This window comes from Diceros bicornis, chromosome 15, assembly GCF_020826845.1.
Source record: "Diceros bicornis minor isolate mBicDic1 chromosome 15, mDicBic1.mat.cur, whole genome shotgun sequence".
Lineage (NCBI taxonomy): Eukaryota > Metazoa > Chordata > Mammalia > Perissodactyla > Rhinocerotidae > Diceros > Diceros bicornis.
Genome location: NC_080754.1, coordinates 55,601,895 through 55,673,983, shown reverse-complemented (window position 1 = coordinate 55,673,983; position 72,089 = coordinate 55,601,895). Strand labels below are relative to the sequence as shown.

Genomic DNA, 72,089 nt, shown 5'->3' with positions numbered 1-72,089 from the left:
CCTTTATGACTAAAAATTTTTAATTGTGCCATTCAAAAATCTTTTACTATAAGCCAAAATGTTAAAAGCATGTTTTTATTTTTTATGGGAAAAAATAATACAAAACAAACTCTGAAACATATAGAAAGAAAATTCTGATCTTCATATATCTATCTTTGTTAAACACATTCCACCTCCTTTTTTCCGATTCATTTACGAAGATTTTTTGAACACTCTGTACTCTGTGGAGCCTTAAACTTTGTTGGTCACCGAAATAACTGTTTTCATTTTCCAGTTCGTCATCTATCTCATTGTTGATTGTCCTAAAATAACACGACATGCCCATTCGATGTGCATTTTTAGGAGTCAAATGATTGTAATACATTTCTCTTTTCTAATATTTCAAGAGACACGTCCCTTAAATATATTTGAACAAAACGACAATGAAAATAGGATTAGAGCAAAATATGGAAATAAAATTTTAATGAGAATCTTGGGAATCAATGTGGTAATTTCTAATATATTTATTTAACAAGCAGATAGTGCTATGAGTGCTAGGCATGTTCTTAGTGCTTTACAGCTACTAAATCCTTAGAGTGATCTTTTGGGGTAGGTGCTGATACTATCCACATTTTACAGACAAAATTGAGACACAGAGATGTTAAGTAATTTTCTCAAGGTGATGCAGCCAGTGTGTGGCCACGCCAGGATTTAAGGCCAGGCAGTTTGAGTCCAGAGATCCTAGGCTAAGCTGCCTTTACTGGGAAGTGCCTTCCACTCTTCATTTAGTGTCTTCATCAAGATTAATAGGTGGTTGCTAAGGAAAATCACTCCCATGCTTCTCCTACGCTGCTCAGACACAACACTTCTGTGACCAGATGTGTGGGTTTTACACACATCAAGCAATTCTGCGACATCCGCTGAGTGTTCTAACTTGAACTCAATTCTGACACTCTCTACTTGGAGACAGTATCAGATCCCGCAGGTTAAGACCTCATCCCACAAAACTGCCCCTTTCCTTTCTTCTGCTTACTATTGATTTCACTTGATCTTTCTTTTTTCTAGATTCTTTCTTCTTTTTCTTTAAAAAAAAATCTATTTTTTTAATTGAAATATAATTGAAACAACATTATATTAGTTTCAAGGGTACAACATAATGATTCAACATTTGTATACATTGAGAAATTAAGTCTATTTACCATTTGTCACCATACAAATTTACATTTTTTTTCTTGTAATGAGAACTTTTAAAATTTACTTTTTAAGCAACTTTCAAATTGGCAGCACGATACTATTGACTATAGTCCCCATGCTGTACACTACATCCTCATGACTTATTTATTTTATAACTGGAAGTTTTGTACTTCTTGAACCTCTTCATTCATTTCACCCACCACCTAATCCTCCTCCCCTCTGACAACCACCAAGCTGTTCTCTGTATCTGTGAGTTTTGTTTTGTTTGTTCATTTTTTTTTATTCCAGATATAAGTGAAATCATATGGTATTTGTCCTTCTCTGTCTGACTTATTTCACTTAGCATAACACTCTCGAGATTCATCCATGTTGTCATAAATGGTAAGATTTCAGTCTTTCTTATGGCTGAGTAATATTTATATTATTATGTATATATACACACCACATTCTCTTTATCCATTCATCCATTCATGGACATGTAGGTTGTTTCCATATCTTGGCTATTGTAAATAATGCTGCAATAAACATAAGAGTGTATATATATTTTTGGATGAGTGTTTACGTTTTTTTCGGATAAATACTCAAAAGTGGAATTGCTGGATCATATGGTAGTTCTATTTTTACAACTGTTTTCATGCTATTTTCCATAATGGCTGCACCAATTTGCACTCCCACCAACAGTGCACAAGTGTTCCTTTTCCTCCATGTGTTCTCCAACACTTGTTATTTCTTATCTTTTTGGTAATAGCCATTCTAACAGGTGTGAGGTGACATCTTATTGTGGTTTTGATTTGCATTTCCCTGAAGATTAGTGGTGTTGAGCATCTTTTTATGTCCCTGTTGGCCATATGAATGTCTTCTTTGGAAAAATGTCTATTCAGAGCCTCTGCCCATTTTTTAATTGAATTGTTTGTTTTTTGCTTATTGAGTTGTATGAGTTCATTATGTATCTTGGATATTAACCCCTTATTGGATATATGTTTTGCAAATATCTTCTCCCATTCAGTAGGTTGCCTTTTTATTTTGTTGATGGTTCCCTCCCTTCACTGTGAAGAAGCTTTTTAGTTTAAAGTAGTTCCATTTGTTTATTTTGCTTTTGTTGCCATTGCTTCTGGAGTCAGATCCAAAAAGATATCACTAACATCAGTGTCAAGGAGCTTACTGCCTATGTTCTCTTCTAGGAGTTTTATTGGTTTTGGTCTTATATTCAAGTCTTTAGTCCATTTTAAGTTAATTTTTGTGTACGAGGTAAGATAATGGTCTAGTTTCATTCTTTTGCATGTGGCTGTCCAATTTTCCCAGCACTATTTATTGAGGAGATTGTCATTTCCCCTTGTATATTCTCAGTTCCTTTGTCATAAATTAATTGACCACGTATGTGTGGGTTTATTTGTGCAACCATCACCATAATCCAGTTTTAGAACATTTTCATCCTTTTACAGAGAAATCTCATGCCCATTAGTGGTCACTTAACATTCCTGCGCCAGGCTCACTCAGTGATCTTTTAAGAGTTTTAAACAAGAAGAAGAAGAAAAATATCTTTTTTATTTACCCATGTAATTACCATTTCTGGTATTCCTATGTGGGGAATAAAGAAATTACCATTTCTTTATTCCTATGTGGGGAAGTAGACTTCCTATAACATTTTTTGTAGTGCAATTCTACTGGTGTTGAAATCTTTCTGCTTTTGTATTTCTGAGAATGTCTTTATTTTGCTTTTGCTTTTGAAAGACATATTGCTGGGTATAGTTATCTGTGCTAATAGGTGTTTTTATTCCTTTAATTACTTTATAGTAAAGTAACTATCTTCTGGTTTGTATTCTTTCTGATGAGAAATCTGTTGTCATTCTTATCTTTGTTCCTCTTTTTGCAACGTATCTTCTTTCTCTTGTGCTTTCAAGATTTTCTGTTTATCACTGATTTTGAGAAATTTTATTATGATATGCCTTAATGCAGTTTTCTTCCTGTTTTTTCTGCTTGAATCTCTGGGTTGATAGTTTTCATTGCATTTGAAAAAAACTTGACCATTATTTCTTCCATTATTTTTTCAGTTGCCCCTTTTCTTCTCCTTTGAGGATTTCAATTGCATATATATTTAGCTTCTTGATGGTGTCTCTAAGCTTACTGACGCTCTATTTTTGATCACTTGTTTGTTTTGACTATTTTTCTCTGTTTCATTTTGGGTAGTTTCTATTGTTATATCATCAAGTTTACTGGTATTTTCTTCTACATTGTCCAATCTACTGTTAATTCATCTCAGTGTATATCTTAGACATAGTATTTTTCCTATATAGAAGCTCCATTTTTTGAAATATATATCTTCCATGTCTCTTCACCAGTGTCTCTAACATATGGAATACAGTTATAATAATGATTAAAGTCTTCATTATTAATTTTATCATCTACATAATTTCTGGGTTGTTGTGGATTGATCTACTTTTTTCCCCTAATTATGGATCTTATTTTCCTGCTTCTTTTTATTCTTGGTGATTTTTTGATTGGATGTCAGACATTTTGAATTTTATCTTGTTAAAAGTTAAATATTTTTGTATATCTATAAATAATATTAATTAGCTTTGTTTTTGGACAAGTTTCAATTACTTGTAAAGTTCTTGTTTTATTTAGGTCTTGGTTTTAAACTGTGTCAGGCAAGATTCGAGCAGCATTCGGTCTAGGGCTAATTTTGCCCACTTCTGTGGCAGGACCTTTCTGCTTACTCTACCTGATGCCCATGAATTATTAGGTTTTCCGTTATGGATAGTAGGAACAGGCACCCTGCCTGAACCTGTGTGAGCTCCAAAGTTGTTCTCACTAAGCCTCTCAGGGTTTTTCTTCACTTAAATAGTGTCCTTAACTCATGTACTAGCCAGTACTCGGCTAAATATCAGCGAGCACCCCCTGCAGATCTCTGGACTTCTCTTCCTGGCAGCTCTCTACCTTCTGGTACTGCTCTTTCCCATGAACTGGCCACCTTTGTCTTCCTGGGCTCCCAGCTCCCTCTTCTCAGCTGAGGGAGACTACCAAGCTCTGCCTGGATCATCCCTACCTGCACACAGTTTGGAAACTGCCCCAGGTAGTAAGAATTGGAGCATTTGTTGGACTTATCTTATTTGTTTCCCATCTCTCAGTAGTCCTCTGATGCCCAATGTCCAGTGACCTAAACATCATTGTTTCTTATTTCATTTGCATGTTGTTTTTTTAAAGTTTGTTTCAGGCAGAAGCATAAATTCAGTCCTTATTATTCTGTCTTGGCCAGAAGCAGAAGTTTCACAATGGAGTTTTCATCAATCAAAACACAAAGAAAAAAATAAAAGCAAAAGATTATTTGTATTTTTAAGAGGCTTAAAAATTGCAATCTTGAATTATTTAAATAAATTATGTCAATCTACCTTACACCCTTACATATATCCATGAATTTAGTTCAGAGAAGCACTTATCTTCACAGAAATTATATTAATATTTATCTTAAAGCTTTGATTATAGCCCTATAATGTCTTACGTTTTAAACTTCAACCATGATGTGACTCTCATCTTCATTCTTTCCACTCTTACATTGATTCCTAGCCTTTAACTTCGGTGTGAATTGATTTTCAACACCTCTTTCCAACACAAACTGTGATGTTTTATATGCTCTCTGTCAGTAGATGGTCTCTTATTTACTTTCACATTTCTTTGGTTCTCTCAGCTATCATCCTCTCATGCTTCTTGTTCTTTAAGACTTATTTTTGTTTAATCCTGTCACTAACTCAACAGGAAGACTAAAAGTAATCAATATTTTCCATCCAGAAATGTTGACCAAACACTTATTTTCAGAAAAAAAGCTAAGCAGTAGTGAGAAGAGAACACCTGCCTAGTTAGACAAATCAGTCTGATAAAGCCCGGCAAGCCACAAGGCAGAGATGTTGATGCCAATATGCCTTCACTTTCTGGGTGATGATAGTTCAGGTGAGTAAAGGCAGAATATTTCTGAGATAAATAATTTATAAATAGGGTCTATGGAACATTGTAGACATTTGGAGAGTATTTTGTTTGGCCTAATGTTGGGTTAGATTTCCCTTTAAGCATGGTAGCAGGCCGTCTACAAACAAAACAGAACAAAACAAAAAACAGAGACTAGAAATTGACTAAGAGTTATTACCCAGAACTGGCATAAAATGAATTAAACTGGGACATGCATATCGAATAATGTTAGCAACCCGAGAAGTGAGATTTACCATTAGTTCAAAGGAACAAGGATAAAACTAGAAATGGGATTGAAAATTAAGTACTTAAGAGTCATATCCCAGAACAAAATGGTTTTCTAGGTTAAAAACAAAAAGGTGTGAATGAAGCCAAAGACTCCAGATAATGTTTATTGTGTACGTGTGTGAGACACCCGTAGCTCCTTTGATCTGGTGTTGACTATATGGTGCTTGAGCAGGTTGGCTGGAGTTAAAAGCAAGAAGGTAGAAAATCTGAGAGAATCTACAAAAAGCCACTAGAACTACTAAGTGAAGTTAGCAAGATTACAGGATGTAAGATTAATATACAAAAATTTGCTGTATTATCCATATATTAGCAATGAGCCATCAGATATTGAAATTTAAAAATCAATGTCATTTTAATAGCATCCAAAAAACGAACTACTTAGGGATAAATCTGAAAAAAAAAGTGTAAAACCAGTACAATGAAGAGAATACATAGTACAGATGAATTAGAGAAAACCTAAATTAATGGAAAGAAAAATCAAATGACTATTGTTAGGGTGCCAATTCCTTCCAAACTGATCTATATATTCAGTGTAGTATCAATCAAAATCTCAGCGAGCCTTTCCTGTAGAAATTGGCAAACTGATTCTAAAGTTCATCTGGAACCACAAAGGTCCTAGAATAGCCAAAGCAACTTTGAATTTAAAAAAGGACAAAAGCGGAGGACTAACTCTACTTTATTTTGAGAATTATCATAAAGTTACCATAATTAAACAGTGTGGTATTGACATCAAAATAGACAAATAGATCAATGGAACAAAGAGTCCAGATACAGACTCACACATATATGAACAACTAATTTCAAAAAAGGTGAATAGGAAATTCTATGGAGAAATGACAGTCTTTCCAAAATATGGTGCTGAAACAATTGGATATTCATGTGCAAAGAATAAACTTCAATCCTTATCTTGCACCATCTGCAAATATATTAAAATGGTTCATAATCTTAAATGTAAAAAGCAAAACTATAAAACTTCTAGAAGTAAACATAAGAGAAAATCTGTATGATCTTGGGTTAGGCAAAGATTTCTTAGATATGTCAGAAAAAATGATTTATAAAGGGAAAAAATTTAATAAATCACACTTCAACAAAACTAAAAAACTTCTGCTCTTTGAAAGACATTGTTAAGAGAATAAAAGATAACTCATAGATAGGGATAAACTATTTGCAAAGCATATGTCTGCTAAAGGACTAATATTCAGAATATATATATATTTAAAGAAAAATCTTAAAACTCTGTAATAAGACAACAAACAACCTAATTAAGAAATAGGCAAAAGATTTGAACATTTAACCAAAGATTTATGGGTGGCAAATAAGCAAATGGAAAGATGCTGAACATCATTAGTCATTAAGAAAATGGAAATTAAAGCTTAACTATTTACTACTACTCACTTTATAGGGGGCTAAAATTAAAAACACTGAACATACTAATTGTTGACAAAGATGTGGAGAACTGAAATTCTCATGCGTGGTGGTGGGAATGCAAAATGGGATAGCTACTTTGGAAAATAGTTTGACATTTTCTTAAATAGTCCAACCTAGAACTACCATATGTCCCAGCCATTCTACTCCAAAGTCATCACCCAAGAGAAATAAAAAGGTATGTCTATATAGAGATCTGTGCACGGATATTCACAGCAGTTTTATTTGTCATAGTCTCAAATTGGAAAAAATTCAAATGAATACCAACAGATAAATCAAGCAAAAATTCTGATATATCCATCCAATGAAATACTATTCAGGAATAAAAGAAAGCAACTATTGCAATATGAATCTCTAAATTATCATGTTGCATGAAAGATACAATATAAAATATTTACTATGGGATTTATGTAAAACTCCAGGAAAACACATAATGACAGAAAATGGATAAGTGGTTGACTAGGGATGTTGGGGGATCAGGTCAGAGACAGAGGGAGGGTTACCAATGCACATGAAGAAACTTTTGGGGATGATAAATATGTTCACTATCTCAATCTTGGTCACAGTTTCACTGGTGTATACATAAGTTAAAACCTATCAAATTGCACACTTTAGATATGAGCAGTAAATTGTGCATCAATTATATCTCAATAAGGCTGTAAATATATATTTTTTAAATTTTGTGATTAAAATCATGGGATTTGGAAGAGTTTACAGAGTGATTACATACAATTCTTTGGGATTAAGAAAAGCTAATATGATAATTCCATGAGATTAGGAAAAACAACATGACATCATCATATGATAAATCCAAAAGTAAGGTTAGTACAGAAAATCTTTACTATAAAGTCCTGTGTTCTTGCTCAGGGTGACTACAGCTAAACTAAAGAGGTAAACACATTCAGTTAAAAGATTCTTAGTGCATACAGATGATCAACATAAACCAGTTGTTTAAGATAATCCAACTTTTCCTGGTAGTGTGTTTTTAGAGAATTAATTCCTATAGTTTGTCAAGAAGATTTTATGTAACGTGTTATACTGCCAGTGATAGCTTAATTACTGTAAAAATATATAATATAAAATAAATATAGTGTCTTATAGCATTGTTTAGAGCAGGTTAGAGGCATCATCAATTCTGCAGAGGCCATTCTAAAATGAACTAAATGATGCGAAATACACATATTTTACATTCACACTAAGATGGGGGTGGGAGTGAGAAGCTTTGAGGAATGTATGACTTGATTCTTTCAGGAAATAGTTCTAGTACATTATTACTTGATATAAATCTTGCAATAATAATTAGACATCATAAAAAATTGAGGTTATAAATGATCACATAAATTACCTTAATAAAGTGCCCTCAAACAAAAATTTAAAGCCATGTAACTTTGTCAAGTTGCCAAGATAAAGTTTTTGCAAAATATACTTACAGATTATGAAATAATTTGATTTGCTAGAATTTTGCTAGTTACAAGTCAATTAAATGACTATCTGTCATTTGTATGTCCAAAATAAAAATTTTCTTTTTATTTTTGTGTTGTTCTTATTAAATTATTTCTTGCTACAATTCGGTAATTATGAAATTATGCTAATTTTTATTCTAAAACTACATTATTCACATTTAGAAGACTATCTCCTTTCTGTGGTTGAGGACCATTAAGCCATTCTACTAAACCTGTGGTTTGAAGAAAAAGAAATGCATATTTTTAAAGGAGAATTTAAAAAAACAACATATACCATTTCTACTGATTTTGATTCAGCAGTTTTAATGTACAAATTTTGTCTCTGGATCAATATCAAGCCATCTATAAGGAACTCATGTAATTTAGACTAAAAATTTTACATGGTGAAATAGTGATAAAAAATAATGAAAATTGTAAATTATATGTTTGTTCTTAACAGATACATTTAGCAGTGATTTATAGTATAACCATGGTAAATTGTTGCTAACTATTCCTGCAGCCTGATAGATTCTCATGTAAAATACTGACTGGCCTGAATACTTTCCTTTCTAGTAAGCTGATTAGTTTGTACTTGAAGAGGAAGTAGAGTATATATTTAAATTTTAATATTGATGCAACTTTTACTCAGGGTTTAATTTCATTAGAAAAATATCAGTATAAGAAGATCTGAAATGAAAAATCATCTGATCCTTTTTATGAGGTATCATTATGAAAATTAACTGGGAAACTGTTTCTTAGAGTTGGGGTGGAATTTGTGGGTGATGAAGGTTGATATAGCCAGAGAGACAACGCTGTGACTCACCAAGGCCAGCCATCTCTTGGGGTCAAGAGATCCTTTGTGACAGTCAAGTGAGGGCTTCTGTGGAAGATCAGCATGTATGTACAATTTGCCGAAGACCCTCCCAGGACTGTCTCTTCTGATGTTCAGGGCCTCTGAGGAACAGACACAGTGCTTATTCTCACAAGAGGGACATTCAAGCTGAGTCTCTCTTCCCTCTTTAATCTGGTTCTTGGCTTTCAACCAGAAATTAACTTGGTACTTATAGTTTACCTAGCACCCCAGGATCCCGGAGTCTATACAACAATAGATTCTTAAAACTTCACCAGCATAAATGAAACAGTGAATGGCTATTTAAAGTCTATTAAATCATCTTTGTCTGAAGTTATCTTTGCTTTGAATTAAATGCATTATATTCATTCACTGTTTCCTTTTGGGGACACATACATATATTTACTTGGCTGAGTATAAAGTTGTTTACCATAAAATGTTATCTCTATACCAAATTTCCCATTTAACTTCAAATATCATTTTATTTAAGATGGGGGGAGTTTTCATTTATTCATTTAAAATGGACCAAATTAGAAAGTTTTCTTATTTGCTGCTTAATTTCATTTTAAACTCCTTAAATATTTTTTAATTACACTATTAGATTGTTTGTGAGCAAATTCACCATCAGTACTGCCTGCAGATACTGAGTTAATAAAGGAATGGAAAGTCCCACTGTGCTGGGAGATACTGTGACATTTTAATGCCAACCAAAATATGTTGGCACTCGGAACTTCAGGGTTCTTGCAGCATATGGGAAACTTGCAAATTTCCAGCACCATGCCTAACCCGATAAAGACGGGGTCAAAGAGCAAAAGAAATAGAGAAGCCAGTCCATTTTCCAATTCATATGAATTTTCTTATTTTTATCAAATTTGACCAGAACTAGCAATAGCATTGACTCTTCATTGACATTGGAAAACAATTTCTGGAAAGAAAATTTAAAAAACAGAAACAACAAAAAAGAAGGAACACAAAGAAAAGATATGTTGTTCTCACAAAGGAAAATAATTCACATCGTACAAATTCATCAATTTAGCCATGTTACCTAGATCAATAAGTTGTTTTGTTTCTTGATTTCTAGAGTAAAAAGAGAGAATTAGATTGTTTTAGACCATGACAGTGTATTCTAAATTATTTCTTTTAGTCACAAGAATTAAAATTTTGCTCTTGAAGGATTATTAAATATGTGAGCTGTTCCATTTTAAGACATATTATTCACTAATTTGTTTGAATATATATTTTGTGTCCTTAACTTGATTATAAATTCCTTATGGAAGAGCATTCACCATCTCTTGTATTTTTATAATCCCAGCCCCTGTCTCCCTGATTGAAGCGTAAATGCCTCCTAACTCTCCCCATCTGTAGTCATTCTTCCTCCAGTTTACATCAAAACGATCTTCCTAAAGTTGAGCTCTGATCCCATTATTTCTCTATTCTGCGTGAAGTCTAGAAGACCTGAGGGCCATTGCCTAACTTGGAGTATTGCTTAAGAACCATGCCATCTCCCCAGAGATAAACTGTTGGTAAGGAATCAATACAGGTGAAATCAGCCTAAATTCACAGTTAGATTCTTTGACAAGTCTGTCACCTGCTTGAAGTCACCCAGCAGAGAATTAGTCACACATGGAGAATTAGTGCAGTAGGTACCTCAAGGAGCCTATATAAGTAATTTTGAATTATAAGAACTTTAGAGTAAGTTACCCTCAATTGTGTCCAGTTGTATTAGCCTGTACAATATTATATTAAGGCAAGCAAAGGATTTTTCCAAAGTGGGAAGATTCTTGTAATTGATTTCTCTGTGGCTATATAGCAGAGTTTGTAAGGGAATATGGAGGAGTCTGCCAAAAAGGAGAAAACAGAAGCAGCTGCAGTGAAATGGGATTATACGCTTTAAAGGAGCATCCTGACATCCTTCTCAAAAAACTTAAAATACTCATAATCATCTAATGGATGATGGCCAAATTTTTTCACCCAGTTTAAAAGTCTTGTATGTCTTTCACCATAACTCTAAATGTGTGTTATGATTCAATAAAACTGAAGAACTAGTGTTCCTGACGTAGTCTCGGATATTCACCATCTCCATGTGTTCAAATACATGCTACATATGTGAACTTTGGTACAACACTTGGAGTGTAGCACATGTCATATTTATTCATGACTCTAGAACAGCTTTTCTCAACAGAGTTCTGAGAACATTAAGCACCACTATTTTTTCAGTTCTCCCAAGGAAGGTACATAGCTAGTGCCATTCTACATGCATAAAAGATAATTTATTATACACAATGGATGCCTCAGACATTAGAGAAATTCTGTCATGGAAACTCAATTGAGAAGGTCTGCTTTGAAACCAAAGTAAATCCAACTTGGGCACCAATTCTCAAAATAGAAGAGAAATACAATGTCAGTTATTTTGACCCATCCTTAGGTCTACACAAGAGGGACTTTTTGGAGACACTAGGGTTCATCAGATGTTGTCACTGCAGCTGCTTTTTCCCTGCAGTCATGCATGCTGCTATCAAACAAACTTGGTGCTGATGGTCCATCTGAAGTGTGTTTTTTTTTTTTAATTGTGGTAAGAACACACAACATGAAATCTACTCTCAAAACATTTTTAAGTGCACAATATAGTATTGTTACTATAGGCACAATGTTTTACAACTGATCTCTAGAACTTAGTCATCTTGTGTAACTGCAACTTTATACCTGTTGAATAGCAACTCTGCATTTACTTCTCCCCACATCCCCTGGCAACCACTATTCTACTCTATGTTTCCATGAGTTTGACTATGTTTCCATTCCACTTATATGTTTCCTCATACAAGTGGAATTATGCAATATTTGTTTTTGTGACAAATAACCGAACTAAAAATGGCAAAAGATTTGAATAGACAGTTCTCCAAAGAAGAAACACAAATGGCCAGCAGGCATATGAAAAGATGCTCAACATCACTAATAATCAGGGAAATGAGAATCAAAACCACAATGAGATATCACCTCATACCTATTACGATGGCTATTATCAAAAAAAATAGAAGATAAGTGTTGGCAAGGACATGGAAAAATTAGAACACTTGTGCACTGTTGGTGGGAATGAAAATGGTGCAACCACTATGAAAAACAGTATGAAAGTTCCTCAAAAAATTAAAAAGAGAACTACCATATGATCCAGCAATATCAGTTCTGGGTATATATCCAAAAAAATTGAAATGAGGATTTTGAAGACAACTGTATTCTCATATTCATATTCATTGCAGCATTATTCACAGTAGCCAAGATATGGAAGCAACCTAAGTGTCCATCAATGGATGAAAGAATAAAGAAAATGTGGTATATGTAGATATACAATGGGATATTATTTAGCCCTGAGAAAGAAAACAATCCTGCCATATGCAACAACATGAATGAACCTGGAGGACACTATGCTAAGCAAAATAAGCCGTCAGGTTTTAATTCCTGACCTTTCAGCCCGAGCCAGAGGGCTATGCTGGCTTCTCTGCTGCCTCTGGCCAAGTTCAGCTACAAGTGGCTTTTTTCTATCTTTCAAGGCATGGACCTTGTTGACCATTCAAAACAGGAACATCCCATCCATCTCCTTAAAGGTCTTCCTTAGAAGTGCTCTGTTCCATGATACTGTGATTCACAAATGACTTGAAACCTTTGTTCTATAGGATTCAATACTAACAGAAAGTCAAGTTTCTTTCTCTCATTCATCAAAAACCTCATTTGTTTCCTCATCTCCAGCTCCTTGATGGTTTTATTCCCTCCACGAACCCAGACTCTAAAATCAGTAAGGCCTATTTAGGAACTGCCTTCAGGATGACTCACTAGGTCTTCACAGTTGATTCTTTCTGGTTCTGAATCAAAAAACTGTTTACTCCCAGTGTGGTGTATAGAGTCTTTTCAACTTGAGTAAATACATGCTAAGGGGTAGGCTCTCTTTTTTATGCCTTATGTGGCTTTGCATACAGCAATAATGCTCGAACATTTTGCATCGAACAAATACATAAGAAATTGTAAAATACTTGATGATAACTGAAATAGATTTCAGAGATGAACTGTTCCTTTAATCCACCATGCTGGCCCCAGAGGCATACTGGGGATTACCACATTTGAAAGCAACTTGTTTTTCACTTAAATTCAGAAATGCAGCTAACACGAAACACACTGCTCATTATTTAGCCTTTATTTTCACTTCACTCTGTATTTATGAAGCTTGGTTCCATTTTCCATGCTATTATTTATGATAGTTTAGAAAACACTTCTGGTATCCTAGGTTCCCTTAGGTAAGCATCCTTCCTGCTTTGATTAATTCTTGGGACTATTTCTTTCTGGCATTCACTCTTAGGCAATTCTATCCCCAGATTTATTCTCAACCTTGAAGTGTCAAAATCCAATAGTAGGGACCAAGTTTATTCACTCCTGCATTATCAGTGTCCAGTTTAGTTCCCGGCTAACTATGTTTAGTTTGCTTGAATTTAGTAGTAACAAAACTTTCACCCATCTCCAAAAGCCATTATTTAACTTTTTAGTTTTAATTACTTTTTATCATTTAAATAACTAATTCAACCTAACATTAAGAGAAAGTGGATCATCTGAGGAATTTTTCTTGTCCAAAGAAGTGCAGAACATTTTCAACCTTGGCAGTGTCAAGAGATGACACCTGATTTTGAGAGTAAACAGGGGCATCTAAGAAATAAAGACACAAAGATAATGTAGACAGTGAATAAGGTAAAAGCTAAATTGGACTGATGGTTTAAACCATCAGAAAAATCATTTCATGAGTTACCATTAGTTATTAAATTGTAGGAGCTGTTTATTCTACAATGATATTTTTTCCCACACCACACCATGTAGAAATCTCAAATTTGTCTTTTTGTGTTGGCATCTTGGTTGGGCATACTTTATGCTCCAGAATAATGATTTGTGTATTGATGATACAAAATGCTGCTGAGGATATGGAGTAACAGGCACTTTCATTCATTGCTGGTTGGAATGGGAAATGGTACAACCACTTTGGAAGACAGTCTGGAGGTGTCTTGCAAAACTAAACATACACTTACCATAGGATCTAGCAATCCTGCTCCTTAGTATTTACTCCAAGGAGTTGAAAACTCAAGTCCACATAAAAACCTGCACATGGACATTTATAACAGCTTTATTCATAATTGTCAAAATTTGCAAGCAATCAAGATGTCCTTCAGTTGGGGAATGGATAAAAAAACTGTGGTACATTCAGACAATGGAATATTATTCAGTGCTAAAAAGACAAGAAAATTTCTTTTTTTTTTTTTAATTTATTAATTTATTTTTTTTGTGTGAGGAAGATCAGCCCTGAGCTAACATCCATGCCAATCCTCCTCTTTTTGCTGAGGAAGATGGGCTCTGAGCTAACATCTATTGCCAATCCTCCTCCTTTTGTTCCCCCAGAGCCCCAGTAGATAGTTGTATGTCATAGTTGCACATCCTTCTAGTTGCTGTATGTGGGATGCGGCCTCAGCATGACCAGAGAAGCGGTGCGTCGGTGTGGGCTCAGGATCTGAACCCTGGCCGCCAGTAGCGGAGCACGAGCACTTAACCGCTAAGCCACGGGGCCCGCCCAAGGCAAGAAAATTTCTAAGAAGAAATTTCTAAAAAGAAATGAACTATCAAGCCATGAAAAGACATGGGAAGAACCTTAAATGCATATTGCTAACTAAAAGAAGCCAATCTGAAATGACTACATGTTGTATGATTCCAACTACATGACATTCTGGAAAAGGCAAAACTATGGAGACAGTAAAGAGAGCAGTGGTTGCCAAGCACTGGGGCTGGAGGGAGATGAATAGGCAGAGCAGAGCAAAGAGGATTTTTAGGGTAGCAAAAATACTCTATATGATACCATATTGATGAATAAATGTCATTAAAAACATTTTTTTTCAAACCCATAGACCCATAGAATTCACAACAAGAACGGACAGTAATGTAAACTATGGACTTTGGGTGACTCTGACACGTCAATGTTGATGCATCCTTTGTAGCAAATGTACCATTCTGGTGGGAGATGTATTATCAACATCTGTTGATAATACACCTCCTCTGGGGAAGGCTGTGCACATATAAGTGCAGGGAGTATATGGGAAATCTCTGTACCTTTCCCTCAATTTTGTTGTGAACTTGAAATTACTCTCAAAAAATAATGTCTTAATAAAAAAATTGTGTGACCTTGAATAAAAACTTCTCTATGTTTTAGATCAAACGTTAATTATGCTGTTCAAATCTTCTCTATCCTTTCCATTTTTCCACCTTATCAATTAATTACTGATGTAGAGTTGTTCTTTAATGCTTATTTTACTTTATTTGAGGTTATCTGTTTAATTCATTTTTATTTTAAAATGTTTAAAATTGTTTTATTATCCTGTGGAATTGATTCTTTTATGTTTATATCCCTCCGTCTTTATTTTGAGCAAAGCTTTAGTTAAAATCTATTTGATTATTGTTAATAGAGATACACAACCATTCATTTGGTGATATTTGTTTGGTATGGCTCACTGTTCATGTGACTTCAATTCGTTCAATGTCCTTATGCTTCTTGAAACAACAGATATTGTTTTTTTCTTAAAATCCAGTCTAACAGTCTTTAATTGGATAGTCTATTGAATTTACTATGATATTTTAGATATATTTGGACTTATTTCTGTGATATAATATATTCTTTCAAGGTTTTTACTTCTTTTTTGCTTTCTTCTTCTAATCTTGCCCTTTTCTTGGTTTCAATTTTTAAGGTATTATTTTTTGTTTATTACATTTTTTCCTTTATTCTTTTAGAGAGGAGAATTATGTTCTTCATGTCTATAATTTTAATAATGTTTTGAACAGTAATATTAATAAAGTCTAAAGTTAATCAGCATCTTCAACTTCTGTTTGAAAGAATAAAAATATAATATAATATAAAAATATTTCAATTATCCTCTTCCAATTTTTATTCTGTTGTTCAGTATTATAGTTCTAATCTGTTTTCAACCCAAAAATTAGATATTGTTAACATTGATTTATACTGTAAGTATCATTGATTTATACTGTAAGTAAGTATACTTACTTTATTATTTACAACATTTGTAGTCATTTTTCATTCTTAAATTTTCAATCTTTCATCTGAGAACATTCTTCTTCTTCCTAAATGCATACCTTAGAATTTCATTTAATGTGTGTCTTTTGGTGGTACAATTTATTCTTCTGAGAAGGGTTTTTATTTCATCCTCTTTCTTGAAATATAATTTCACTATTGTCCTGGGTTGAGTTGCCCAAGAAACAAACCCTGATATATGGAAAGCCATGAAATAGTATTAGGAATTTTTGGGATTAACACCTGGAAGGAAAGGGAAGAAAATAGGATCGAGGAATGGGAGAAGTCAAGCTTCAATGGAGGCTTCAGTCAACCTTACAGGAAATTCAGATGATGGAATGTCCCCTCAGAGCTATTTCTCATTGGACCAGAATACCGAGCCTTTGAACTCTGGCATTGGCTATGTTCTGCATGAGAAAGAAGCTGTGACTGTTACCAAAACCAAAGTGGGTTTGCCTTCTGGGGAGTTAAATCAGACTCTCCACCAGAATTAGCTATCACACAAGCTAAAGTATATTTGCAGCAAATAGGAGGTCATGCAGAATCATTTCCAATGTCATACCTCCCCAAATAAAGGGAAGCCAGGACCTTTTATTTCAGATGGAGAATGAATATTCAAAAGGGAGAGGTGGGTATTCACTTGCGCAGGCTCAGTTGGGGAAATGCTTCCACACACACTTTGGGTTATGGTAATAAGGCCCAAGCTCCTCCTGGAGAGGTCTTAGCGTTAAAAATAAGGCAAAGGTCATGAGCATAGCTCTTGTGGTGAGGCTGTTTCAGGGTGGCTGGTGATTGCATCTACTTAACATAATAAAAAGAAAAAAAACAATTTGGAAAAACAGTTAAATGCTTCTCAAACCCACCCTTGAGTTCCTTGGGGCAATTAGTTGGTGACACGACCTCAGTAAAGCAGCTTTTGCCAGCTGAGACAATGCCCCAAGAGGGCTAAGAGTTCCAAGCTGTCTTCCCAAAGCATTCTCAGGTGCTTCTGTAATAAGTCCTTTATTTCTGAAGAGGGATCTTGGCAATTCATTTCAGTGACTCCACATAACTATGCATAGAATTTATGTTGACAGTTGTTTTCTATCATCACATAGAACTATGTGATAGATTTTTTTGTTTGTTTGGAATCAGAACAATGATTCCATTGTATTCTGGCTTCTATTGTTCCTGCTGAGAAAAGAGTAATCGGTCTAATTGTTTTATTCTAGATGATTTACAGTTTGTCTCTGGTTACTTTTAAAATCTCTCTTTCTTTCTCACTCTCTGTCTCAGAATAGCTTTCATTTTTATGTGTGTGTTCTGCAGTTACACTATGACATTGCTAGGTGGGGAATTTTTCGTTTTATTTTACCAGCAATTTGAGGCGCTTTCTAGATATGAGGATTCATGTTTTTTTTTTCCTTTTTTCACAATTACAGAAACATTTAAGGAATTATCCTCCTAATTTTTTACTTATTGTCTCATGTTTTCTCTCTGTTATAGCCTTCGGAACTCCAAAGAGAGATATGTTAGACCAAACTCTATCTTGACGCTTCTTATCGTGTCTTTCATATTTACCTTAGCTTTGTTTCTCTGGATTGCATTCTGCATAACTGATTTTGCTCTGTCTTCTTTCCATTAACTCTCTTTTAGCTGTGTTTAATTTATTGTTTAATTCATTCATAAAGTTTTTAATTTAAATTATTTATTTCTAAAAGTTCTATTTTGTTATTTGGCAAAGCTGATTTGCTTCCTCTTGATGCATATCATTTTTTTCTCTTTTAGTTTTCAAAACATTATACATAGTTATATTCTGTTTTTGGTAAATCTTATGCCTGATTTTGATATGAGATTATAAACTTTTCTCTACCCTGTCTGTTAGCTTTGATTCGTGGGACATTGTTTCATGGAATGCTTGAGAAATGGAAGATGAGCTGCCTGACCATTTTCCTTAGAACATTGTGGAATTTTTCTAAAGAGTAGATTGAAGCACGTTTTCTCTAGAGAGCACTTGTCTTGTTCCCGCTAGCCAATGAGGTGGCACTTTACATCAAAATCTGTGATGTTTTCCAGACCACATAATTAGTGTGAATTTGGATGAAAACCTCTCAAAATAATGAATCTGTGGTGCAAATTCCCAGGGAATATCTTCCCCCATTAACTCAATACCAGGTTCATGACAGATGATTGTTCTTCAAAGTGGGATTTATTTCTCATTCATCCTTATACTGAGACTGTAGTTATTCCAGGTCTCAGCTTGATGATGGGGTATTTTATTATATTTCTAATACTGGGAAAAGGCTCTTGATCTTGTTCTCAATATCCTGTGTAGTCCCCCAATTAGATGCTTAAGGCTTCCAGGTTTTGGCAGAAACATGGCTTTGGCTTGTCAATGCCTTCTAAGTTTCCCGTATTCATTTTATTTCTGGGATCTATAGAGTCATTATTTTAAACGTTCAGCAATTCATTTAAAAAAATACACACACACACACACACACACACACACATCTACTTATCTATATCTATCCATTTACATATTTCAATTATTTCAGATATTTCAATAAGAATGATAATTCAGGTATCTATTCAACTATACTGCAAATATTAAGTTCCAAACATCAATATAAATATCAATCTGAATGTTTCAAACATTCTCAAAATTGTCTCTTTGGTTGAAACAAAATGTTTATTTTGTCAAATGATAAGATAACCTTCATCAGACTTTTAAAATACTAATTCAAATATCTCCTTTTATAATCCACTGATATCCATTGATTTTTAGGTTACCTCTTTAAAGTGTTCTAAATTCTATAAAACAAAAATATTAGTTTCAATTCTGCTGATAGTCTTATAACACATACTATAAATTATTAACAAACATGAAGTCATTACACAATAAAGCTCAAAAGTAAGCTATAAAATGATTGTGGGAGTATGATAAATTTGATATAGAAACCCAAAATTCTCAGAATAACAATCTATCCTTCTAACTTCATATATCTGGCCTAAGATAAAATAAAAAGAATTCACACTAAGCTATGCAATAAAACATAATTAATTACTATTTCAGACTTCTCAAAATTATGTAAAACATAAAAATGGGTGTATAGTAAGGGTGATGTTTATATTTAAAAAAATAAAATAGGGGAAAAACTCAAAACAATATCAATGACCTTATTTCAATCAATTCTCATTCTTAGGTTCAGATTATTGAAACTCATATCAAATTTTAATGTAACTCAAAATAATTGAAAGAATGAAGCACAAAGAAAGAAAGAAATTTAAGCATACCACGCTACAGGCTACAGTCTCCTATGCTATGAGGAAAATCTGCACTGAACTCCAGGAAGTCAAGAAATGTGATAAACAGGGCATTGTCATTCTGACTCCCATCATTCTTCAGATGAAACAGCTAGACATTTACATCATGATATTTCTGCTTTATACTGTTATAGTTTTTTGTCTCACTCTTTGTAAGTCATCTCCAAAATGGCAGGACAACTTAACACTTTGACCAGATAGCCATAACCTTTGAAAATTACTTAGGTCTCATGAAGATACATAAAGATGCAAAACAGGAGACAGATTTTAGGAATTCTGGTGAGAGAGTATTGGAATTAAGTGATTTGAAATTCCAAATACATTGTTATGTAGGGTTTGGCTGCGGCCAAATCTGAACGAGACTGTTCTAAAGGCATAGAAAATGGGAGCTCATACAAGCAGAAAACATGAGCTGCAGTGGGCAGCGTTCTTCCTCTGACAGGCAGCTCTGCCATGTGGTCATGTATGTTGTGATATAATAACATTAACTTGGGGGACGGGGACCCCTACTACTATATGGAGAATAACTCTGGGGAATCTAAAAGCAGGAAATTTTAGACTTCAAAGAATCATGCATGCAGGCAGTAGTATTAGGAATTTATAACAACACATAACTGGAATTCAGAGAGAGGCTCCAGTCTCTGGAGAGGAAGGTGTTATATTAGCAATATTAAGGCCTAGAATATACATGCACATGGCCAATTACCATGGTAGAAACGTGGGGCCAGGGGTACAAAACAATATCCAATAAACCAAAGTGTAAAGTGGGAATGGGATTGCAGGTATAGGGCAAAATCTCCCAAATCAGATTTGCGACACAAAGAGCAAAATAATATTAGCATATAGGTCGCTGATTTCTAGCATTAGTCCCTATTGGGTTGGAACATGGTACTAAAATTAAAGTCTATAGAACCAAAGGCAAAAAATTGAGTGAAATGGCCAGATGCAAGACAGCAGGGCATGATGGGAATGGAAGTGAACTCCAGAGTGCATGCCGCATGGGATGGTGGCAGCTCTCCTTGACTCCAGGGGGTCATTGCATGTAGGTCCAGTGGACAGATCTTTATTGTCTTTTTCCAGAGAAGACATATATCTTTGATTTTTGATAAATCTTATGGCAATTTAATTTTGACAATTAAATTGTTATTGGTTTTCAGGCTAAATTCTCTTCTACTCAGTCCCCACTTTGTTTCCCCTAAACTACAGATTGCCATCTTGCTTCATTTTAGGGGCAAGGATGTTTCACTGATGGCAGAGATAGAAAAGGGGCTGATTCTACAGTTGGGAACCAAGTGGACTCAGATGTGGGGAAAATCAGCATTCGAAGGCTGCAAATCTAGCCATGCCTGACAAAAAGAGCTTATGTCTATTTAATGTTTTCAATTTTGAAAATCACTGCTATAATACACAAACTATTTAGTTGTCTCAAAGTCCTTTCATTGACTCATCATTGTTCTCATCATTTTTAACAAACAACAAATTTGAAGTTCGGAAGATGAAGTGACTGATTCAAGTCTTAGAGACAGCAGATGAAAGACTGGGCTCAGGTCAGTTCTCCCAAGTCCTGCCCAGTTCTCTGTGTGTTCCAGCACATTGGCCTCTCAGAGGCAGGCAGAGAAAGAGCTACCCAGTAGCATCTTGTATCAGGATGCTTTCTCCTGTGAATAGCAGAAACTCCTCTCAACCTGGCCTAAACCACAGGAGTTTTATGGAGTCACATAATTGTGGCTCTGACTCCATTTCTTTGGGATTGTCTTGATTTCATTTCACTCTCCTCCTTGTGTTGGCTTTATCATTGGGTAACTTCCTTTGTGGTTGCAGGATGGCTACTGCAGCAACACAGGCGACATGCTCCCGCGCTCACCTCTGGGAAGAGAGAAACTGTGACTCACACAAATTGCTATGGCTCCACTGGCAAAACCGCTACACATTTTACTGGCTGACAGTGGCTTAAATCAGTATACATCTGAGCCAAATGCAGGCAAGAGGAATAAATAGACTAATCAAGTCACACTACTGAGCAGAACAGAGTCAATTTCCAAAATTTCATAGCTGCTACATAATGCAGGATGTGTGAAATGGAGCTTGGAATGTCCATGTCTATAAGCACAATGGGTCCCCACGGTGTGAAGCAGGCACTCGTTGGCTGATGTGCATAGCCCCTGGCTCTGCTGTACATATGGTGACTTCTTGGTAAAAGGGACATTTTCTATACCTCGGAAGTCTTTTCGCCATGAAGCCATCCCAGAATTCAGAGATTTCCTTCTATTGACTGATGTCACCTTTGACTTAGGATTCATTAAGTATTTTTCAGTCAGCCTCACTGAAAAACCATCAGCTATTCTGGACTCATAGTAACCATGCCAAGAGTTGCTCCCCTGTCCTATTTGTGAAGAAATAGATCTCACTTTCCAAATCGGGATCAAAGCAATTTAGGAAGATATCCATGCAATTAAATTCAACAAATACTTACTCGGTAACTTCTGAGTCTAACACACATTGCTCTAACACTTAGTAATGACTCACACGTTCCTTTGGCATTGGGTGAATATATTTATGTGCCACTTGTTGCTCTTCTTGATTGCTTGCTCAGTAAATAGTCATGTTGCTTTTGGTTTTTTTAGTACTTTTGTTTATAGATTTTTATCTTTCAATTTAGATTAACCAGGCTGAGAAAACCCTTCCTCCTCACCAATATCCTTAACATAGAACTCTTCCTCTGACAAAAGTGTAGAAATTTACTGAATGTGCAGAAATGTAGCACTAGAGTGATTGGATGTATGTTCAAGAAATGGGTTTCAGGGTAAGAATCACCCACCAATACTCGTCGTTTATCCACCTCTTGTCAAAGCTTTAACCTTCTTGCATGTGCGCTCCAGGTTTGATCTAAGGGCCTTGTGTGTCAATATCAATAGTATTTCCTTTTAGAAATAACCCAGACCTTTTATTTTTTCTTCCTGAGGTGGATGAGATAGTGCATTTTGGTAAGTTAGTAACGCAAGAATCTTTGCTGCCCTTTTTCTCTCATTTAACCCAAGTCTGCCTTGGTACTTTGAGAGAGAAAAGGACTATGGGATTTTATTTAGGATTCTTCAATTTCAATATCATTAATAGTAGAGATCTAGAAACCATCAGCAAGGGAATGTGCAAATCTAACATTTTTTTTGTTTTGTTGGGGGAGGAGGTTATAATATTTTAAATTTTTGCCAAAATATTACTGAACATTGCTCAATTTTTTAAAACAATAAATAAGCAAAGATGCCCACAAAACGTGTAAAGGCTAATAAATTAAATATGCTTTGCAGTTTTTACTTAGAGGCTCCGGAAGGCATAAAAATAATATCTATTGGACAAAGAAATGAACTAAGCATTTTAGAATCTTAGAATATTTTCTATGGTGTAAAAGCGGAGAATTTTCTCTCTCTTTTCCAAGTTAATTTATATTTCATAGATCTAACGAGAAAAAGAAAAGTTGAAACACTAATGAAAATTTTAAAAGTCCAGGAAAATGGTGTATTTTATCAGTCTAGAGTTGCCTCGCTATGGTTTTAAAGGAATTATTTTTTCACTTTGCCTTCAATTGCATAAAATTTGATTTGGCATTTGAACTTGAACAAACCAGCTTCACAAATAAGAAATAACTTTTAACAAATAGGATTTAAAAATGTCAAAATCATTATAAGATTAAACACTATCCTGAGAAATATGGAATAGATTCTTAACAGCACAAATAGGAGTAACTAATATGAATTACTAATATAGATTTTTCACCTATTATGAGCAAGGTATTGTAGTAGATTCTTTACAGAAATTACCTAGTTAAATCCTCTTCGCAAACTCATGAGGCAAGTATAATAATTCCTATGAAGCACTATTTAGACATATCATTTTCTTAGGAAACGTATGACCTTTCATACAGACACATGCTTTGTTGAGTTAATAATATGGTAAGTCATTAGCAGTGTGGTAGCAAATAGGACCTTCTCCCATGAGCATGTTAGAGGATAAATTTTCAATGCAATGATGACCTCTGGTCTTTTATTTGATTGATTACAGTATTGGAGTAGAGAATAAGAACTATTCGTAGAGAATAAGAATAATCAATTCATGGGATGATTTTAGTGTCTGTAGAAGAAAAAGGGACAAATGAGTGGTATAGAAAAAAAATCTTAATGGAGAAGAAGCAGGCATGAAATAGACAATTTGAGTAGGCTTTTTGTGTGTGGGTAAGGTGAAACCTGGTCACATATTCCCACAGTATCTTCAGTAAACTCTGCTGTCTTTGTCAATGCATGGTAGAGTTGGATCCATTTGGTGGGTAGGATAGTAACAACTGATATTTAGTGAATGAATTCTTATTCTGAAACAAATATATGATCACACTAATTCCTCAAACAGTGTTTTTAATGGTACTATTGTTACCCCATTTTAGATAAGGAAACTGATTCTTTGCCCAAGTTTATTGAGTTGGGAAATGGTAGGGAAGGGATTTTAACAAAGGCCCTGCGACTCTTGAGATGACATTCTTAATATTGGACGATGCTGGTATTGTGAATCCTGGTTTAAAACAAGATCTGCTCACGTGACCCTGTCAAGACTGGCAGATACCTTTTTTACAGATGATGAAACTAAAGCTTAAAGAGATTAAATAACTAGCACAAGATTACTTAGCTAATGCAGGGAGGATCAGAATTTAATTCATATCTAATTCAAAAGCATCTGAATTTTCCATTCACCACATTTTAGATAAATGTGTTCAGTTTTTCTTAACGAGGCAACATTACTTTTTACTCCCTTAAAAAGTATTCATTGGGGGCCGGCCCTGTGGCTTAGTGGTTAAGTGCATGTGCTCCGCTACTGGTGGCCCGGATTCAGATCCCGGGCGCGCACCCATGCACCGCTTGTCGGGCCATGCTGAGGCGGCATCCCACATACAGCAACTAGGAGGATGTGCAACTATAACATACAACTATTTACTGAGGCTTTGGGGAAAAAAAGGAGGAGGACTGGCAATAGATGTTAGCTCAGGGCCGGTCTTCCTCAGCAAAAAGAGGAGGATTGGCATGGATGTTAGCTCAGGGCTGATCCTCCTCACAAAAAAAAAAAAATAAAAAGTATTCATTATAATTTTGGTCTGGTTGATTTGGTCTGAGTTAATTTATAATAGTTCCTCTAATAACAAGTCTAGCTCCAGTTTTGATGTTTGGCTGCTAATAGCTTTAAAGCCCCTCACTCCCCTGCCCCTCCTACCCCACATCGAGGCAAGCCCATATAAAGCCCATATGCTACTTCCTTTGGCACCTGCAAGGCCAAACCATGCAACTGAGGCCTTTATCAAACCAACTACCCCTAATCACCATGAAGTCAAGCCAGTCTCCTTTCCTAGCTCTCTAAAACCATTTTCTGACCAGCTTGGGAGCCAGTGCTGCTCTCGTCAGCCAGCTTCTTAATGTGAGTAGGTAAAGCTTTTCACATCTTCTTGGTGAGTGTGTGTTTGTGGTGTCATCAGTTTTGATATAAGATCAAATTTTAGGTGGGAGTCCATCTTGTCTCAACAGAATGACTATAATAGTTTCCAGTATATTTTTTTAAACTGAAGCAGGAAAAGAATTTGCTGAAAGGGTATGTGGTAGCTTATAATATTCACAGAAGGTTAGAAAACCAGGCTCAGATACTGGGCAACTACCAAGAGCATCTAGGTAGCAGTTCCTAAAGAGAGCCAATATCATGTGTGAGGAACAGTCTGGTGAAGAGATTACTGCTGGCACTAATGCCACTGAGTACTTATCACTGTCTCCACTGCTGATCTCTCATTACCCTGATTGCCAATATCACGTAAAAAATGACTCCATATACCCATATCATTTGGTCACCTTTTCAAGATTCAAACCTGGAGGCATGAGCATTTAATTATCAGAGCCTGAGTATCCACACTCTGGTGAGTCACAAAGCAGGGAAAAGGTTTAACTGGTTTCTTCTGATTTAGTACTATCTTCCATTCAGGCATACACAGTTGAGGATAACCTCAAAGTAGAAAGGTTGTTCTGATTCTGGGTAACATAAAAATATATATAAAACCACATCATAGCTCTCATACAGTATTCTTTGACACAGTAACACTATTCCTAAGTTATTTACATTTCTTCCTTAAAATCCTTTCTTCATTCAGCTTCATGAGGCTATTCTATCAGAGTTAACCACTTTTTTACCCTTATTTAAAAAAATTTTTTTATTGATTTTCATCTCCTTTCTATCCCCTAAATAATGACACTTCTCAAGTTCTCTTTCTCTTTCTTTCTGCTTTCCAATAGAGACAGCACTCATCTTCTTAGCCTCAATTGTTACCTACACAGATGGTACTAAGTCTACACCTCTAACCCAAATATTTTTCTGAAGAATCAGTCGTTCATTTCTATTTCCCTTCTGGGTATTGACATTCAGATTTTCTCAAACAAGTTCAGAGTGAAAATGCCTAAGACTCTTTTCCCAAATCCGGCTCTTAAGTTTTGCCTACCTCTGTAGGCTACATTGTCTTTTATTCATTCCACTGCCACGGTGGAGTATGCTTGCTTCCGCATGGCCTGTGTCACCAAAGACTGTCAATGGCTCCACAAACCTTTTGCCAAAATACTATAAACAGATTGATGCATATCAGAGCACACAAACCAAATTAGACTTTACCCGATCTGACTGAAGATAATTTTGACTGAGGGTTTTATTGAATTCATCTGCTTGTAATCTTCAGATTTTTTGATGAAATGAATTCTCTGAGGAGGAATACACAATCCCAGTTTGGAAGAGAAATTAGTCTAAGAGAATGTTAAGGATTATCTCTAGAAATATAACCTGGGGGAAGTAAACCTCACGGCTTTTCATGCACTGGAAGTAACTATATTTTGGGTTCCTTTTAAAATATTAATTTGCTTTGATGCTGTATCAGATACCTCTTCTATGCTACTTTCTATCCTTTCTGCATCACCTGTTTCTGGCACTTTTGGCCACTGTTCCCATCCTTGCTGTTGTTGTTCATTAGCTGACTCTGGGTGGTCTTCAAAAAGTGTCACATCAGCAAAACACGTCTCACCCCGTGCACACACCACACACCTCTTGTTCCCTGACCTGGGGTTTACGTGTTGATGCTGAAGTGTGAGATACCTGGGGTCCTACTCAGGGCCTACAACTTGGAAGTGAGGGGAAATTAATGCCCCACAAATGAACTTCTGACAGTAGAATAACAGATGGGAGGGTAAATTATTCCTTCTTCCTTCCCTGCTATCATAATAAGTAGTGGTCTTTATATTTTCTTAGAAGACAATCCCAATGAGATCAAGCAATCAGTGGTGCTTATAAGTGGTAGCCAACTTTGCAGGACACTCTTGTACTGGCTCTCCCTCCTTTCCTGTTTCACTCCCCTTTTCCCTAACTCTGGCTCTAGAGCGATGCACTCCCTGATGCAGTGGTAAGCCCATGCTTCAGACTTTGCTTTCTGGGCAACTCAGGCTAATCTAGATGTGCTGCCTCTTCTAAAAATAGCCTGAGGAGATTGTTTGGAAGAAACTGGGCTTAGAGAACAGAATCATCTGAAGGCAACCAAGGCCCAGATAGGGAAGGGAGGTAAGGAGGTAAGGGAAAATTGTTTCAGGGGAAAAAAGTTTGTAAGCATACTATTTATGGTAGAAATTACATACCTATGTTGATTAACTATAGTTAAAAGAGAATTAATCTACTGGGACACTAAAGTAGTAAATATTTATGGGGGTTTCGTTTCCTAGGCACCAAATTGCCCATATTTACATTACCTTGTAAAGAGGCATCAAATTTTATGTTTTCAATGGCTAGAGGTAATGACAAAGTCCAGAGCTGAAGCTAGATCTTCTTTCCAGAGTAAATTTTGTATTCTCAAACTGTCAATCACATGAATTAACATAAATCACCAAAATAGGAAGGAGAATTTTATGTAACCCAAAACACTTGCCATTTAGTAGTGTCAGTGAGTTTGTAGAAATCATTATCCAACAAGTTTGCATATTGTGACTTATCTTTGACTTATTTGCTTAAGATATCTGATCTTATTAAGATTTTATACATCGTCTATCCTATTACCATTTTCTTTTTAAAATGTTCTGGGACTGCTTACTTGTACAGGTTAGTGAGAAAACATAAATGAATCGTAATAAAAAGTAATTCAGACTTTAAAACCTGAGTTTTTCTTCTTATGTTATAGTCAAACCACATTTTTCACAGTAAAATTTTAGTACTTATAAAATTGTACTTAGGTGAAAAAGTATCTTTCTCATTATCCTAGTTGCCAAAATTGTATATGGCAAACTCTATAAAAACTTTACGTAAAAAAAGATGGGATTGAATTGCTTTAAAAGAAGCCATTTGCTGCTTTCTAGTAAGAAAGAAAGAAGAAATCTTATGTATAAATCCATCCATAATATCAGTCATTTTGAAATTAATTCTTGAAATTAATTTTGGCATTAAAAGTTTAAGGTTAAATTTACTCTGAAAAGAAGGCATCAAGTAAATTGAATATAAAGTAGTTTCTCAAGAAATTTAAAAAAAAATTATATTTTAGTTTTCTGGCACATCTTAATATTAACCTTTATCAAGACAGAATTAGGCTTGGCAGAGGCTCCATATAGCTCACCTCCCAGACATGCAAAAAGTGACATCTAATATTAGGAAAATGTATGTATTTATTAGGTAAAAATTATTGGACAGGATACAAAAAGCACCAATACTAAAAGAAAAAAAATGATAAATTATATTTTATCAACATTTAGAGATTTCCTCACCAAAAGACAACTTAAAAGATAATCCATACACTGTGAAATATATTTAGAATATGTAGATTTCCAGAAGAACTTATGTTCAGAATATGTACATTGTCCTACAAATAAATGATAAAAAGACGAATTACCCAGTAAAAAAAGTGGCAAAAGTCTTGAAGAAACACTTCACAAAAGGAAAGTGAATGGGCAATAAATATATGAACAGATAGTCAACATCTTTAGTCATTGAGGAAATGCAAAATAAAGCAACAACAAGATACTATCCAGACCTCTAGAAAGGCTAACCAAAGGGAAAAAAACCCAACTAATGATACGAAATGTTATCAAGCCTGTGGGCCACATGGAACTCCCAAATATTGCTGACGGGTATTGTACTAGTTGGCTAGGGCTGTCGTAACAAAGTAGTGCAAAGCAGATGGCTTAAACCATAGAAATCTTTTGTCGCACAATTCTAGACACTAGAAGTGTGGAGTCAAGGTGTTGGCGGGGTTGGTTCCTTCTGAGGGCTGTGGGGGAAGGATCTCTTCCAGGCCTCTGTCTTTGGCTTATAGATAGACGGCTGTCTTTGTGTTTACGTGGTATTCTCCCTCTGTGCATGTGTCTGTTTCCAAATTCCTCCTTTTGATAAGGATACTAATCATATCGGATTAGGGCCCATCCTAATGACTTCATTTTAACCTAACTAATTACATCTGCAACAACCCTATTTCTAAAGAAGGTCATATTGAGGTTTTGGAGGTTAGGACTCAACATATGAATTTTGGAGGTACACGATTCAACCCATAACATGTATGACAATGGTACAATCACTTTATAGAACAGTTTGCAGTTAAATACATCTCTACATTATGATCCAGCAATTTCACACTTACTTACTCAAGATATGTGAAATCATATTTTGCCAAAAAAGACTTGTACAAAAACCTTTATAGCAGCCTTATTCATAATAGTTGAAAACTGGAGATAATCCCAAATATCCATCAACAAAAAAAGCTTAAACAAACTATGGAAAATCCATACAATAGAATATTATTCAGCAGTTAAAATGAATGCACTAAATACAACAACATGGATCATTGCAAAAACATCATGTCAAGTATAGAAACCAGGAACAAAAGAATTCAATCTCTTTGGTTCTATTCATATAAAATTTAAGAGTAGGCAAAATTAATGTATCATATTAGAAACTAGAAAGTGATTTCCTAGAGAATGAAAGAGGGAGATTGACCAGAAAGGGTAAAAGGGAATATTCTGAGATGATGAAATGTTCTTATCTTTTTTTGGATGGTGATCACAGTTACCAAATTGTCAGAACTCAACAAATCACACACCTAAAGCCTGGTGTATTTTACTATTATATTAGACCCAAATTGTATACAAACACACATGTATAGACTTAGACATACACATATAAAAATATAATTGTTTAAAGCTAAAACTGACCCTTCTAACTCCATGTTGCTAAAAGTCAAACATCTAAGAAAAATATTAAAATTAAAAATGCAAATCATAGTTGACATTTTCTGTTTTAAGATTGTTTGATAATAATATTTTGTACCAGGAAAATAATCAGTGAATTTTAATGAAAGTGGAGTTCAACATCGTATAACAAGGGGCATTCATGAATCTATTTAAAATTGTAACATTCACAATGCTTCCTGTGAAAAAAAGAAAAACACAGTTCTGATTTAGCAATTGCTGTAGATAACTTGAAATTTAATGTGCAGAAGAGAAACCTAGTCTCCTCAGGCTTTACAAACTTCAACCTCAACATAGTTCTTGATTTATATATTAAGACTCATATCGGGACAGGGTGGGTTAGGCCGTGGGCACAAATAGCCCCATATTCTCAGTGGCTAAACACAGCAAAGGTTTATTTCTCATCTGGTCCACATGTCCAGTAGGGCTGCTGGGGGCTTTGCTCATCAGGCACTTGGTAAAGTCTTTCACATTCACCACCGCAGGGGAAGAGAGACTGTAGGGTCTCTGGCAATTTTTTCCAGTCAGAAAGTGAGGTACATGGCTTCCACCTACAGATCATCAGCCAAAATTAGTTACATGGCTGGCCCTGTCCCACCTCAGAGAGAGGGAGTATATATCTTCCCACGTCCTCGAAGGTGACAGAGGTCAGATGTTGGTGAACAACATTAACATCTTTTATACTTACCTGATGGGAAAGGCAGATTCTGGGGGCCCTTGAAATTACAGAAGTTTCTTTCCAAACCAGTAAAGAAGAAAAAGATTTCTGGTTTATATAGTTAGAAAGACCTTTATTTACTGATAATTAATTTATCAGCAACCTTTTAAGAGCAAAAATTATTTGGATAATGCCTTCTAAACTCCCACTAAAACATCAACTGCTCACAACTGCAAGACAAAATTTAAAAGAATAAAATAAAATAAAGTGCACAATGTGTAATACTCTTTCCTTGGCTCATTTGAAGACCCTCAATTGTCCAAGTGTTCTAATGATCACTGCCTCCAAAAATCTTATTGCAAAGGTCAAAATATGAAATTTCAAGGTCCCTTCTTTCTTGTTTCAACTGCTCCTGACCAAATGTTAAAAAATATTTATTGTAGAACATTAACTTTAATTGAAAAAAAAGAGAGGGGAAAAAATTCACAACCTCATCACCCCAGCAATTACAGAGGTTTTCCTTTTTCCATGTTAATATTTCAGCCATTGTCCATTTGCAGACACAATTTTTACATATTATTAAACATAGCATAGATATAGTTAATGCTTTTTCTTTTTCACTGAACAGTTTATTATAAGCATTTTCTATACCTTTTATTGTATATTTAAACAGAATACTGTGAAGTTTGTAAATCCATAAAAAAATAAAGAACAAATTATAAGGCTCTTTGGCAAAGATGGCTAGTTTTTATCCCAATATCATCCCTTCGCCTTAGGAAGTTAAAAATATATATGCTTAGGGAAGCAAAGTATCCAGGTAGGGATATATTTCCAGCTTCCCCTGCAATTATGGCTACTAAATTTTGACAAGTAAGAGGTAAGAAGATCTTTTTTTTTCTTTAAAAGTTTTTCTGGAAATTATTCTTAAACAGGAATGATTGGTTATTTATTTACCTCTTTCCTCATTCTGGAATTTAGATATAATGGCCCAGTTTGAGAAAATCATGTTGGAATATCAAGCTAGAATGAACCCCGGTTCTGGAATAGAATGCCTGGATTAAAATGCCTTGAGAGAGAAAACACTAACTTGTTTATCGATTATTTATTTTGTTTGTTTGTTTGCTTTTATTTTAATTTTGTTTTGTTACATGTTGCTGAGCCTAAAACTAACAAATACGGGTCCAGAATTCCCCAGTAAAAAAATGCATATCGATATTTTTTAAACTTCTAGAAATGCATATGTTTGAAAAATTCCAATAGGGGCCAGCCTGGTGGTGTAGCAGTTAAGTTCGCACACTCCGCTTCAGCAGCCAAGAGTTCCCTGGTTTGGATCCTGGGTGCAGCCCTACTAATGGCTCATCAAGCCATGCTGAGGCAGTGTGCCACATAGAGCCACTAAAACGATGTACAGCTATGACATACAACTATGGGGCTTTGGGGAGAAAAAAAAATTCCAATAGTACAAAAAGTATAAAACAAAAATGAAAAGCTATTCACTCGCCATGTCCTCTCCCCAAAATAATATCTGTTAAAAGTTTTGTTTCATTCCTCCAAATATTTATCTGCCAACATAGATAAAAAGATATAGATATAGATGGATAGCTATATAAATACATTTTGACTGTGTTAGTTATTTTAGTAGTTATTTTAATCTATGTAGATAGATATTGATGCAAATATAGATACAATATGCACATTTTCTCTGATTTTAAGTTATACAGTATTTGTATGTTATGAAAAATAAGAAGAGTAGCTCATTTTCACTTTCTTCTATCCTCCCTCTCTCATTAACCTTGGTTTCATTATTTTTTCTGACATTTCTTCTATAACAAGTGACTAATTAGATTTTTATTTCTTTTCAGGTTCATTCAATATTTTGTTGATTCTCCACCAAGAAAGTTGAGAAAATTAATAGAATCCCATTTTCTAATATTTTCTATCTGTCTCCCAATTTTTCTTATTATGACTTGTGTGTGTCTGTGTGTGTGTATATATATATATAACAAATACGTATATATACGGTATATGACAGTCAATGTCTGTAACCACATTTAATATAGTTTGATTTCAATGATGATCATTGGTCTTTTATCATGGCTTATCATTTTTTCCTTGAATTGCCTAGATTTTCCTAGTAGTTATATCTAAAAAGCCTTTTATGTTTGCAAATGTCTGCCTGATTCCTCCACACTTGAATGCATTTGGATGGGCACACCTTTCTTCATCTTCCTTGGGCCTTCATAATTTTACCGTAGTTGCTCCATTGTCTTCAGAGATTTACTCTGGGTCATCATGGCTCTGGAGGACTCTGAGGTATGACTCTCCTTATTTCTGTCTCTAAATGTTAGAGAAGTTCTTTATCCTTGAAATAATTATTTGTCTCAGCATAGATGACTTTGATAAGCTTTACCTAAACTAAGGTGGGCCCTTTCAATTTTGGAAAATTCATCTCTTTCTTAATTTTAGGAATAAGTCCCCCAATTTTGTTTTCAATTTTTCATCCATACCTCATTTTATTTATGTCATGGGCATCATTTTCTTTACCCTAGGTCAGTTTTTATTTATTTTTTTATCATTTAGTGATAATTCTGAAATATATAATGATATGTGATTGTTGGTTTATGCTTACATGTAAGGGAACAGTATGTTTTATATAAGTAATTTGACTTCATTTTTTCCACAGTTTAAGAAGGTTGTTAGGTAAATAAAACTTAAACCTAAACAATTACACTCAAAATTTTTCTAAGTCTTGACAAAAGTGACATAGGTAATTTTGGGAGGATTTTACATACTGAAAATGTCCTTAGTTTACCTTTATATCTAATAGATAATTTGTTTGGATATATAATTCTGGGTGGAAATTATTTTTCCTCAGAATTTTGAAAGCTTTACTTCATTTTCTTTAGCTTCTAGTGTTGCTGTTGAAAAATTTCAAGTCATTCTGGCTACAGATCCTGTGTATTAACAACTGATATCACTAGTTCTCTCTAAAAACTTTTAGAATAGTTTATTCTGTGTGCTCTAAAATTTTAGGATGATAAGTATTGTTATTGACCTTTTTATGTTTATTTTGCTGGACAATCAGTGATCTCTCATAATCTGGAAATTCATGTCTCTCAGTTCTTAGACATTTTAACATCTCATATTTTTCTCTCTTCCATTTTAGTTCATCTTTCTGGAACTTCTGTTATTTCTATTTGGAGCATCTGAAATAGTTCTTTAAAACTTTTATCCTTACTTTCCTAATTTTCCATGTCCTTTGCTCTCTTTTCTGGAAGATTCTTCAACTATTCTTTTTTCCTTTCATTAATACTATAAAATTATTAATTTGTCAGAGGTTTTTTTAAATCTGTGTTGCTTTATTTGGCATCTCGTTCTTTTCACACAGATGCAATACTTTTATTGATAGAAAATAGTGGCGAATAAAACTCCAAATTTCTGATAGTGTAAAGGAAGAGAAATTGCCTGGCAGTGTAGAGTAGGGGAGAGACTTTAGGGGTCTCACTACTTCTTAAACAAACTTTCAAACTATCCTGATTTAATTTAGCCTCACTCTCACCCTCTTTTTCTGAAAGATACCAGATGCTAACAATCCCTGAGCCTTTAAGTCTCTGCAGTGTAAACTGAGTTGCTTTATTGTCAACACCATGGCTTTAGAAGGGAGCTTTAAGATTGGGCTTCCTTGGGTATGTTAAGTTACCATTCATAAATCTGTTCTACAGCTCTTAAAATTGTTTTGATATCTCCTCTCCTGTTTGCTCTGTTCTTTTAGGTACTTTGTGACTTAAAAAAAATTTAAACCTCATTTACTATCAATTTAATAGGGTTTTGGGGATAGAAGAAATATAAATGTGTACCTTCATTCTATCTTCTTTAACTAGAAAGCCTCTTATTAAATTTTTTGATAAAAATAGGTGTTGAGCATTTTTTAAAACTTCAGTATTTACTTGTCACTGTCATGTGTAGAATGGAAACAAAATTTAAAAAAGAGAGAAAATGTTAAATAGAAGCAGGCTGCCAAGATCATAAGAGGAGGAGAGAACACCCTGCTTAACATGAAGACGTGCAAGTGTTCTCATCTTGAAGATGAGGATTACGTGACTTGAGCTAGTAATGGCTGTAGTAAGACAAATTAAATTCTTTAGGGTCTTATATTTTAATATAAATATTTAATTGTTCGGTTGAGTTAAGCTCAAAGAAGTGGTCTGAACTGTTCTGATTTAAATTAAGAAAAATCTCTCATAATCCTTAAAATTTCCAAATGATGCAATAATATCTCATGGGGATGAAAATAACCAGTGTCATTAGTTCCTTGTCCACATGAGGTTTATGAGCAGCTCACGAGAAAATGTTCTGAGTGGATCACGGTCTTTTTTGTTTTTCTCTCTCCCTCTCCTCCTCTCTGCCTTCCTCCTCTTTCCTTTTCCCTTTCTCTTTTCCTCCCTCTCTCTCTCTGCATATCTCTTCTTTCTCAGACATATATTTTGGTATCTGAATGTGAGTGCATGTAGAATGTAAGAAGAGAAGAAGGAACTGAATATTATGGATTTGAAACTTCTTGACAAAACACAGCTGCTCATGTGGGAGGACATTTTATTGAAAACATAAATTCCCACAAGCAGCACCTGGAGTCCAACAGTTTTCAAGCTGACAAGACTGTACTGTGAACATTTTAACTGAATATTTAACAACTGTGGTAAATGTCAATTATGTAAATGCTAAAATGATATACTCTAGATTTATGTAGCACAAACTGAACTCATAGAGGGAAAAAAAATCCACATAATTACTTGTGGAATTTTTTATTTCTTACATGGAATCTTCTAGAAAACTCTTAATAAACGTGAGTACAAGCCACTATTTTCCATCAGAGAATAATTAATAAATGGAGATGGAGTAGAAATTGAAGATATGGTGCTAAAAAATATTATAGATATGACATCAGTTTCTCCCTATAAACCACTTTGTTCCCCTCCTCCCCCAAAAGATTTAAAGGAGCTGAGGATCTGTGTTTTATGATGCTAACCATCTGAAAGAGTAGAAATTTTCAGTTGAAATTCTGAATGTTTACAAATATTTGGGTGTTTTCTTATTGAGTACTCCAAACCCATAAATTTTAAATTTATCTTAAAAATTTTCATTTTTATCTGGGTATTGTTCTAAAATGTCTCATTAATTTATTCAATATTAATCATTCTACTATGTTGTTTTTTTTCTAACAAATATCCACAACATAGCCCCAGATTCCTATTTAGCCTCAGTATTAATCTTTTTTCCTTAGGGCTCAGGTTCTTAATAGGTATGACTAGGAGTGTGCTCTCTGAGGACACATTTGGTTTGGAGTTGAGGACTTTCTTAAACTATAAATTCACCCTCCGCCTGAGACTGATAAATTCCTAGAGTATGTAGTCCCTCTTTCCCCAGATCTCCTAACCTATCATTTTTAGCAGCACTGCACTAAAAATGAATTGTGCACTAGAAAAGGATCTTATGCCAGGAGAAAAAGAAAGTTAATATATATTATGGTTTCAAGGTTAACTTCAATCCTGCGTATATTATTAGGCATACAACATGATGGCTATGTTCAAAACATCATTAGATTGTTTAGACATAATTTATTGATTGACAGAAATACAGGGTCAGTGCATGCAAACATCATACATTTCCAACTTTTAACAGTACAAAAACAATTTTGAATAATTGTATTTTTAAGTCATTAAACAAAGAATTTTAGGCTTAGAGAATTTATGTAACTAATTTTATCTTTAAAAAAATGTAAAGCCTAAAGTTGATGGAACAACATGAAAGAAATATGAGAATTGAAAAAGAAATGAAATAAAGATGAAATAAAATTAATCATTAGTCTACACAACAATATTAGTTCAAATTGATTGAGTGCTAATTATATACCAGGCACTCTTCTAAGTGTTTTATATGGATTAACCAATTTAATTCTCAAAGCTACCCTTTGATAATATACTTCTGGAAGCAAATTTTTGACATTATTATTATTTTTGTCATATTAGTAATGAAATATGTGGTTACATTAAGGCAATGGATGAAGAGTTTGGGAGATCTTGTATCTAATTGTGGTCTTGCTTTTAGCCGAGGCACAGTGCTCAGTTGCTTCATTAATAAAATGAGATTCTGTGCTAAGAACACTTGGATTTATCTTTGAGTTCTAAACAGCTACAGATTTTAAGCTTTCCTGTCTTATGAATTGAATGAAAACGGAGTTATCTGATTTAGGCATTTTCTTTTTCTTTCGATTCAGTCTTCATGAACCGTGCCTCAGTTTTTAAAAAATCATTAACATAATGCTAATAATAGTACCGTTCTCAGAGGGTTGACTGGAAAAGGTAATGAGTTACTAATATGAGTTAATACAGGTAAATATTTAGAATAGTGCCTGGTCTGTAGCAAGCAGTCAGTAAATTTGAGCTAATATTGATTTTGACTAAGTATCAGGATTTAAAGTTTTTTTAATACAGTCATGAGCCTCATAATGACATTTCAGTCAATGACAGACTGCATATAAGGTGATGATTCTCTAAGATTAGTACCATAGAGCCTAGGTGTGTAGTAGGCTATACCATCTAGGTTTGTGTAAGTACACTCTATGATGTTTGCACAATGATGCAATCACCTAACAAGGCATTTCTCAGTATCCCTGTGTTAAGGGATGTGTGAGTGTATTCTATAAAGTTTTAAAGATACTATATTATGTATTATCCAGCACAATCTACTCTTAATGCTTTAAATTAGAATGAAATAATTTGGCTATCAACAATAATAGTAAAATTAACTGTTGATTGCAAATTGTTAGTACAACCTTAACATCTTAGTATTTTGATGTTATCCATTACCATCATTCAATAATATCTGGATTGTTTAATTCTGTTATTTCACCTAGCATTTAGATTATTTACTCCAAATATATATCTTTACTCTGAGTTTTATTTTTTTTCTCCTTAACATTCTTTTGAGGTAGCTAACTTAGAATACTCGTAGACATTTTATTTAAAATTAATCAAAAATTCTCTGCTTGATTTTCAGGCTTCCCTACAATCTGATCCTAAATATTTTCATGTTGCTTTTATCCACTTCAATTATCTGCATTCCCCAGGCTTTCACAGCTGGACCTCTCACAAAAATTCAGTCCTGCCTAATTTTCTAATTCATTTATGACCAGATTAGGAAGTATTATATATCAACGCCTAAGACTCCCATATGAGAAGGCCAGGCAGCTAAAAACCCTTTAACTACCTTATCAGGAAGGAGATTTGGTAGCCAATGAAACTTTCCAATCTCAATTTTCTCTCAACAAGTAATCTTCTACTGTTATTCCTTGTATACCTCTAGAAAAGTTTGTGAAAAATTATACACACCCTCATTTATTTGTGAATTGGGGTCTAAAAAGCTTTCATTACAAGTTTAAATAGTATGAAAAGGTGTAATTTCCTGCATTATGTAAATATTGCCATTTGAAAATAAAACTTTTAGGTCACTCTAGTAAATGTATATATTTCAATCAAAATACTATATCAATCTGATACCTAATATCATCAATTTAAAAAATAAATAAACAAGAGTATGAATTTATCAATGTTCCCTTTTCTCCTTAAATTCACATTTCCATTCCATTTTCTGCATTCAGAATTTACCAACTATATTAATACGTTTATGCTTGAAAGTGTTTTGTTGATCACCTATCATACTTCTCTATGTCAACAATATAGGTATATATTTAAATTTAATTCATTTTAGAAATTTCATATTACTATAGGATCAATGTTAAAAAATTTGGATTGTATTTTCATTATGATTATTATCAATGCATATTTATTATAACTTTGTAAATATATGTTGTGTTTACAGTCATAATTATTACAAATAATGCAAAGTTAGAGTTAAAATGTAAAGGATTATGTCTTATTTTTCAATTAGATTACATATCTATAGATATCTATATGGATATTACCACTAATATGGGACATTATGTGGCATCACTTCTATTCCTATTTTTATTTTACAGATATCAGTTTGAGGAAATAACTTCACATAACTAAGTTGATAGAAATGGAAGAAATATTGGTATAGCACTGTTATAGATCCTTTGAACTCCTTCTGAGTTATATTCCCAAAGTCAAATTGTGATATGTTATCGTATTTTCATTATCTATCAATACACGACTCAGTTATTTTTTTCTTCATTTTTTTAAAATTAAAGATTTGGAATCTGCTAGTTTGTAAAAGAATGTGTTAGTCCTTTCTTAATTATTTTGAAGTAGTGAAAATACTTTATTAAATCTTATCAAATGATTATTAGCTAAAATGTCTATAATCCTTTTAGTTAAAGTAGCCAAAAGGGCTGGGAAAATAGAAATTTCATGAATACATTGAGTATAATATTATTTGATGAAATGCTTCTATATTAACACATGCTTTAAAAATATTCTTATTGTGACATTGTGTCTTTGGATTTGGTTGATTCTATCTGTAAAATAATGTCTATCTTATAACTTAAATGACAAAGGCATTTCTCCTTAAAAAAAACCTTTTAAATCAGATTAAGTTTTTACCAGGAAAAATATGACTTCAAGTTTCAACACAAATCAATCTCTGAGATAGCCATTTGACTTCTGAATTTTAATCCTAAAATGAATGGATGAATGGCTAGCTCAGTAAAAGCATGCAACCTTCCCATAAATTTGTTGCCTGAATGAAAAGAGGCAATGCTTTCATCAATATTTCTTATCAGTGCTTTGCTTTGAGTCTCTCTTCAATAAAACTGCATTTTTCAACAACAATTGGAGAGAGTTAGTGCAGAGTAAGGAGGCAATAAAGATAAATGAAAATTTTCATATTCCTTAAGTTCCACTCTACAAACTATTTGAATTCAGAAAATTCCAACATTAGTCAAAACGCATCATTTCTAAAGCCATGTTTCAAGTTATTAAGATTGGCAAAGATGTGAGGCTCTATATATGGTTTGTCCTATTTGGTCGATAGCAGACATTACTGATATCAATACTATGAATTTCCCCCATAGTTTGTTTACCTAGAGGCTTTGACATCCTGGGGCAACGCAACATAGTAAGATTTGAAATTAATGAGAAGTAGGGTTGGACACTTGTGAAGAGAAAGAAAACAGGCTGGTTGCCTCCACCAGAAGTGTTCTTAGGCAGATAAATTTTAAGAGAATATATGTGTGTTAAAGATTTGAAATTTGATTCTCTTAAAACCATGCATACCCATGTACACATTGGAAAATTTTTGTGAGCCCTAGAGGTTGTAGATCTCAGCTTGAAGACTGCTGTTTTAAACCGGGGATCCCAAATGTTGGTGGATATAGGAGCCAGGCAGGTAACATAACTGTATTCAGTAGATGAAATTGGGACTGAATTCTCTGGTGAATTCAAAACAAGTTGCCCTACTGAAATAAGGCATGCTGCTTGCCATTCAGGAATATGATCCCAATGTTACAATTGGGTTTTTGCAAAGCTAGAATTCCAGGGTTTTTTCTTCACAATATTAATTATTCTAATTTCTAAATGTTAGGAATTCAGTAAATATTTGCTTAAAACACTGAGTAGGCTAAATTAAATGTATCTGCAAACAAAATCTATCTCAGGGTTATCTATTTGTCTGCCTTTGTCCTTTCTCTTTATGTTCTCTGCCAATTACTTGAGTTTATACTTTGATTTTTCTTGTTAGCATTCCAGTACCTTGCTGAGATTAGAGACTGGTTTTGCTAGGGCATTAACACCACGTTTGTTCTCTGAAGTTGGAGTGGTTTCTACTTTCTCTTTACCCTGGTTCACCTGGTTGGAGTCCACACATTAATGGATAGATTTCTTGGGATAGTGCATTTTTAAGCATTTGTCTTAAAGGTACCACGCTCTGTGAGATTCTCTGCTATTTTCTATCACATGTTAAGTTGGAGCATTTGTTTCTCTTTAATGCCACACAGACTCTCAAAATAATGGCTGCACTTGCTTTGCCTTAGCCAATGCTATGCATTCAAACATCTAGTACCTTGCAAATGGTCCAGCCTCTCCAAGCACATTAGCTTTCTTGGTATGTTCCATCAGTACCTTTTATTTTTTTTTCTGTTTCCAGCTGGCCTATGTTGCTGCAGACACCAAAATCTCTGTCTTAAGTCAACATCCCTTTAAAGACTTCAGTTTCTTCAGATTTCTCTCCCCCGTGTCCTATGCATGTGCTCTACTTTTTTCCAGCTGTGCACTTGGTCGTTTACCATTTTGGAGCGGACTTGCCCTTGAAATTCTTCCTGCATTCCTACTGCTCGTCAACATTGTCTCATTTTTCAGTACTTAATTCTGGCTTTATATGCTCCACTTACTCTACAAGGGTCTCTTTTTCCTTTTCTTTCTTTCTTTCTTTTCTTTTTTTGCTTGAGTTCTTCATCCTAATTCAAGCTCTTTGTTTTCTGAAAACCTATAATATCATTAAGCTCAGACTACAAAATCAGTTACATGGTCTTGAATTATTGTTATTTATTACCTTTTGTGTCTTCTCACCATTTATATTTTAAACTTCTCAGAAGCTGATCATGTAATTTGACTCTAACAAATTGCTTTAGACATTATTAGTGACCAGCCTACAATAACTGGTCAATGAATGCTGATTGTTTAATTCACCCTGCATCACAAATAGATGCTAAAGAAGTAAACATTATGTATTAAGTGGTAGAGTTAGAACTCAATGCTTGTTTTATAAGATGATTTCATAGGGGCTAGCCTGGTGGCAGAGCGGTTAAGTTCATGTGTCCCACTTTGGCAGCCTGGGGTTTGCCTGTTCGGATCCTGGGCGTGGACCTACTCACTGCTCATCAAGCCATGCTGAGGCAGCGTCCCACATAGAAGAGCTACAGCTCTACAACTATGATATGCAACTGTGTACTGGGGCTTTGGGAAGAAAAAGAGGAAGAATTGGCAACAGATGTTAGTGCAGGGCCAATCTTCCTCAAAAAAAAAAAAGAAAACTATTTCATGAATCTTTTGAAAGTAATTAGAATTGAATTATTTATTAATTGATTTTAAGTAATTTTTTTTTGTCTTATGTAAAGTATTTTCTTCCTATTTTTCCCTGAATTTTTTTGGAGTATTTGTTCTTTATCAATCACAAAATTTGGATACTTTAAATCACATCCTAAATGTCATTTAGCAACTTAGGAGGAATGGTAAAAGCAAACTCATTACTCAGGGGAGAGAAGAGCTATGAAACAGTCTAAAAAAGTAGCAATCTTTAAGTCTCTAATATTTACCAATTCTATGAAAGGCTCTTTTCAGGAAGAAAGCTTTCACAAAAAGTATGTATCAGAAAAGTAAACTTTGGTTTCTTCAGTGTTAGGTAGAGATAAGTTTCAGTATGTTTTAGAATGAATTCAATCTAATCTGTGTTCCCTTATATACTTCTTCCTTATTTTCAACTATCAAATATCTTTCTGGGCTCTGCTAGTTTGTTATTCTCACTCTTATGTATGTCACTGAGATTTTTCTGATTTTGTATTCTTTTCATTGAAAAGTTGCAGGAAGGAGTCAATACATATTGAGGGAAGAGTGATGACTGACATCATGTTTAAACTTGTTTTATACTTAATTTACATTTACAAACAAACCCCTTGCTTAGTGCAACTTTAGTGTCCACTCAACTTCACAGCCACAGAGAGCCCTCTGAGGTAACACACAGAAATTAATCTACTTGTGTATTTGTGCTATAGTTAAATTCATGATTATGTAGAGTAATTACCAAATTTGATGGAGAAAACTATTTTAATGCATAAAATCTTGTGAAAGTAATTAGAATTGTAACTTCTTTGAGCTGCAGGGAAGATGGCTTTTACAAATTCTATGCAAGATTACAATAAACTAGTCAATTATGATAAGTACATTAGTATTTGGATCTTCTATAGACCCTTCTATGAATGGCAGACTCAATCTCTAGGTTCTTCTACCTGGCTTCAGTGTTCCCAACAGAGTTCATTTCTCAGTGTATAATTTACTGTCCATTAGGTGAATATAGTATTAACTATAAAATAGATTTCACTATTAATATCACAAGTTTTTGGACTCGCTTTGTCTTCTGCTCAAATTGTTCTCTCCTGTATACTTACACTTGATATGGTAATCTGTTAAGGACTAAGATTCTGATCAGTTGATTTCTGGGTGTCAACATTTCACTTTCCTGTAATGAAACAAGTTTTATGTTGCAGAAAAATATTTCCCATCTGAAAGCTTACTCAAGCATATTCTGCATCTGTACATCAATGGCTCCTCTGGTTTAAATTCAAAGCACAGATTTTTTGAAAATGAAATACAAGCTTTTGCCATAAAGAAGTTGAATAGCTGGACCATAATAGATCAGTAATGAGTCATTAGTGACTAAGGTGAGGGGAAAATTGCTGTAAAGTAATAAATGGCTTTGCCGCACATGCAACATTCAGCACGGACCAAATGTCAATGGGAATGCAGGTGCCAAGGCTTCCTGTGAGTTCACAAACTATTCAGAAGAACACAAACAATTTACACCTTATAGTAAAGAATAAAACTGAATGCTTAAATCCCCAATTCTCATTAAGCCTAAGCCACTTAGGTGGTGGAGAGAACAGTATAAACAGTGAAGAAAATTGTGTAGCATACTGATTACTCGCAGCTCTTTCTGAAGTCAGACATATAATCATGTCCTACAACAGTTGCCAGCAGTGCTCCTTATTTCTTTGAAACTGGTTCTCTTTTCTGAAAGGTTAAACAGAGACCTTTCATTCTCAGACAGGGCCATGTATGTCTCATTCTAAGAGGTACTTAGTATGCTCAAGAAGTATTTGTTAAAAGCAAGAGTATTTTTTAAGCTAATTTACAACCAGTATAGCAAGAGTTCTGTTTAGTTGGAAAGGATGTAAGCTGTGGAACTGGAGCAGGATTCTGGAGGGTTCTGCTAGGGCAGGCATTACCTGTTATTTTCTGGACAGTAGGCAAGTCTGAGGAGAGAAGTATGGAGGTCTGGGGATAGATAGAGAGAGGGGATACTGGGAAGCAGAGAGGCACTCAGGACCCAGAGAAGCAACTATTTACTTTCCAGGAAGTAGTTCAATATTTTAATCACCAGTTTTGGCTTATGGCATAATGACTAGACATCAGCAGCGAATGAATGAATGCTATCTTCAGCAAGACTGCCCATCAGAGAATTTTCTAGCGCTGATGTTACCACATGACATTGTCACCAGATGTCCTAAATGAGGCTGATGCTTTTTATCATCAATAGACACTTCCTGCTCTGTTCACAGATTAGAACAAAAGGCTGGGTCAAGTTACGTGACAATTTACAAAGCCAGCAAGTGGCAGGGCAGGACTTCAGCACATATGATATTTTGCCATACCCAGTTCTTATTAAACTACCTCTGCTGGAGAGTAACAGCCCCTCTAACAGAACCCGGTACAAGGGCTCCAAGTCCAAGTGAAACCTTGGGAAGGAGTGGAGGAGTGCTCAGGTATAGGGGGAGAGAAGGGAGAAAGAGTGTCCTCGGAAACCCTTGTAATACTTTGTTCTCTATAATTTTAAAAAATGAAACTTCAGGTATATCATCCAATGAAATATATTTAAACAAGGCTTAGTTATGGCAGGTTCTTCAGGGGAAACAGGGGCTCTGGACAGAGGGGCTCCTAGAGAAGGAGGGTGAGCCCTAACTGGATTCACTAGGGTGTTCTGTGGAGGCAGCTGCAGAGCCAGCCTGCCCCAGTGCGGATCCTAACCACACCCTTTACCAGTGTGGGACATTGGGCATGCCACTCATCTCTCTGAGCCTCGGTTCCCTCATCTGTAACACAGGGATACTTTTCTTTATTCAATTGCTGTGAAAATTTTGTGAGATGATTTATATTTGGAGCTTGGCACAATGACTGGCAAAAAAAAAAAGTACTAAATAAATGTTAGTTCTTACTATTGCTATTTTTACCTAAGGAAAAGGAAAAGAGAAAGTCTTATCTTCAGAGCCTTAGCAGCTGCTATAGGGCTTTTTATAGAGTGGATATTTGATAAAAGTTTGTTGAATGAGTGACCAGTGAGTGATATTATGAAAGTAATTTCTTTCTTGCCTTTTCTCTTTTCTGTTTTTAGTGTAACTTTCTACTCATATGAAATATCCATTAGAGTCAAGGTCACATGATTTTTAATTTTTTTCCATGTAGATGTATATTTCTAGAGTTCTTTACATGGTAGCCTGGAAGATAACAGGTTTCAAGATTTTGCAGACTATAAATTATAATAATTTTATAAATGATATACTCTAAATTTGCTTCACTTTATATAGGTGTACTAATAAAGCATATAAATCAAAACATAATGTAGTATATAACATGATGCTGCAGTGTGACACAATGTAAATAAGCTAAAGACTTAATTAAACTATAGCATGCAGCAATATTTAGTATTTGTAATATGTTACACAAATGAACAAGAGCTATGCGGCACCATGAAATATAAGACATGATCTCAGCCCTTAAGTGTATCACTCTTATTTATTCATATATGATATTCTTATTTATTTACTCATTTACATATGCATTAATTCAGTTAATCTACCAATATTTACTGGATACCTTCAAGGTGACTTGCACAGTCTAGGCACGGAGGATATAATAATAACAAAACAATGTTCTTGCTCTCAAAGCACTCCCGGTCCTGTGGAGGATAGACATGTAAATAACTAATTAAAATGAACTGTGATAAGTATTATGAGAGTGAGGTGGAAACACATGAAACAGAATGTGATAAATCATTAGGACAAATTGAATGTAAGTGGTAATGAGTTTGGTAAGCATTCACAGACAAGAAAGTTAAGGCCCTAAAAGATGTATCTGAGGCCTAACCAATACATCACAGTAAATGTTCTTAAGATAATTGCAGGTCAGCTTGGAAACCGAAATCTTCCTGGAAGAAATGGATCTAAAACAGATCTTAAAGAACGGTATGATTTCAGTAGAAGGGAAGGAACAGTCCACTTGATCCCTTAACCCAGTTGTTTTATGTTCCACTGTCCATTTCGACTGTCCACTGCCAGGTGAGCTACGCATGTCCTTCACTTTGTGCCACGAATCATAGAATCTTTGTGGGAAAGGTCTTCAGTGTTATTTGGATGAACTTTCCATTATTCATTGTCTGGAAGGCGTCCTGGCATTTGGGCCCCAATACTGGTCTTCCTCCCTCTCTTTGAACACTCTCAGTGACTGGGTTGCTTACTTTCTGCCTCTTTTATATTTATATCTAGGAAGCATCTCTCTTCTAGGCCCACTTATTTCTCCTAGTTTTCACTATAGTTGCAAGGACTGTTTAATACCCTTTTCATTAGACAGAACTTCAAAAAATTTAAATACCACTACTGTGTTCATGAAAGTCCTCTTTTATAGACCAAGGATCCACTCTTCTTCAACTATGTCCACATGGTACAGTTTCTAGATCTTTGACCATTTGGGGAAGATAAATAAATGTACTAGTAATATTTTTGTCTAGTAGCATCCAAATATTTTGGATTTGAGACCCTTACTAAGACTGGGGTATCTGGCCACATTTGCTCCTGGCTCTCTTTAGAATAAGATGCCTGTAGTGCCTCTTTGTCCCCAGCTTTTTTCTTCATTCCCACCATTTTTCATATTCCCTGCCATAATTCTCCATTTGCTGTTATAATTGCTTGATATTTTTAGGTAAGTTGGCAGTCTTTTCTTATTGTGTTTATGGTGATTTTAATTTTTGACCATAGTAGTTGGTTTTTTAGGAAGAAAGGGACTTAAACTCAGCTGTGTTCCTGTTACCTCTCTGGACCACTATTTCCTCTTCCGTATAATGGGGAGTCTTGATCAGACAAATTCTCAAGTTTGCCTTTGCTCTACAATTCTGATTCCATGTGTCTATTATCCTGTTGGAACACCTGGGGACATCAGAGGTAACTATTCTCTTTGCTGACTATACAGTATCTTCTGACATTGTATATAAATACAATATCAATATCAATAAATACAATATCAATATTACAACAATAAAGATAAAACAACAACAATAAAGATAATTCCTAGTTGGAGCAGTTATCTTGCTCTTTGCTCCTGACTGGGATTCTGTAGAGTGTGCGTCATTTATAGCAGCAGGGAAAGCAGTAGGGAGGAGGAAGGCCAACATGACCTTGTGATGAGAAGCACAGCAATTGTTCTTCTCACATGAAAGAGAAAAATAAGGACCAATAAACACCACTTCATAGAGTAATAGACACCAAGGAAAAGACAGGAGGACCACTGGTAAATAATAGGCCAGAGCTGCTATCTCTTGTCATTCTTTATTCTGTTCATGACATGAACATAGCCTCATAAATTACTTCTAAAGCTGAAAGTGTTTTTCTTTGAAAAGAGATCCATCATCTATGATTCTGATTCCCTCTACTGAAATAAATGGAATCAATTGTATAGCCTGTAATAATGCTGAATAAAAATTACCTTTTCAAGACCATAACCTTTTCCAAATAGCATAATAATTGAAAAGCTATCCTGCTACATGACAATTCTGAGAATCTTACTTTCCCTTCTATTCCATACTAGACCTCAAAATCTCTCAGCGATACAATGAATAAATGAGCTTGATACCTACAGCTTATCTTCCTTCCCCTGAGCAGGCCAACATATCTCAGTTGTGCAAATCTTCAGGAGTAATACAGTGTGATGTTATCTGGTAATTTAAAAAATTTGTAATTATGTATTTCTTCCAAGAATTTTTACATGAAAGATTATAAATATATAACAGATTATAAATACAAGCATATACTGCACAAACACATAATACAACCATACATATGTGTGTATACACACACATACATATACACACTAAAAGCAAATTTATGTAGTGTCCAATGCTTTCATAAGTGCTTCATACAGTAACTCATTTAATCTTCATAATTCACAATAAGTCTGTGGGGTATTATTATCACTATTTTACAGATAAGGAATATGAGGCACCAAGAAGTGAAGTGATTTGGCCAAAGTCACACAGTATGGTGATGGAAGAAGCAATTTGACTCTGGAGACCTTACTCTTATGACATTGCTTATTTCTATATAGCCATATGGACATATTCCACAAATCTACACACCGAACATCTACCTCCTATCTACTATGTGTCTCCTATGAAATTCACAGAGTTAACCAAACCTAAGGTGGGCTTAGTAATGTTACACTGAATCATTTGGAGTTGGGTAGTAGAAAGGTGGAGAAAATGGTGGAGGCAACTAGCTTCCACCAAAACTTAAAACTTGAAGTTGAAAACTGAAAATTACCATATCATTTTTCTTCTCGTATACATCACCCCTTTGCTATGTCTTAATATGTGAACAGAATAAAGGAATAATCTGCTACCAAGGAGTTTTTCAATTTAAATATCAGGCATATCTGAGGATTCTAGCAGAGGATAAAATACGATTCATAATTCTCTTCACAAATTGTATTCAGTCTTATTTCATCTTCCTTAGAAGGAAGTGGAGGATGTAAGAGGAAGGCAGGGGGAAGAGCCACGTCATTCAAAACCTAGGGATAAAGGAAAGTGACCTTGCAAGTCTATCCTCACAGTTAGTCGTCTCAAATAGAAGTGGTCATCTAGATCCTTTCTCTATCAAGAATAAAAGCAGGTGCTAGCAAAATTCCAGTGTCTCATCATACAAAAACTCTCAATATTTTATCTCCAATAAACTATTTCATCTTAACTTTTCATCTTCCAGGGTTCCACGAAAGGAGTGGCTAATTGCTAATGAAAACTCTCAGATATCCAGTAGTATCCTGGTGTGGGCCCAGCTCTATGCTATTCCAGTTCAGTAGATACCAGGAATACAGCTCAGAGCAATTAAAGATATAATCTCTCACAGTCAGGCAAAGAATAGGATTTTTATTATTTCTCCAGGTGATTACAATGTGCCATCAGAGCACTCCACTCCCACTTGAGTTAAATGTAACCCCATTTTAGCAGCTAGGAGGCCAAGTCAAGATACTTGGGTTTACTGTTGGGGGAAACAGAAGACTTTTAAGAAAATGGTGACCATTTACTGCCCACACAGCCTATGTGACATTGCACAGTCTCAACTCTGTTTATCTCTTTAATATCATTTCATGCTCTTCTGCTCCTCTACTGTTGTTCAACCACTTTAATTCCCAGTTCATCAAACATCCTAACCACTTTAATGCTTGGGGATTTCACACATGAGTCTCAATGCCTAGAATGCACTTTTCCCCACTCGTTACTTGACTAGCGCAGTGGAATTTTATTATGTCAACTTAGCTAAGCAGGAATCACATTTCTCAGAATTCTCTTCTCAGTTCCAAATTAGCAGCAAACGCAAGAGATAGTTGGCATGAGATTTGAAAGGCAGAAGAGGAGCAACAAATATATATTCTTTTCTCAACGAACAGTTGGTGGAAGGGAACTGTGCAGGTGCTGTTGTATTTCCACACTGCTTTTTTCTTCTTGACTGGCTCACTTTATTATCAAAGAGCAGCAGTGGGGCCTACAGCTCCTTGAGCAACTACCAGATCCTTCTTTGGCTTCCTCAACTCCTGTACTAGGTGCATGTTTAGCCACATGACAAGAATTCCAGATTTTCCTGAAAGTAGCTTGAACCATTGAGGTTGGTAGCTTGGAGGTGGTAAGAAACTGCTGCAAGTCCCAGTTTGTCCTCACTCTCCCCACTTCAAACCCATCTGCCCTCCCCAACTTCCTGCCCTGCTGACTTCAGCCTCCAGCACCAGAGGCAAAGAGGGAAGGCTGACATAGGCTTAATCAGCTCCCACATTGTGTGAGTTCAAATCCCTATAAGAAATCCCTTATATATCACTCCTAGTGTTTCTGTTTCTTCAATCAAATCCTGACTGATAGGTCTAGCTTCTGTTCATCCTTCAGGCTTCAACTTAAATATTCCTCCTTGAGGGGTCTTCCCAGACAAGATTATGCAGTGTGTGCTTCTCCTCACTCTAGTTACACTCTATCTCAGCACCTTGTTTCTTTCTTTTATCTTCATTTATATCTATTTTATTAAGCTTACATGCTGTTTGCCTGTCTCCCTCATTACTATGTAGACTTCATAGGAGAAGGAGTTATGTCTGACCTCTGCGTCACTTCGTCTCCAATGTCTGTCACGGTGCACCCATAGCGAATGTTCAATAGATATTGTTGTACATGTGAATGAATGAAAAATGAATGGACGGATACTTTTTAGAAGAGTAGCTTTGAGGGCCATGTGAACAAAGAATTCAAAAAGAGATTGCTGGCTGGCTAACCAGATGAGGGACTACTGAAATTGATAAAGACCTGAAAGAAGGCAGGATGAAATGAGGGTGAAAGATTAAGAGGCATGGACAAAAACACTAGATATGACTATTTGACTCCTTTATGGAGAAGAAGATATTGAAAAAGAAGAAAGAATCAAGATAGATTCCTCACAGGTGACCAGGAGGATGATGATGCTTCAACATATTAAAGATGAAGAACAGGATTTGGGGAGTAAGATATTGAATTTGAAATTTTCAATTCAGATGGAAATTTCTGGATAAAGGTCAGGATTGGTGACACACTAATTTAGATGTATCAAACAGTGGTGTTATTTGAAGCCATGAGAGTAGTTAAGATTATCCAGGTAGATTGTAGAAGTGAGTTAAGAACATGTCGAACAGGTCCTTAAATGCTTGCAATGTAGGAGGCTGTAAAAACATAAAGCTTAAGAGATCGAGAAAGATTTTTCATGCTTTAAGTATAAAGTGAAATTGTTTCAGATCAGCAAACTGCACTAACAGTAGGAGCAGACAGAGAATCACACACTTCATTCCTCTGAACCAGCAGCCTCAGAACTGGGCTGGCAACACTGTATTTAACATCCTCTATCTTCTTACTCTTTTTCTCAGCTCTTCTGCCCAAATAATCACTGTAATGTTCCAGACTCCCTTTAGTAAGTTCAAACCTGACTGGAAAAACTGCCTTGTCTGTATCAACAGTTTTCAAATGGGGGAAATTTTGCGGCAATGTTTGGAGATTTTTCTTATTGCTGCTATCATCTGGTTGGTAGAGCTTAGGATGCTGCTATACTTGCTACCACACACAGGACAGCAGTCTCGGCCCCAACAAAGGCCTGTCCATCCCAAAATGTCAGTAGTGCTAAGCTTGAGAATCGTGGCCTAGAGAAACATTTTGCAAATAGCTGTTTTTAGGGCACAATTTGTACAAGTTCCATGGAATATTAATAGATTTTGTGCATACAGATGTATACACACATACATACACATTAACAACAACATGGTCAAATTGGTTGTGAAACAAAAATTAAATAGGTTTCTTTACTTCAGTATTCCTCAGAGTCTTGGTTATATTAGTAGACATTTTAAATCTCTTAAGGGATATTCTGCTTGCACTGTTTCCCAAACTAATGGACCTTGGAGCCTATTTCTGATGAAACATGTTTAAGAACTAATGTTTTGCAAGAAAACTTTGGGAAACACTATTTTGGAGGCTAGGAATGGAATCTTAGAATATAAGGGACACAATAATATGAATATTGCCTCCTAAAAAGTTTACCAACAGGTGAATATGTAGGCCTGTCATCTAATTTCAGATCTGTTTGGTTTACTAATCCAGGACTAAGAACATTGGTTACGCAGTGCTTTAACTTGGAGCCTAGTTATTAACAAAAATTTGATTCTGATAAAGAAAAATATATAACTTTAATAATGTATTTCAAATTCAAAACATAATATCCATGCTATAAATTTTCACAGAAAAGTAAGACAAAAAATACGTGACATAAAAAATATAAACCAGAGCAAAGAATTCAGACTTAGTAATTATTTAAAAAAATATGAATTAAGTAAACTAACCTCTTTAAAATAAAAAAGTTTAAGATTATACTGAAAAATAATATTTAAACTATGTAGAATAAAAAATGTACTTAAAATTGTGTGTCTTGCATTTACTTGCTGTCTCCATAAACATATGTCAAATTTAATCATTGGGCAAAATCACTGACCAGATTTCAATGTATTTTGGATTCACTCTGACATCAGAGGGAAAACAGAAATATCTTCCAATGCGTTTTCCTACTGTGACTGCGACACCACATTATTGGCACTACTTTTTAAAATCAAGGCGTGTTATTTGTGAAATGATGCTATCTCTTAGGCCTTATTTCTACTTGGAAAAATCATATTGGGCCATTGGCTGGCAACTATATCAATAAACATAGAGATTTCTTTTTATTTGTATCAAGTTTAGACTATTCTGAGAATTTTATGGTATAAGTTTTAAAGAAAAAAAAATCTGGAAAAAAAAAGAATCCAGAGAGTGCAGCCGTGAGTGATGATAATACTAAATCACCTGGAAAATAAGATTATGAAAAGGCTAAAAAAGGTGGTTGGCTTATAAAAGAGAATCCTGAGGAATGAGTTATTGAAAACTCTATTTAAACCAAAAACAGAGCATATAAAAATGTACTTAAATTTTACCAAGAAAAAAGGTTAAACATAAAGATGAACTGTGTTATTATACACTTGAATTATTTCTGAAGTTGATACTTTTATAGCATTTTGAGGGCAAGAGTCTAAACTCCTAAGCATGTTGAATTATTTTTAGTGCTACTTGGGTAAAAAGGAAATGCTATTTATTTTTATCTCTGTACACATGCTTCTATGATTTTCATAAATGTTTTTCTAAATGTATATGGGAAAAAGTATTTAAATTAAAAATACATGCAGCAATGACAGAATGAAAGTATATCAAAGGATTTTACAGGATGGAGTTGGGCATTTGCATGTGTAAGGTTAGGGTACCATTTATGGAGGAATTACTATAGTTCTGTGCCAGGAATTCAGTATTTTGGGCTCTAAAACTTTATTTTATATGTAGGAGAAATAGTTTTCTTTTTGACAGACTAAAATTAACCAAAGAAAGAAGGCTGATGAGTAAAATCCTACTACCAATGTTTTAATTGACAAAGGGACATGTACCTGTCACATATACAAGAATTTTCATGTTGGCCTGATTATACATTCTTTCTCAATAATTACGGTTATGTGCAGAGCAAAACTATATTGTTTGTTAGGTAAATATAAAATTAAGGTGAATTAGCGCAGTAGGCAGATAGGCCACTTTATACTGTGGTAACACATTAAACTCTAAAGTCTCAATGGCTTAGTATAACGACGGTTAATTTCTCTCTTAGAGAGGAGAAAAGACATACATTGGCTCTTAAATATTCAGCTGAAAGTGACACACACCACTTCGGCTCACAACCAATTGGCCAGAATACCTGGCTGATGGTAAGTTCTCAATAAATACCTTTTGAATGATGGAATGAATGAAGGTTTAGTGAGTCTATGTAGAACATTGTGAAGAGTTGGTTAGTAGCAGCAATTTAAAAATTTTTTATTTAGTTGTCTTCACGTTTTCGTCATTTTACTCAATTACTTATTGTTTTACTCAAAGCATATATTTTAATAAGAGTTTACATTTCAGCATAAGTCAGTTCAGAAGCCTTTATTTATTCATTTGAGGGAATTGAAGAAAAGAAATAGAGAAATCTATTCAGCCCATGTCTACAATAGAAAAATTAGACATAAAGTATGTCATGTTGGAAGGATGTCAATGGATGATTTTGTAGATAAAAAGGAGAGACTACACATACAGACATATTTTTTGTCATTTCCTTATATATAAATATATTTTGAAAAAATCTATAATGTATTTGTAGCTCCAGTTCAAAAGCTATTTTTGACAGGGTGAATAAAACTGTCTTCATATTTATTGGACCATGAATTTTCAGCCAAAGAACAATTATATTTCTTAATATCACTAAGCATATTATAATGCTTAAAAGAAATATTGGTGAAAATTGTAATTCAAATTACAGTGAAAAACTCTGAAAAGTCAGCATTATTAAAAACTGCTGAAAATTCAAAATCTAAGTAGATGACTAAACACCTGGCTTAGAGGAAGAATAGAATAATGGGCTAAATAAAGAAGACATTGAGTGCTAAGAATTTAATTCTTCAAAGAATAGACTGAAATTATTCCAAACATTTCTGAAGGAGTGAAAATAAATTGGTGTCTATTGGGAGGACCGTTGTACCCACGTCTGCTCAAGAGCGGATGTGCTCCAGTTGGACCAACTCGTCTCTGTCTATTCTGTTTGGTCAGTGTCCGTATTTTACTGTTTCTTAGATAGTTTAAATATCATACTTGATATTATCTATTAGTTTATATTTTATTGGAAGAGGTTAATTTGAGCAGTTTTTGGTTTTATCTTATGTATTTGATTGAACTTTTTCTTGCGTGTTTGATCAACCTCTATAATTAAAGACTCAAGCAATATCGCCATTTCTTTTCCTTAAATATTAATTTCTTAAAAATTATATACATTGCAATCAAGGCCTCCTTACGTCTAAATAACTCACAGCCTCATCAAGACCTAGAAGAGTAAACTCGCAATAAATACTTGCTAAATGCAGGAATAATCCAACCTCTGACCCCCATGGCTTCATTCTGTTTTGCTCCTGCCTCTCGTGTCTCTGGGCAGTTTTGTGATGACTTTCCTGGTGCTGATTCTACTTAGTACGCAACCATGTGGGTATAAATGAAAGTTTAGCATTCAATCCTTCTTTCCTTCAAAACTTTTGTTTCCTTTAAGTCTTTTCTTAGCATACAACTTTCAGTCAAATATCCATTACAATGCTTTTCCTTTATGTTTACTTCATGTCAACACTTTTTTCCTGAGGCATGACCCCAGTCTTCGTCTAGCATACATTTATATCTGGAATGTCATTCACTCACTACAAAATAGTCATTAATCATCTATTAGTGCAGAAGCAGGCCTGAGGTGGTCAGTGGGGCACAATGATGAACAGAATACCATCCCTGTACTTTGGAGAGCACAGAAACTTTGCTGAAGGAGGCAAATAATACATTGACTATGACAAAGTTTAGTCACAGGCATGGTGAGAGAACAGAGGAATATTTAACTGTTTGGTGATGTTGGAGGTGTCTTGGAGAAGGTAATATGTAAATTGAATTTTAAAAGAGGAATTAGAAATTTCCAGATAGAAAAGAGAGTAGAATTAAGAAAAGCATATGCAGTTGTAGCTCTCTTAAGCAACCTCCAATTAACTAATTGGATTGATTTCCCTTCTGTGGATCATCATGACTCAGCCTCAAAGCAGGCTGGGGGTGGGACGATGTTTTCTGGTGGAGTCTGTGCTCCTCTCCACCTGTCAGGTGGGTTGTATGCTTATCACATGCTGCATTTATTCTTAAAATTGCTACGTCAGTTAAATTTTCATTATAATTTTATAATTAATGAAATAATGCATAAACAGATGAAGCAGAACAAAATAAAAATCACTTATATAAAACCTGCTTTAAATGTTTTGGAAAGGATTAGGTGAGACTTTGAATACATTGCTGTCAATTTAGGTATAGATGGACAATGCTAAAAGATATGGTGAAAAGTTTTAAAAGTATTTACTTTAAGGATTTTTTACTCAGATTGCTTTTCAATAGATTCTTACTCTACTTCAAATACCCCAAATACAACTGCATATGGATGTGGTTATTACAAATCATGCAGTTCCAGTCAGTGGTCCCACAGTAAAGAAATGCACTCAACTCCACATCAGAACATGTCTGTTTTAACTTATAGCACATCGCTTTAAGTATGAATATAGTTTATTAATTATTCCCTACCTGCCAGATTTTTTTAATAAACTGACCACTACAAATATTGATCTTTTCAGAAAAAAAGCGTTTCTAAAAATAAGGAAAAGTAGCAAAACTATGGCCCCAAAAGCTATTGTTGAAGAAAAAATGAACAATAATGTTTTCCTAGTCTTCTTAATAATTAATTTATATTGTTGTTAGAATGTAAAACAATGTTCAAGGCTAAGTTTGAAGTAAATATTTATTACCCTGAAGGAGAAAAATGAATATCAAGAGAAGCAAGTTTTATTGTCTTTTCAAAAAGAGATCAGCAACCTCTGTAGTAGTCACAAAAATTACACAAAATGCAAGAGTAATAAAAATTTTGCCATTATGTACAAGAGGATGTTCCCTATTACTAGGTTGTTGGAAGAGCATTTATTCTTTCACTCAATCAACTTATATGTCAAGCATTGTGCAGGTTATCCAGGCTATCCAAGAAGAGTCCCTCTCTTTCTGAGAGGTATGATCTGGTGGGAGGCATAACAAACAGAAAATTACAATTCTGTGCTATAAATAAGTTCTACAGTTATAAATACTACACCAATGTATTAGTTTCCTATTGCTGCTTTAACAAATTACCACAAACTTGTTGGCTTAAAACAACACAAATTTACTATCTTAGCATCCTAAAGTTTGGGAGTCCAAAATGGGTTGAATAAATGACCCCTATACCACTGATATCAATCAATCCATTAATCCACAAATATTTATTAAAGACTTTCTATTTTTAAGGCTCAATATATGACACTGTTTCTGTTCTTGCGAAGCCTACAGCTCTTCAGTAGATGAGGCAGATATTAATAAAATGGTCACAAAAATGTAACATTGCAATTGCAACAGAGCAAGATCCATGAAGATAAATTAAACAGTGCCAAGAGAGTAGGGAAATGACCTATTATTGGGAACCAGGGAAGGTTTCCCTGAGGAAATTAAACTGTAATATGAAAGAATAGTAGGAAATAAACACAGAGAGAAGGGGAAAATACATTTAAGACAGAGGAAGGAACATGTAAAAGGCCCAGTGGTGAAGATTTAATTAAATTTCAATTTAAGCAATTGAAAGAAGACCAGTGTGGTAGAACATAGAAACTAATAATAACGTAAGATCAGGTTTTATTAAACTTTTTTGTTAAACATTTGAAGCATTTTGAGTAAGGATCGTGACCTGATTAGACTTGCTTTGTGAACTGATTGCCTTAGTAGAGATGGGCAAAAGTGGATACAGAGCAACAGTTAGTAGAACTGCATTATAACCGCCCTTATAGGAGATTATAGTAGACTGTCCTAGGGAGGAGAAGGTGGAGGTAAAGAAAAGAGGATAGGTTCTAGAGATTTGTAAGAGGTAAGATCACAAGAATTGCTGATGGATATGGAAGATGAGAGAATATGAAGTGTAAACAATGATTTCTAGTATTCTATCTTGAGAAAGTTATTATATGCTAATACCGCTCAGAGTTAAGTACCACTTAGAGAGGATTGGGTTTGCTGGGAGAGGATAAGGAGTTACTTTTTTGTATGTGTAGAGATAAAAATTGATTTTCTCTGCATTATGAAGCACTTCTGATTCCTGGGATGAGAAGGTAGTGGTACTCAAGTAAGAGGCAACAGGAGATGGGTAATGGCTTAGAATAGAGGATGTGAAGTGTCCGTATTTCCACTACCAAGTGGGTTTTACTGGGCATGAGTTGAAGGATGATGGGGAGCTTTTCACACACAATGGTATGTGGGAATCCTGGATTTATATAGCAAGAAACATAGAGGTAGAGGGCTTTTTCTACTTTCTGGTCCAACAGCATGAATTTGGAAGTGTAAAAGGAAGATGAATTTTTGAGAGAACCCCCAAATTAGGAAATTTTGGTCTGAAATTGGAATACTAGATTTAAGTTTCCCTAGTGGTGGGTATTAATGTCAAGGTTTAAGTGTTGGCCATGGATGTAGATGAGTTGCGCCTATTATTTGACACTGGCTCTATCTTTTTCCAGCTGTGTGACTTTAGAAAAGCGACATAAATTCTTGGCACTTATGTTTCCTACCTATAAAACGGGCATAATAACAGTAGCTATCTCACAGGCTGGTTGTGAGTTTTAAATTAATTAATATGTAAAATGTATAGCAATACTTAGAACATGGTGAATTCTCCATAAGTGTTATTTTTATTATATGTAATACATGAATTTCTTTCTTCTCTATATTTAAACTATAATATACCCTGAGTTCAAAAACATTTTTACCCCTAGCACTTAGCAGAAAAAAATAATCCAACCAATTTTAATACATATTTTCTTTGTAAATCTTTCTCTGAGGGATAAGAATATAATAATACTGTTCTTGATAACAACTTAATAGCAGTTTCTCAATTGGACTAGAGTTCTAATGGCTATGAATAACAAAACGATTATCTACCTGTTAGAAGCATTTATTTAATATATTTCCATAAGTATACATTATGGTCTCATAACTCTGCTAGTTTCTTCTCCTTCTTATTGTTATTATAATTATTACAAGTTAGATGCCACTTGACATTTTCAATATTAAAAGCTTCTTTCTAAAGCAAGATCACAATTAAGCTGACATTAAGCAGCCTCTCCATACACGAAGAGGGCCCTCTGTAAAGAAAAATAGAAAGAAGAAATACCTCTGTTGAGCAACTTACCACTTCTAAATTATCTGCTACACGTATTATCTGATTTAATCATCATAAGATGCCTGTAACCTAGGCATTAAGCTGAGGAAACAAATGGCTGGAGGCACAAAGCATTTGTCCAGTATCACATGGCAACTAAGTAGTGGGCACACCATTCAAATCTAGGTGTCTATCTGGTTTCAACATTTGATTTAATAGTTACTAAATTTGTCTTTATTTCAAGAAAAATTTGAGCTATCTGTAGTGCAGGGTAGGTGTAATTTAGACAAGAGAAAATTTATTTCATTTTATGAAAGATCTTCTAGTAGCATTCAGGTATCAACAAATGTTCTTCAGGGGAATAAAATGCTCTGTGTTGGAAACACATATGGCACACGCATCTGTAGATTCCATAGTAAGCACAGCAGAAATTAGGGAAGTTGCAAATGATATTTTTAGAAGTGCACTTGTGACAGATCAGATTCCAGAAGACTAGAAAGTGGTTGTCATAATACACTCATCGGAAAGGCATTAAGTGATGACAAGTATGGGAACAGAAAATTGGTTAGCTTAACATAAATTAAAGGGGAAACTATATTAGAAAACCAAGTACAGAGAATAAATGCTTACAGAGACATGCCACATTCAAAATGAAAAATAAAATTGCTTTAGTATTGCTTCAATAACTTATTTTGGTTATCATTTTAAGACAGTACTTTCAATGACCTGTGGGATATACACTGACATTTATGCTTACACTAGCTTTCCACCTAAAAGCATACATTTGTAGTCTCCAATACAGCACATGCAGTAATGGCTCAAAATAAAGAAGTGCGTATAGACATCAGTAATGATCTTTAAATTAAAGACATTAGTATGACTTTGTGCTTGGTCTTCTCATACATATGTTTGGCCATCCAGTTATCTAACAGAGAAGTGTTAGATGTATAGGTTAATTATTGCTGTACATCCAACCATTCCCAAACTCAATGGCTTAATGCAAAAATTGCTTATTCTCATGCCTCTGTGGATTCTCCGAGTTTGCTGATATAAACTGTGCTTGGCTGGTGGCTATGCTGCAAGCTGTGGGTCTGGTTGGGCTTAGCTGGGACAGCTCTACTTTAGAACAGGTGTGTTCATCCTGGGGCCCAGGGTGTGGAGGTAGCAGCTACCCAGGCGTCCTGGATAATTTTAGGTGTCAACTTGACTGGGCCACTGGGTACCCAGATATTTGGTCAGTATTATTCTGGGTGTGTCTGTGAAGATATTTTCAGATGAGATTAACATTTGAATCAATAGATTAGGTAAAGCAGATGGCCATCCCTAATAATGGTCTTCATCCAATCAGCTGGAGATCCAAATAGAACAAAAGGGCTCACTCTCCTGAAAGTAAGAAAGAACTCCTCTTCCTGACCACCTTGAGCTGGGACATGAGTCTTTTCCTGCCTTCGGACTCCAACCAAAATATCGACTCTTCTTGAGCCTTGAGGCTGCTGGCTTGCTAACTGCAAATCTTGGGATTTCTCAGCCTTCATAATCATGTGAGCCAATTCCTTGTAATATATAATGCATACATATCCGATTGGTTCTGTGTCTCTGGAGAGCTCTGACTAATATACCCAGGGAAACTCTTCTCAAGAAAACATGAGTTTTATTAGCTCAGAACTTAAGAAACAGAGAGAGCCCAAAAAATCTCAAAAATTATACTTTATATTCTCAAAAAGAGCAAATATATTGCATACAGAAATAAGGATTATTATATCATGATAAAAGGACATTTAGAAAACAAGAAAGAGACCTTAGAAGTTAAAATATTGTGGCAGAAATATAAAATTCAACATAAGCCTTGGAAAATACTTTGAGCAAAGTTTCTGGAAAGTAGAACAACAACAACAAAAGAGATGGAAAGTAAGAAGTCAGAAAAATTAAAGCCTTGACCCAGGACGTCCAATATCCAATATCGATCTACTAGGACTTCCGGAAGGCAGGAACATAGAAGACAGAAGGGAAGTCACTGTTGGTGACTAATGCAAGAATAGTGCCGCTGCTCTTCCCAAAATCCCTTGAAGCGAAGAACGGGAATTTTACCAAACTTTTAAGGTAAGAACATCTCGATACTATTTAAAATGTTCCATAATAGAGAAAAAGAAAAGAAAAATTTTTAAATATTTTTTTATGGGAAAAAACCCCACATCTATACTAACCATGATTTCTTAAAAAAAGAAAAACATTGGTTTGCAATTTACACAATTATTATGATTTAATTGAGCTGGACTTTGTGTGGAAGAACAGAATGTTAAAGGGCTCTGAGGTGAAAGGAAGCGTGTATTATAGTGTACTTAAAAAAATAACAGTATTAATGTAGCAAAGACAGTAAAGGTGGATAACCGATCTCAGAGAAAAGATTGGAGAAATAGGCAGAGAGTTGAAAATGCGAAGTCTCCTGGGCTTGATAGAAGGTTATCATCAACTTAAGTGCAGTAGGATGGCATTGAGAGATTCTAACAGTGAAAAGAAGTGATCAGATATGTTCAATTACAAAATATGTTCAATTATGATAATTTCACCAATTTTGCAATCATACAGAATTATCTTGGTATCTAATCATGGGGCACAGAGAAAATGGGTACCTGCTCATAGTAACAAATCTGATAACGGATCATGAGATTTAAGTTACATACATATAGAACAGGTGATGACTACACTATATAATTTCACAGATAATACAAACTACTTACCCAAAGCGCCTCATGTATTTATCAAAACCGATAACATCTTTAGCAGGGCAGACACATTAATGATCCCTTCTTATCCTTCCAGTCCCCTGACTGCATATGGCTTAGAAGAGGCAACACATTTTTTCACTTTACGTTAAGGAGCAAAAGACTATAAAAAGCCCTTAGATTGTTTTATCAATTAGTTTTTTGAGTTAGTTTTCCAAATCCTTCTTTAATGATCTGATTCTCCAGGTTTATCTTCTGTGCTTTTACTCCTTATTCATTATGGTCACAAGCTACAGAGATACTGTTTTTTCTCTTTCACTGGAATTTGCCTGCCACTTACTCTTTATATACTGTGAGTTGTTTGGTGTCAGAGATGATAATTTTTTATCCTATGATTATTTATGAAATATATATCTAGCATATTTTTTGTCAAATACCGTGCTACCTATCAGGGACAAAACAATGTTAAGATATAGTTATGTCTTGATTCTAGTAGTACTGGTCTATAGCAAGTGCTAAATAGATATTTCTTGAAAGTCTGTTATTACGCAACAAATAAAAACTTGTTTTTTTTTTTGCCAGCACCCTGCCCTTTGATTTCATAGAATGTCACTTAGTATGTGCTGGGCACTCTGTTTTATCTCATTTAATCCGCCAAACAAATCTCCAGGCTGGAAGGTATTATCCATTTTTTTACAAGTAAGGAAATTAGAGTTTAGCAAGCTGACTTTGCTCGCTTCATCTTGCTAGTGAGTCAAGCAGCCGGGTCTGTCTATGTGAGAGACCCACCCCTGTTCAGAGGCCTCCATCTCTGACCTGTAATAACACCATTGCATCCTAACTGGTGTCTTGCTTCCCCTTGCCCCCTATAATTTCTTCTCCTCATAGCATCAGGAATGTTCTTTTCTGTTGTTGTTAATCTATTTTTCCGGGGGTTTGAGAAATGTTACTCTAGAAATTCCAATAAGATTCATGCTGGTCCACAGAAGAGAAAGCTATTTTTCAGAAGTGTTGACAAAGAGTAAGACTGGACATTATTCTCTAGGCTATTTTTTTTTTTTCATTTTAATATGCTGGAGAACTGTAGGGATTTCACTAGATGAATCCCTTTGTTGGATTATTCAGACACTCAGAGAAGGTCTTAGTGTTCCTTACTCAAAGCCAGCAAAATCTTAGGGGTTTTCTGGAAAATGGGAGGAGGAGGGGAAAAAAAGAGAGACGGAGGAAGGGAAGGGAAGAAGGGAAAGAAGAAAGAAAGGAGGAAGGAGGAAGAAAAGGAAATGAGGAAGAAAGGAGAAAATGAAGGAAAGAAGGAGAGGAAGGAGGGAAGAAGAAAGGAGGAAAAGAAAAAGAGAGAGATAGAAAAAGAAGGAGTCAGAGGAGGGAGGAAGGAATAAAGAAAGAGAGGAAGAAAAAAGAAAAAGAGACAGTGAGATTTGGGAAATACTCCATACAGAGTTAAGCAAAAAGATCTTTCTTTACTACAGGACTTCTCAGAGACTTGAATATTCTAATGTGCAATTTGAAATGCCAAAAAGAGATATTTTCAACATCTGAAAATAAATACTTCTTGAATGAATATTAATCTCAATTATCTTTTTAACATTTAAAGCTTAATTTTGAGTAGATAGAACTTTATTCCCAGACAAAAATTAATTTGATACCTCTTTCTTGTCTCAAAATATTTCATAACTTATTTGTCTATCCATAGTAGGCAGAATTTTGTTCCTATGACCTTTGCCCCTGGTGTCATACCAATGAAGATGTTAAATTACATGGAAAAAAAGACTGCAGACGTAATTAATGTTACTAATCAGTTGACTTTAAGATAGAAAGATTATCTTGGATTATCCAGGCAGGCACAAAGCAATCACATGGGCCCATAAAAGCAGAAGAGTAAGTCAGAGAGATGCGGGAAAAGGGTAAATCAGCAATTTGAAGCACGAGAATGACTCCACATGCCATTGTTGTCTTGAAGATGGAGAGAACCACGCAGAAAGCTTGAGAAGGAAGTGAATTCTTCCAATAACTAGTGATCTTGGAAAAGGGCCTTGAGTCTCAGATTGAATTGCAACCCTACTGACACTTTGATTTCAGCCTTGTAAGACACTGAGCAGAGGATCCACCTATGCTATGCCAGATTTTTGACCTACCAAAGCTGTGAGATAATAAATGGACGTGGTTGTAAGCTGCTATATTTGTCATAACCTGTTAAGCAGCAGTAGAAATCTAATATACTATCTAAATCAATGTTCATTACTATTGTGGTTTGAGTTGCTGAGACAACATTTCAGTGTTAAGTGATTTAATCACATTACAAAATAATAAATTTAATTAATTAAATTTAACTTCATGTTTAATTTAGGGAATTATAATAATGACACCATATTTACTTTTAGTGAAAGCATAACCAACGTATGGGCAGTATATAAATTTGTCTCTGTTTCTAGAGAGGTTTTGTGTTATCACAGAAAATGCACTGGAACAGCAACCAAAATATCTGACTTCAAGTCCAGGGTTAGCCATGTGACATGGAGCAAATCTCTTGTTTTCTCTGCATCCTATATTTCTCGTATTTAAAATGTGGGTCATACTAGCTCTCTTCTCTCACAGGGTTGTGAAATTCTAATGAGATAATATGTATAAGTGCACTTGGTAAAGTATTAAACATAATGTAAATGTGACTTATGATTATTATTAGACTGCTAAGTGAAATATTAATGATATGTTTTCTTTATTCAGAATACTTTCCATAATTCCACAGTAATTAGATTTCATAATCAGATACAGCTTTCTCAAAAAGGTAAATGGATCAATGGATGGGTAAATGGAGAGATAGTTAAAGGTACATGTATTTGGATTTTTTAAAAAATCATTGTATTCTAAGGAAGATTTAAAACATATTTAGAATGACCCTCTTTCTGCATAAGTCATTTTAAAGGGTTAATATCAATGCAAATGTCTCAACTCATTAAATGCTGCTGTGTAATTTATATACTTTTTTAAAGCAAAGTTGCTCAAGCAGCAAATTCAAAGTGACAAGGCACTATATATCATATATATGGCATTATTAATTTTGCAGCATCTCCAGGAGATGCTAAAAATAGTATGTCATTAAATCATAGATGTACATAGATACACACAGTTTTCTGAGGTCTAGGTACTCACAAGTCTAAACCCACAAAGAGAAGACGAAGGCATTAGAAAGCTCATTAATATAAATAATAGAGTAAGCAAAACAGCCATTGCCTGAAGCAGTACAATTATTGGTCAATAAGTCCTTATTAGTTGTCCCTGTTACCATCTCTTTATGATAGCACTGCATTTTCTATCCTTTGAGCTTGTAATTCCCTTTTTATACCCTGGACCCTTTTGTTATGTTCTGGCAAGCACACGGACCTATTAAAGATTCAACACAATCAATCTACATTTAAGGGTTTTCTAAAAACCCTTAAATCTTTATTAATATCGAATTAAAAAAAATTAAGATATTTTATTTTTCAACGTTTTTCAAAATATGACTATGATGTGCATTGGTGTGCTTTTCTTTATATTTATTCTCATTGGATTTGTTGAGCTTCTTTTATCTGTGGGTTCATAGTTTTCATCAAATTAGGATATGCCTTGGCCATTATGTCTTCAAATATTGTTTTCTTCCCCCTTCAGGCCTATTCTCTTTGTGCTTCATTATATCACCATGTCTTTAAGCACGTCATTTCATTTCTGCATCTCTTTCAATCAATTCATTTTTTCTGTTGGTTATAGGCCATATTTTTTTCCTACTTCTTTGCATCCCTAGTAATTTTGTATTGGATCCTGGACATTATGAATTTTACATTGTTGGGTGATGGATTTTGTTTTATTTCTTCAAAGAGGTTTGGACTTTTCTCTGGCATGTAGGTAAGTTACAGTCGATTTGATCTTTTTGGGGCTGCTATTAAGCATTGTGAGGGTGGGTGCAGAGAAGTCTTTAGTCTACAGCTAATTTGGCCCAACATCTAAAGTGATACCCATTTGTGGACTATTCCTGACGCCCCATGAATTTAAATGGGTTTCTGCTTTTGGCTGTTTTTGAGCTCTAGGATTTGTTTAGATTGGTATTACCCAACCACCTCATGGAACGTCACCCCATGCATGTACAGACCAGTAATAAGGTAAATATTCAAAGAGACCTCTCTGTAGTTCTCTGAAGCTCTCTCTCTGTGCTGTTGATGCCTCTCTGGTATTCTTCCCAACACGTCTGAGCCGCTCTACCTCCTTTAACTTGGACTTTTGGCTCTGCACTCATTGAGACTTCTTGGCTTTGTTTGGTTTCTCTTTCCCTGCACCAGAGCCAGGAAACTGCCTTCAGACAGTCAACTATGTCAATCATAGGGCTGGCTGATTTGTTTCCTTTCTCTCAAGGATCACAGTCCTGTTCTGGCTGTTGTCTGATGTCTGAAACCTGTTGTTATATGTGTGTGCACGTGTGTGTGTGTGTGTGTACATATATATATTTGTTTTTCTAGTTGTTTATAGCAGCAGGGTCATTCTCATAGCAGTGCTTTATGTGCAGAAGTGGAAATACCCTTGAAGTCATTTTAAAAAAGTTCTTCTCTCTCTTTCACTGAAAGGGTCCATAAAAAATGATGTATCATAGACATGAGGATACCTAGTACCCAGGTCTTTGCTTTAAAATACCATTAACCACCAAAATGACCCAGAACTCCTCAGAGCAATGACTGATTTCAGATATGGGACAGGGAAAGGGAAAGATGAGCCTGGAAATTCTTGTTACATTAGACAGTAAAAATGCTAAAAAATGATAAAGATATGTCAAAATTTTTTAGGTTCCTAAACAGCTCATATAGAAAATATTTGGCAAACACTTCAGGAATGCCAGTGAAACACAGATGGGAAAATGTTTTAGGAGTAAGAGTCTTTCTCAAAATATAGAGCTACATTGTATGAATGATAGAATAAATATAAACTCACCCTAACGAAGTGTAAAACAAAAACCTTCACAGGAGAGAGATCTACCAATAATTTAACTGCCAGGTAGAAAATTCAACGCTCTTCTGATGAGGATAACACAATCAAGATTCCCTATAATATATCATCTATAATGTTTCATGTATAATTAAAATTTGATATGTGAAGAAGCAAAAAAATGTGCTCCATAATCAAAGGAGTAAACAAGTGAAAAGAAAAAGATACTCAGATGACACATTTGTTGCAATTAATAGACAAGGACTTCAAAATAAGTATTATAAATATGTTAAATAGCTTACAGCAAAAGATGAATAGAATGGTGAAGAGATAGGGAATTTCAGGAGAGATATGAAATGTCTTTAAAAAGTACCAAAAAGAAATCTTAGAACTAAAAAGGTACAGTATTTGAAATAAAATTATTGGATCGAATTAATAGCAGATAGGACACTACAGAGGAAAGCATCATTGTACTTGAAGACCAGTAAACAGAAACTAATCTAATCTGAAGCACAGATAGAAAAAACTGAAAGAAATAAGCAGAGCCACATGACTAGGGGATCATAACAAGGAGTCCAAAAATACATGTAATTGATGTCCCAGAAGGAGGAGAGAAAGTAGGAAAAAACATATTAACACTGCCTAAACATTTCAATAGCTGTTTAAAACATCAACCTGCACAGCCAAGAAGAAAGGAAATCTCAAGCTGGATAAACACAAAGAAAACCACATCAGGTCACAACATAGTCAAACTTCTAAAAATAAGATATAAAGAGAACATCTTGAAAGCAACCAGTAAAAAAAGAGAGAGCAAAGCATACAATGGAGAAACAATAAACATGACAGCTAATTTATCAGAAGGTAGGGCAGAATTAGTGGAGGGCAGAAGACAATGAAGTGACATCTTAAAAGTACTTAAAAAAACACACACATTTACCTAGAATTTTATATACAGTGAAAGTATTCTTCAAAAAAGAAGGCAAAATAAAGAAACTTTCAGAGAAACAAAACTCAAGAGAATGAATCACCAACTGAGCAGCACTGCGAGAGCCTCTACAGGAAGTGAATCAGGCTGAAGAAAATGAGACTGAAAATAATTCTTGCATTATATGTGAAGTGGTATATTAATTCAAGGTAGATGAAAAGTTAAGGAAGCATATTATAATCCTTAAAATAACCACAATAAAACTAGTTGAAAGAGTTAATAATAAGATTCCATATAGGAGATAAAATGGAATACTGAAAACAGTCAATTATTTTAAAAGAAGGTGAGGGGAAGGGACTGAAACTGGGGATTTGAGGGCTCCCAAGCACTCTGCCTCTTCCCTGTGGACTGGACCTCATGGTCCTGAGGCAGAAAATTACCAAAGAAATGGAGGGCTTTCTACAAAAATTGAGGCAGAAGATCAGAGTCAGAGTGGTAGGTGAGTTGGACTTAGAGAAAGTGAAGGAGCAACTGGGAAGCTGTGGTTTAAAAATGCTTATGCGTTTCCCAGAAATGGTTTGGAAGCACATAAAGATAAGAAACTCTTGTGTAAACAGACTATTCAAGGTCACCAGGGTGAGGCCCTAATCCAAGAGTTAATCAACCACTGTCTGAGCTACATTGCGAAAATTAAACTCCCAAAGAAGAGGGGTACTTTCATTGAATTTCAAAATGGGGTGTTAAATGTGTCCTCTATTGCAAGAAGCTGCAGCCAAGAAGAACACACTGAGTTCTATGAACTCGAAAAAAAGAAAATGTAAGACAAGAATTTGTAGTGGATCTGTGGAAAGATTTTGCAGGTAAAGGCCTTGCTTTTTCCATAATGAGGCCTGATCGGCTTTTATGTCTTTCCAGAAGGATGGGACAAGAGGTGTTGGCTGGACATGTGGAAAATGACAGTTATAAGACCATTTTTTCTTTGAAGACAAGACCATGGCAGGTGGGAATGACCATGAGATCTTCACACATCCAAGAACCATGGGCTACATTGTGACGAAGCCAGAGAACACACACAAGATCTGTGAAGAGGTCTTATCCTAAAGGTCCCTTTTCCCATCGGAAGGGGAGGGAATCCCAGCTCACAAGCCTGAAAGGGTCTTTGGTTGGCCAAACCTGAGATCTACCCTAACATTCCCACCCGCCCCCAGCCCAGGCCAGGCTCTTTGTACTGTTCAATCATCACATATGGTCTGGATAACATATCTTCACTCAGCAGGGAAATCACCCTTCACCCCCAGACATACAATGCCCTCCACTTCCAATGCCAGAGGAGCCAGAAAAGGGATGAAAAGACTTGTCAAGAATGGCTCAAAGGAATAACTCCAACAGAAGATTTTATCCCCCACCCCCAAGTCTAAAATGCCCCTTATATGCGCAATCACAGTATGCATTTTTTTTAAAAAAACTTCCTCTTCTTTCTAGAACAATAAAGAACAAATGTGCCTGAACCCTCCCTCTTCATGGGTCATGTGAAAAATGTTAACAGGCATTAATGTTTGGATCCCCTGCATCAATACCAAAAAGGGGGATTTGGTGAAGAGAAAGAAAGGACAGGACGCTCACAAAGATCCAATGACAGGACAGAAGTTTAAAAACACTTCCTAGGAGGAAGCTCCCCCCTGAGTGTCAACTTGATGGGTGCTTTGAAACCAAGGGGTCTGTGATCATCAGAGCCGTATTAAGCTAAATGACTGGGGGCACTCTTTGTTCTCCAATCCTGCTTCCTGTTTGTGAAACGCAGACCTGAGCATGGTGTGCAGACAGGTGACTGGCCAAGGGACAAGTGACCCCAGGTAGTTTGTACCTCAGCTGGCCTACGACGCAGGTTAGCTCTGTGTTCACTACACTTTGAATAGCCCAGCTGGTTCTTAGTAACCATCGAGATGGGAGGAAATAGAACCAACAACGGCACCGGCAAAACAGTCCTTTCCTGGGATGCCAGTTCTGACCCCAGGTTTGGAGAAACTAACTTGGGATGTCACTTTCACCGAAAGAACCTTTTCTTTATTGGACACGGCTGGGCTTCCCAAAGGCATTATTTACCTCTAGTTTCTCAGCGATTCGGTAAGAGCCTGGATAATTAATAGGAATAGGAGCTGTGCTTTATTTTTCTGCAGATCTTTTAACAAAGTGTGTCCATCCAGGCCCTCACCCAGACTTTGATGTAAGGGGAAGAAGCAGCCGTGGTTGGACCTGCTACCCTCACCCTTCCTTTCCACATTCTGCAAGTTCTTTGTGAAAATGGAAGAAAGCTCAAGGCCCTCATCCGGAATACAGTGGAAGAGAGTTTTCCAAGGAAACAGCTCGTGTGTCATTTTTCAGTAGCTGGAAACCTTGGGACCCACAAACCTTCCACAGATCGCTGCTGGGGCCAGCTTCAGGCCAGAGCGTGGCCTCTGCTGGGAGCTCTCCAACCTGAATCCCTGGCCAGGGGGAGCCCTGTGCTCTGCGTCCCCAGCCCCCGGCCCCCAACTGGGAGCTATCATCACAGATAAACCTGGTTTCCTCCAAACCTTCGGGCCACTCGGACTTGTCTTAGCTCAGGATTGGGTTGGATGGAAGCAAGAAGAAATGCTGGCCTGTGAAGTCAGCCCTCCTCACCCACCAGCTTTGCCACACACAGGACTGACGTGTCTCAGTGATTCCCAGGCGCAGCCGTCAGTGGCATCTTTCCTTGTAGAATTTTGCAAATGATAATGCAATGACCTTTCAAAATGAAAAATAGTAAATTAAAGTGATTGTATTATTTCCTAAAAAGTAAAATAAAATAAATAAAAGAAGGCAGCGAAGGAGGAACAATGGGACAAAGAACAGATGATGAAAAATAGAAGACAAATAGCAAAGAAGGTATAATTAAACCCAAACATATCAATAATTATGTTAAAAAGAAGTGGACTTAATGCTTCAATTACGAGTCAGAGATTGTCAAACCGAAGAAATAAGCAAGACTCATCTATATGTAGTTTACAAGAGATAAATTTTAAACACAGAAAAGTTGGAAGTAAAAACATCAGAAAAGATATACTATGTAACACAGAGCATAATAAAACTGATATGACCGTAGTAGTATCAGATGAAGTAGACTTCAGGACACGGGGTATCACCAGGTATAAGGAATATTCATAATGATAAAAGAGTTAACAAGAGGACTTAAAAATATTAAACTTGTATGTACCTAGTAACAGAGTTCAACAAAACGTGAAGTAATTACTGTCAGAACTAAGGGGAGAACTAGAGAAATCCATCATTATTGTTGGACATACTGTGTGATTTTATTTACATATATTTCTAGAACGTAAAATATCTAATCTTTGGGAAATCTCAATAATGATTGCTCTTGGTGGGAGTTTGACTGTGAAAGGACAAATGCTATTTTCGCAGAGTGATGAAAATCCTTATTTTTCTTGATTGAGATGGTGGCTTCACAGGAGTATGCATTCGTCGAACTCCTCGGGCTGTACACTTAAATCTGTGCATTTTGTTCCAGGTAAATTCTCTCCCAACAAAACCTCAAAACACTGCCTGGTATTCTACATAATGCCCTTTGTCACTTACCACATTTAATGTTGGATTTTCTGCATATTTATAAGTATTATTTCCCCTGTTGGAATTCTAGAGTCTCGCCTGTGTGACTTATTTACCTTTGCAACTTTGCAGCACTTTTCCCAATTTAGATAATCAATAAATATCAATTGAGCAAATAAAAATGAACTATAAATATTGAATTCAACATTTTAAATAGGATTAACTTTATTTTATGTTGCAGAGCAGGAGCTGGCAAAGGATGCCTCATTGGCTAAATTCTGCCCCTGGCTTATTTTTGTATGGCCCACAATCTAGGAATGGTGTTTACATTGTAAATGGTTGGAAAAAAATCAGAAGAGGAAAATATTGTGTGACAAGTGAAAAATCATATGAAATTCAAACTTTGGAATCCATAAATAAAGTTTTATTATAATGTAGGAAGGTAGAAGGATGAGAAAAGATAGACCATGCAAACACTGAGCATGATAAAGCTGATATAATTTTACTAGTATCAGATAAAGTAGGCTTCAAGGCAAGGGGGATTACCAGATATAAATAAGGAGAATCATGAAGGTTAAAGTGGAAAACGCTGCTGCTAGTGCTGAGACAGAGCCCAGGAATCTGGATTGTAACCAGCCCCCAAGCCCTCTGTAACAAAAGCTGCAGTAGAGTAATTGAAATAACAAAACAAGTCTTAATCGTGAGCCATACAAATAATCAGCTGTTTCACAAGATGCAAAGTAACAGATGGGGTCATGCAACAGATTCAGTAAGAGGAGGATAAGTGATTATGTAGGCTACAGGAGTGGTACAGTTTGGAAGGCTGTGAGATAAGGAGATAACTGGTTTCTGCCTACACAGTTTCAGCAGCTTTGCAAAGATGAGATTTATAAATACTTTATAAATTAAAGAAATTAACTACAGCATCACTAAACTGAAAGTACCACCTACACTACTTGCACAGTTTTCTATTAATAGTGAGTGAAGCATTAGCTGCCAAGGCCTTGGAATAAATTATTACGGAATTAGAGCTTGCAGAGATGAGTTATTGCCTCTCATATGCACATGACTTGTAACAAGAAAATACCATATTTGGAGTCAATCTCTTGTAAAGTCCAAAAGCTACACACAGTTACAATGACATAAGAGCTTAGACTTAGCCTTATTAATATTTTATAGAAACAGGGTGGAGAAGATAAAATGGATAATAATTTAAATGAAGATGAGATGGTTCTGTATTTCTCGATCCTTTTTTGGTCTCTCAGCTATTTCTAAGAGCACAAGCAGGCGTGCCTTGTTTTAAAAGAAACTTATGATTCTACGGCATTATTTGCTAAGGAGGAACTAACTTCAGTATTAATTACCGGAAGGATTATAGCTGGAAAATGTTGAGGTCCAGACTTAATAAATTGTAATATATCTCTGCAATGTGAGTGCCAGGAGGTCTCAGGTCAGGACATCTACCTATAGGTAATATAATGATTATAACTCTTACTGGCAAATAAACCCATTGGGAATTTCTTAATGAAAAAGGAAAATTTATTACCAGAATATAAGCTAAGAGTGATTCACAGTTCACAAGGGCCGCATGTGGCTAGACCTCAGGAAAAGAACTGGAACCACCACATGACCACCATCAGGGCTTTCTCTTCAACCATCACTTCAGGCTGTTTCCTTCCTCAGTGTTGCTGCTGACCAGTCTCTTCTCATAGCTGAAAGTGGCTGCTTTCGCTTTCAAGTTTAGAATCTTCTACTGTAGAGGGGTGCCATCAAAGAGATTAAATGTCTAGACTCCTTGCTAAAGAACTATTTGGCCCAGTTGGTGTCAGCAAAGCGCCGCTCCTAGTCTAACCACATCAGGTCCTGCAGCCCTGCTACTGCATCCAGAGAAAGAGGCCTCACTGTTCTAATCTGACAAGTACTCACTAGTCAAACTACAAAATACAGTAACAGGGCCGAATTGACAAAATATCAGTCGTCTAAAAAACTCCCTCATTCCTAAAACAA

The 72,089-nt window shown here is 35.3% G+C and overlaps 1 pseudogene; it reads left to right on the top strand.

Moving 5' to 3' along the window:
- The first annotated feature begins 16,536 nt into the window (after positions 1-16,536).
- LOC131414615 (phosphomannomutase 2-like) lies at positions 16,537-67,598 on the top strand (annotated as a pseudogene).
- Positions 67,599-72,089: the final 4,491 nt, after the last annotated feature.